The sequence below is a fragment of the Lissotriton helveticus genome, chromosome 3_1, assembly GCF_964261635.1.
Source record: "Lissotriton helveticus chromosome 3_1, aLisHel1.1, whole genome shotgun sequence".
Classification (NCBI taxonomy): domain Eukaryota; kingdom Metazoa; phylum Chordata; class Amphibia; order Caudata; family Salamandridae; genus Lissotriton; species Lissotriton helveticus.
Genome location: NC_136061.1, coordinates 885,872,342 through 885,944,430, shown reverse-complemented (window position 1 = coordinate 885,944,430; position 72,089 = coordinate 885,872,342).

Here is a 72,089-nt window from a genome sequence, read left to right as displayed (position 1 = left end):
ATTATACACCGGGGGCTGTTAGAATACCATTGTAACCCTGAATAGGAGTGCGCGCTGTATGGGTAGGTTTGGCCACGTACCCCAAAATGCGAAGGCTTTATATAGATGCAATTTAGGTATCTATGTTTTCTGTTCAGTTGGGTGGTCCGGTATAGTTCTATGACCGGACCGAGTATTGGGCACTAATTGGGAGGGAAATAGTCCTGTGTTGTGCATTCTCTAGGATTGGCCCGACACCACACCTGTCTCACCGGCGAGACGGTGGCCACATCATAATACACGATGCATGTACAGAAGAAATATACCATAATAATATGGAATGTCAGGGGCCTGGGCTCGGTTGAGAAACGGCATAGGATATATGGGAAGCTACTGAGGCGCAAGGGGCAGATAGTGTACCTGCAAGAGTCCCATATGGTTGAGCTGGAAGTGGGTAAACTTCTGAAAAAGTGGAAGGGACAGGTTCTTTCTACCACATGCTCAGGGTTTGCGCATGGCGCTACGATTTGGGTCAGGCATGGAGTGCCCTTCACATCAGCGGAGCAAAGAGTAGATCAACAGGGGAGGTATGTTCTGGTGAGGGGTACCCTCGACGGCCAACCGGTAGTGCTGGGTTCAATATATGCACCAAACTCGGAACAGGAGAAGTTCCTGAGCACTCTCTCTGTCTGTTGCCCTAGCAGGGTGGGAGAGTTACCCATGAATAATCGGTGGCGATTGTAATGCTGTGATGAATGTTACACTTGATAGGTCGCATCCTCCCCTACATGGGACGGGGGGTTGTAAACAAGCGAGTGCAATATTGGAGTGGGTAGAGGGATGGGGTCATGTGATGTCTGGCGGATGAGGCACCCAACACACAGGGAGTACTCCTTCTATTCACCAGTGTACATGTTACACAAAAGAAATGATAAAATGTACTGTTCCAATAGCATTGCAATGTAGGTGCTGACTACTACATACTTGGCAAAGTCCTTCTCCGATCATAACCCATTGGAAATTGTGATTGGGTGGGGCAGGGTACCCACCCCAGTGCCAACATGGTGGTTGTGGCCTCAAATGCTAGAAGACTCAGTGTTCCGCACTACTATATCAGATACTATCCAGCATTACTTTGCAGACAATAGTAACACAGCATCTACCAGATTGATTGATTGGGACATCTTTAAAACGGTGGTCCGTGGGAAGATGATAGGGGTGACGGTAGGGGAGCAACAAGAGGTTCATAAGTCCCTTCTAGACGTACAAGAGAAGCTAAATAGGCTGGAGCAGGAAGCCCTGCTGAGTGCAGACAAACAAGCCCCCTTGCAGGAAGCTAGAATCAGACACGCCGAACTACTGGAGTCTCCCAGTGTCATAGACTATCAAAGATATACACAAGTGAGTCACACAGAGGCAGACAAGGCTGGGACCCTGTTGGCAAAATTGCTGCGGGACGACCCCCCTAATATTGTTATTTACGAGGTCACCACCCTCGCAGGAGGTAAAGTGTCTACCCAGGGTGATGTTAATGAGGCTTTCAGACAATACTATGCCATTCTATATAGCAATCCCGGGGAGGGCGCGAGTACACACATAGATGAGTTTTTATCCGAAACAAAACCCCTGGGTTGGATGGCCTGCCAGCCGAATGCTATGCTACTTATCCGGATATCCTTGTAGCCCAGTTGGAAATTTTATATAAAGCAGCACTAAAGGAGGGTTCTTTGCCCCTCACCACAGCGCAGGGGCTGGTGGTGTCACTCCCAAAACCAGGCAGGGATCCAACTGACATGGCTAGCTACCGTCCTTTATCACTGTTGACGACGGAGTATAAAATACTTAGTAAAGTCCTTGCCAATAGACTCCTGCCGACATTATACAAACTGATCCATATAAACCAGACGGGTATTTTACCAGCGCGCAGCACATCCTTAAACACTAGAAAGCTGAACCACCTCCTTGTAGAAGCCCCAAACCGATACGATTATGAAGGATGTGTTTTGTTAGATATGCGGCAAGTGTTCAACACCATTATATGGTACTACATATGCAGGGCCCTTTCGAGGTTTGGACTGCCGGTAGAGTATGTCAGATGGATCCGCCTCCTATATCATGCTCCTACAGCTAGAGTGCAGACAGGAGGGCATATATCGGCAGAATATCAGATAGGCAGGGGAACGAGGCACGGATGCCTGCTCTCGTCGTTTATTTTATATAATGAACCTTTGGCTTTAAAGATCAGGGCGGAGCTGACTGACATGGGGATAATGGTGCGTAACACAACTCACTTGCTATCGGCGTATGCTGATGATATTATTCTATACCTGCGTGACCTTCGCACCCCAGTGGATACCATGGCTGCGATGTTTGAAAGTTTTTAACGGCTGTCAGGTCTCGCAATCAATCCAGGGAAATCAACGGTCTTCTTCTTTAAAGAACAGGCGCCTAAGCTGGACTTCCAATTTGGCACACTACAGTTCAAGGTTGCACCTTACACGTTTAAGTATTTAGGCATCCATGTATACAGCACTAAGACAGACATGCTTGAGGGCAACTTGAACAGAGCTCTGAGAGCCTTAAAGTTGAGCAATAATTTCTGGACCACTCCACCGCTGGCAGTAGCGGGTGGGGCAGCAATCGCAAAAATGGTGGTCCTCCTGCGGCTGCTCTACTATTTTACAAACATACCACTTATGCTCCCGGGCAAAACTTTTAAACTAATGAACACATAACTAATTGAACTTATTTGGGGGTCGGGTAGGCAGAGGATTAGCCTAAAGAAATTGCAGCACAGTACATCTGGAGGGGGCCTATGAGTGCCCGACCTCAGGGCGTATTTTTTCACCTGCCAACTACAATGGCTGTCCTTTTGGACAGCAGGGTGTAACTTGCAGAAGATAGGGATGACCGAACAGGATGTAGGCCAAGGGACTCTGCACACCCTCTTACTGCCACATAGCAAGATCCCGCTGGTTCTTCCCCTCCTTTTGCGCACGGCTCTACAGTGCTGGAGGGCAGCTCTACAGTACACCAGAGCGCCCCTTGCATATACCGGGAATATACCTCTGCTTGGTATACCTTTACTGGGCGGACGCCTGTCAATGCATAGGCTTGCACCTTGGTTGAACGTGGCGGTCACTATGGTGGAAGACCTCTTCGGTGAGGGGGTGTTACTAGACCACGATCATTTTGTTCGATGAACGGGCGCACCAGCCCATCTATATCTTTTACATGCAGCACTACTACAGCATGTCTGAAAGTATTGGGCCCCACAAAGGCAAGAGCCCCCCACTAATGATCTAGTGAAAACACTGTATTAGATGGGAAGGCGGCCGACATCTTATTAGGTGGTTGTATGTAGAGTTGCGTTCCCACATACAAGTTGACCTGACACCGCTACGTAATGTCTGGGAGGGAGACATAGACAGGGCCCTTGGGGACAAGGAATGGGAGAGAGTGGTGGGACACCCTAAAAAGGTATCATGGTTCCTGCTACAGTCGAGGGCTGTATGCTGGGGTTAAGAAAAGGTACTTCCAAATATAAAGTGCAATATAGGTTTGAGAATCTCGTGCTACTACTGGTAGTACCGGCGATCACCATGCGGTGGAAGTCAAAAACACCGCCCACTACACATGCATGGCACAGCGAATTGGTGTGGTGGGGGGGAACAGAGAGTTTTGCGTTGAGACTGGAGGAGGCGAGAGGGTTACAAAAGACCCCGATTGCGATGGACTGGGTTATCATGCTGGAAGCGTGTAGATACTTGGATATAGCCTTTGACATCATTGCTAACAGCACATAAGGAGGTGATTGAAACTACAATTTAGATCATCATGGATCTAGACATAAGCAGAGTGTAATGTGAGGGTTGTAGGATGCAATTATGGTCGTGCTAATGACCAAACTTGGAGGGTTTGTCTGTACGCAGGATAAGAAAGTGGGCAAAGCACAGTTGTGGGTTTGTACAACATTTGTTGCGTTGTGACAGTAATTTAACCACATACAGGAGCATAGTGCACATGCGGAAAAGTTACCATGATGCCACTGCATAGATTATCTGGGTTGGCAATAGTTAAGTCATAGAGGAATTAAGGACTATGGATAACATTAAAAAGACAACCACATCGATGCTTGTAGAACAGTGAGCAGGCACTGTTGTTACATGTTGCATGTACTGATGCAAGTTGAATACTGAGATGCTATGTAAGACCGTGCCACTGTATGATACATGTAAACTTTGAAAATCAATACAATTATGTTTAAGAAACAAGAGAAATACAGAAAGAAGCAACAGAGTTACATAAATAGGCAAGAAAAGTACATAACAAGGTAAGAGAGGTACAGAAACAGGCACAAGAGGTGCAGAAAGGGGACAGGGGCAAGGGGGAGGCTAGAGAGATGCAGAAAGAGGGAAGAGGGGTGCAGAAACAGGCAAGAGAGATGCAGAAAGAAGCAAGAGAGGTACAGAAAGAAGCAAGATAAGTGCAAAAAGAAGCAACAGGGGTGCATAAAGAGGCAATAGGGGTGCAGAAGGAGTCAAGAGAACAGCAGAAAGAGACAAGAACATTAAAGAAACAGGCAAACCAGGTACAGAAAGATGGGACAGTGATGCAGACAGAGGCAAGAGAGGTGCAGAAAGAGGGAAGGGGGTTCAGAAAGAGGCAAGAGGGATAAAGAAATTTGCAAGAGAAGTTAAAAAATTTGCAAGAGAAGTGCAGAAAGACCCAACAGAGGTGCTAAAAGAGGCAAGAGGGGTACAGAAATGAGGCAAGATAAGTGCAAAAAGAGGCAAGAGAGATGCAGAAAGAGGCAAGAGAACTGCAGAAAGAGGAAAGAGAAATGCAGAAAGAGGGAAGAGGGGTGCAGAAAAAGACATTAGAGGTACAAAAAGAGGTAAGAGAGGTACAGAAAGAGGGAAGGAGCTGTAAAAAGAGGCAAGAGGGGTGCAGAAAGAAGCAAGAAAGGGGCCGAGAGAAGCAAGAGAAGTACAGAATGAAGGAACAGAGGTGCAGAAAGAGGCAAGAGAGAAGAAAGGTACAGAATGAGGGAAGAGGGGAGCAGAAAGAGGCAAGAGGGGTATAGAAAATGCAAGAGGGGTACAGAAAGAAGCAACAGAGGTACAGAACGAGGCAAGAGAGGCACAGAAACAGGTACTAGAAAAACAGAAAGAAGCAAGAGAAGTGCGAAAGAAGTAACAGAGGTGCAGAAAGTAGCAAGAGAAGTGATTAAAGATACAAGAGAGTTGCAGAAAGAAACACGAGGTGCAAAAAAAGCAAGCGAAGTACAGAAAGAGGCAAATGGGGTTCAGAAAGAGTCAGGAGAGGTACAGAACGAAGCAAAAGAGAGGTGCAGAAAGAGGCAAACGAGGTGCAGAAAGAAACAAGAGAACTGTAGAAAGAGGCATGAGAGTCAATGAAACAGGCAATAGGGATACAGAAAGAGGGACAGGCATCAGAAAGAGGCAAGAGAAGGGCTGAAAGAATTAACAGAGGTGCAGAAAGAGGCAAGTGATGTGCAGAAAGAAGGAACATATATGCCGAAAAAGGAAAGAGAATTGCAGAAAGAAGCAACAGAAATGCAGAAAGAGGTGGGAGAAGTGCAGAAAGAAGCAACAAATGTGCAGAAAAAAGCAACAGAAGTGCAGAACGAGGCAAGATAAGTGCAGAAAGAGACAAGAGAGGTGAACAAAGAGACAAGAGAGGTGTAGAAAGAGGGAAGACGAGTGCAGACAGAGGCAACAGGGATGCAGAAAGTAGCAAGAAGTACAGAAAGAATCAAGAAAAGTGCAAAAATAAGTAACAGAAGTACAGAAAGAGGCCAGAGGGTTGCAGAAAGAGGCAAGAGAAGTGCAGAAAGAAGCAACAGGAACGTAGAAAGAGGCAAGATAAGTATAGAAAGAAGCAAAAGAAATGCAGAAAGAAGCAATAGAAGTGCAAAAAGAAGCGACAGAGGTGCAGAAAGAGGTAAGAAAAGTGCAGAAAGACACAAGAGAGGTGTAGAAACAAGCATGAGAGGTGCAGAAAGAAGGAACAGGGGTGCAGGAAGAGGCAAGACAGGTGCAGAAAGAGGAAAGAGGGGTGCAGAAAGAGGCAAGAGGGGTGCAGAATGAGGAAAGGGGTATAGAAAGATGCAACAGAGATGCAGAAAGAAGAAAGAGAAGAGCAGGAACAGGCCAGAGAAGTGCTAAAAGAGCCAAGAGAAGTGCTGAAAGAGGCAAGAGAGGTGTAGAAAGAAGGAAGAGGGGTACAGAAAGAGGCAAGAGAGATTCAGAACAAAGCAAGAGAGGTATAGCAAGAAGCAAGATAAGTGCCGAAAGAAGCAACAGGGGTGCAGAAAGAGGCAAGAGAGGTGCAGAAAGAGGCAAGAGAAGTGCAGAAAGAAGCTAGAGAAGTGCAGAAGGGGGCAAGAGAACAGCAGAAAGAGGCAAGAGAACAGCAGAAAGAGGCAAGAAAGTTCGAGGAACAGGCAAACCAGGTACAGAAAGATGGGACAGGGGTGCAGACAGAGGCAAGAAAGATGCAAAAAGAGGGAAGGGGTTTCAGAAAGAGGCAAAGGGGTGAGGGAAGTTTCAAGAGAAGTTCAGAAATTTGCAAGCGAATTGCAGAAAGATCCAACAGAGGTGCTGAAAGAGGCAAGAGGTGTACGGAAAGAGGCAAGAGAAGTGCAGAAAGAGGCAAGAGAGGTGCAGAAAGAGGCAATAGAGGTGCAGAAAGAGGTTCATGGGGTGGAGAAATAGGCAAGGGGGTGCAGAAAGAAGCAAGAGAAGTACAGAAGGATTCAACAGTATTGCAGACAGAGGCAAGAGGGGCACAGAAAGAGGCAAGAGAAGTGCAGAAAGAAGCAACATAGGTGCATAAAGAGGCAAGAAACATACATAACGAGGCAAGAGAGGTGTAGAAACAGGTAAAAGAGGTGCAGAAAGAGGGGACAGGAGCAAGGGAGAGGCTAGAGAGATGCAGAAAGAGGGAAGATGGGTGCAGAAAGAGACAAGAGGGGTGCAGAAGGAAGCAACAGGGGTGTACAAAGAAGCAAGAGAAGTGAGGAAAGTGACAAGGGAGTAGCAAAATAAAGGTAAGAGTAGTGCAGGAAGAGGCCAGACAAGTGCTGAAAGAAGCAACAGAGGTGAAGAAAGAAGCAAGAGTAGTGATGAAAGAGACAAGAAGGGGCAGAAAAAAGCAAAATAAGAGCAGAAAGAACCAACAGAGGTGCAGAAAGAGGCAAAAGGGGTGCAGAAAAAGGCAGGAGAAGTAGAGAAAGAAACAAGAGAGGGTCAGGAAGAGGGAAGAGAAGTACATAGAGGGGCAATAGAGGTGCAGAAAAAAGCAAGAGAAGTGCAGAAAGAAGCAACAGATGTGCAGAAAGAGGAATGAGGAGTGTGGAAGCAGGCTAGAGAGGTGCAGAATGAAGCAACAAAAATGAAGAAAGAGCCAGGGGGAGAGTAGAAAGAGGCAAGAGAGGTGCAGAAACAGGCAAAAGAGATGCAGAAAGAGGGAAGAGGGGTGCAGAAAAAGCAAAATAGATGCAGAAAGAAGCAAGAGAAGTGCAGAAAGAAGCAACAGAGGTGCAGAAAGAAGCATGGGAAGTGCAGCAAGCAAGTGAGGTGCACAAAGAGGCAAGAGAAGTGTAGAAAGATGCACGAGAGGTCCAGAAAGAGGCAATATAGGTGCAGAAAGAGGGAAGAAGGTGCAGAAAGAGGCAAGAGAAGTGAAGAAAGAAGCAACAGAGGTGCAGAAAGAGGTAAGAGAGGTGCAGAAAGAAGCAGGAAAGGTGCAGAAAGAAGGGAGGTGCAGAAAGCGGAAGTGATGTGCAGAAAGAGGCAAGAGAAGTAGAGAAAAAGAAAGAAAGTTGCAGAGTGAAGCAAGAGAAATGCAGAAAGAGGCAAGAGAGGCGCAGAAAGAAGCAAGAGTGGTTAGCGCACCATTAGTACCAATGTAACACCCACATTTAGCAGAAAGTAACAGGTGACCTTTCCAGCTTCACAAAAAGCCTTCCACCACGCTGTAACACTTGTCGCTGCATTTTTTGTAACGTTTAGAAACAGGGTTATTTGGGGCAAATCTGCAGATTATGTAGCAGATGATGGATTATGTGGCAAATGGGGAAAATGTATAGTTATGCGAAAATCAGTGCAGCCGAACAGTTGCATAATTCCAGTGGCCCTGTTCATACCTCTGACTCGGTCCAGAAGTATTCCTCAGTGCTTCCTTCTTTTTTTGTTTAATTGAGTTTATATTTTAGCTTCTATGGGAATGAGGAAGACTAAACCTGAGGTTATCTCTCCACAACACAGACTACCATACCACATTATTTTTCTCCATAACACATAATCCCACTGCACATAATTCCTATACACTAAAAACTACATACTTTCTATCCACATAATTTCACTGCACAACATACTACATAATTCTACTACACACAATGCACATCCACTCCACTCCAAAAAAGATTAGTAAAAAATGTTACATTTACAACGTCAATGGCTCTAACTCTCGAAAATGTGAGGTCTATTACATTACAAATGCTTCTTTAACTAGTAGTCGCATTTGCAGAGTGGTAGAGAAAGGGGGCTGGGCCTCTGACCAGTGGTCAGGAATTCCACTGTGTAGGACTTACAGGAGGTACCAGGAGAGCTTCCTGGCCCCCAAAGTCCCTCAGGAGTAAAGTGGATTTCATCCACCAAGGCTTGTTGGCCACTAAGGACCCCCAGCAGTGAAAGGGACTTCAGTTCCCACCCAAGAGCATGTCAGGAAGCACTTTTGCAGTGTGGTGCAGAAAGGGGGGTGGCCTCCAAAGACATCATACCAATCCCACTGCGTGGGACTTACTGGAGGTAACAGGAGGGATAGATGGCCCCCAAGGACCTATTACCTCTAATAAGTCCCACACAGCAGGATTGCTAAGTTCTCATAGCAAGCCATGCCCCTTTGCCCTTCACTCTGCAAATGTGCTTTCTGACATGCTCTTGGGTGGGAATTAAAGAGCCTTTCACTGCTGGGGGTACTTAGGGGCCAACACATCTACCTGTTACCTCCAGTAAGCCCTCTCCGAGCCTTCTTCAGCCCAGGGGACTCCCATTCCCAGGGGCCAATTTCTGAAGAGAGGGGAGCATGTAGCCTCTTTTCCTGAGCTTTAATAGACCCCTGGCACCCCATCCCTCAGGGCCCAATGCAATCATAATAAGAGAGGGGGCTGAGCTGTCCCCTCCCCAGGGCTATCCCCAGTGGGACCACATGTTATTATAAAGGAGAGGGGGGACTGCTTAGCCCCTCAACCTGAGCCTATTTTGGCCTGGGAACCCAAACCCCTGGGGAGGGGACACACAGCCACACCTCCTGAGCTTTGTTTGGACTTGGGGATCACATTCCCTGGGGCAGCATGTTAATATAAAGGGGAAGGTGACCACCTGGCTCCTCTTCCCCGAGCCTATTTTATCCTTGGGTACCCCATTACCCACATTGTGGGCCAGAAGGGGAACCCCAGGGTCCTACTAGGCTCCCGCATGGCTATTTATGCTAGCTACCTCCAGGCATGAGCATGTTATGTTCTGTTGAGGACTGCAGGCAAGGAAAGTCCACTCCCAGCCATCGGGAGCATGTTTAAAGCTCCTGTCAGCTGGGAGGAGATGTGTATGTTTGTTCCCATTTGGTGGGAGATATAAAAATGCTCCTGTCAAACAGGAGCAAACACTTGATTCACTACTGTGGGTAGGGGAACTTCTGTGTCCCGGGGGAAGGGCTCCCCAGCACCTATAATTGCTCAGGGCTGGGGCTGTGATCTTCCTCCCCTTAATTAAAGAAAATGGCCCCAAGGGATGGGGTCCCTAAGGCCCAAAATTGACCTACACCCCCCTCCCCGCATATTTTTTAAATAAAGATGGACCACCATTTTTTTGTGCCACCATTCTGCAGGAATCCTGTGGGATTGTCACAAAAATTGCAGATTTTCTTTCAATTTTGGTCCCAGCGGTGTCTCTCTGGGTCCTCCCCACAGGACCAAGGAGGGCAGGGTATTTTTTAAACTGCAGGACAGGGGACTAAGTCCCTGAGTTCTGTACTGGTTGTCAGCAACACTTTCCCCATGTTTCTGGCAGCCAATCAGAGCAGTCGCTCCCATGGGAGCTAATTGGCCCAAAGGAAAAAAGCTCCCTGAACCAATCAGAGCACCCTATTTGTTTAAATTATGATTATATTTATGAAAGCGTTGTGTCATGCTTGCACCACGCAATGTGGTACATAAAAAACTAAATGCTCTAAGTCGTATTTATGAAGCCACACAAAGCCACTTTGCGTGGCTTTGAATGGCTTCAAAAATACAGAGGAACGCAATGCAGCACAAACTGCTGCATTTCATTACTTTGAATAAGGATGGTGTTCCAAGGGCATTGTGGTGGGTGTTACCACGCAAATCCCTTGAATTTGAACTCATTCCCAGATTTACCAAACCTGGCAATACATCAAAAAGATACACCTCCCCAGGTGAGGCATAATGAGGAAAAATATCTCTGTTTCTCCTCTCCGATTGGTGCCCCTTCCTGCACAAAAACAATCCTGCATCCAACAAGGCACTCTTGCACCATGGTGCAAGGGTGTCTGCATTGGCCCTAGGCTGCCAAAATGGCACCAGTACCGGGGAAAGGACAGGAATGCGCTGTATTCGATAAATATGGTGCATTTCTGCCCAGCGTGGCAAGGCAATTTGCTGCACTGCCCTGCACCGCAATTTCCATAAATATATCACTAGGTTTGAGGGACTCTCGCAAGAGTCCCTAGGGCTCAATCATCCAGACATACAAATATTTTGTAACCTTAATTTATCAAAAACTACTGAACAGCTTTACACCAAATCTCAAAAAGCATAATCTGCTGAACAAGATCTAAATTCCTGACAATTTTGGTGTAGTTCAGTTCAGCTGTGTTGTATTCCTCTATCCTATTCATTTAGAATTGTTATGACTCTTTCTTGGTACCACATTCCATATGTGGGAGTTAGGCAGTGTAAATCTGTCTCCTGAAGATTGTGGATGTACAAGCTGTTCTCCTTCATTAAATCTCCTATTTTCTACTACTTCTGTCTACTGGATTACATCAAGCAGTTTTTGTTAAAACACTTCTGGCACAAGCCTATGGAAAATGCATAATGATTTTGCGTTTTGGGATCCCCTTTTTTTCGGCACCCGCTTGACAGATCACCCTGAAACTCTGCATGCACAAACTAGGCACAAAAAAATATTTTTGGGCAACGTTTTGTGAAGTTTTGTCAAATGGTGGCAAAGTTATAAGCAAATGAAAAAAGACATTTCCAATAGAAATGCTGACCTAACTATAACTATCCAGTGGTACATTATTAAGATGTAATATTATATTCAAAGTTCATGTATGCTTTAAAATAAACATAGTTTATAATAGTGAAAATTCGATATACTTACCTATTTTTTTTATAATATTATGGTCTTCTATATTTTTATTGTTGTTATTTTTGACTTTACATACGAAGTACGTCAAGTCGATATTGGTGTCCTTGATATTTTATTTGGCAATATTGTTGTTGCCGATATCTTTGTTGGCTACATTTCGTCTTACAACCCAGCCATGTGTTAACTCAAATAAATGCTTCTATGATAACACGAAGATTAGTGTTTAATGTGCTAAGTGCACATGCATCCTAGCCCATGGCACGTGTCACCTATGACACGGCACTGTCTCATATACCAAGTATAGGTCCAAATAGCCAGATGCAACCATTAGATTCCAAGTGCAGCATAATATACCCAGGGACACATCATAAGTCCAGAGACCGTGTCACATGCCTGGCTACTGGCTGGCATGAAGCAAGTGGAAACTCACATACACTTTAGTTGCAACCTCAGCCACCCAGACTACGGATCACATTCTCAGATTCTGCCATGGATGTAGTGATATTTATTGCATAGCGCCACCTACCCAAGTACAGACTCATATACCCAGTCACCACCAGGAAGTAGCCTTACCCAGCTAGAGCAGCCGACCTTGAAGCTGGAGAACTGGGTTCGATTTTCGGCAACAATACTCAACATCCTGTGATTCTGGGCAAATCATTTAATCTCTCCATGCCTAACAAAAATGAATGTGTCCTTCTGTAAGGAAACTGATACTCATGTAAAGCGCTCCGATACCCGATTGTGGTCTAGTTCGCGCTTTATAAAACACTATAAAAAAAACCAACAAAAAACACCTCCAATACCAAGGCACAGCTGCATATATCCAGACACAGTCTTATATCTCCTCCTTTCTCTTACTTTAAGGATCTCTTCTACGTCAGTTTAAGAAGTGGGATACACTTAAAAAAATATATAAATAAATATATGCTTCGAAACAAGTGTTTCCCTGGGTGGCACAAGACAATAATGGCTATTGTCTAAAATCTCAGAGTGCCAGATTTGAACATTTCAATCGGAAACAAGCTCTCAATCAGCTTTCAATAGTCTGAAACTGATTTGACGTGTCCTTCGTCCAATAATACCAGCTGGGAGACTGGCATCAGAAGTCTCTGGCAACCATGCAAGAAAAGCCTGTCTGGCTTAGTTGTACCGCGAGACAATGCTCTCTTTTTTTTCAGATGTGTCTCTATTACATCCAAAGAAAACAAACATACAGTTGTTAAGATGTGGCGTTCAAAACATGTCTATTTATTTTTCTATACTGTAAGCAAATGCCAATTTTAAAAGGAAAAGGCCTCTTGTTGGCCCAGAATGTATGAATTGTGTCACCTACCCAGTCAGGATTGCCCTTCAGGGGCCATTCCACAGGTGAGAGGTCATTTCTGCCCTTTCCATGCCGGAATGAGTGTCTTGAACTGCCATCCTAGGAGGCGAGAGCTGGCTCTGTCATCCTGCCAGTAATGCATCCCGCTTCTCTCTGAGAGGAGTCAGAGAGCTGAAGAGGCTCTGTAAACAAGTCTTACATCTTGGTCTTACTCACAGAGCTTTCATGTCGAATGAAAGATGCTCATAAAAGGCAGCAGCGTGGGGCGAGCTTTGAAAGTGTTCCATTCTGTGGCGGAGTGTTCTTTGGGACAATGCAGCATGAAATCAAAGCACAAATGCAAATGTGCCCCCATTTTCTTAGAGGTACAGGTGTCATTCGAGGTTATAGCTCCAAACAAGAGGCAGTATATCTTCATTTCTGTTAGGTCTGGGAGAAATTTGCCAAAGTAATTACTCGTTACTTTTGTGACGTGAAATGGCCGAAATTATGCGATAACGCCAGTTTAAGTGATTAACATGTGGGGCAAAACTACTGCAGCAGCTCGTGAACAATGAACTAAGGGGCATATTATCAAGGGGGTTTATCTCCGCTTTTTTGGCTTTAAAAGCCAAGAAAGCGGAGATAAAATTATCTCCCTATTACCTAGCTGTCGCTAACACCAGTAAGCGACAGCTAGTAGGAGATAGCGACCATCTTGGGCCCCACTTTGCATGTCAGTGATATTTATCACTAATGACATGCAAAGTGGGCGTGCCAAGATGTTAGCGACTGGAAACAGTCTCTAACATCGCTATCTCCTATTACCAACTTTTGGAGATATTCGCGCTAAGCGCGAATATCTCCAAAAACTAACACCTGCCCTGAGCAGTTCTTAGCCATGTTATCCAATGGGAGGTGGATAACATGGCTAAGAGCATTAGCTCGGTAATGCATGAATATCGCTGACTTTTCAGCGATATTCATGCATTGCGGCCGATTTTTATCGCATTTGCGATAAACCTTGATAATAGCAAGGTTTATCTGCGATAATTTCTGACGATGCTTAGCGTTACAAAATTCGTTGCTAAGCATCGTTAGCAATAAATATCGCTTAACGTTAGTAATATGCCCCTAAGAGAGAGTGAGCGACTACTGGCTGCTGCTATTTATGTCCTGTAGCATTTAGTGATATTTTCTAAGTGCAGAATACACCCTCGGGCCAATTTTAGGTGTGACCAGAGCTAAACGCTGGATTATACTTCTCCTGTAGTTATGCATAATTACGAGTAATTTAGCAGTAATAACACTGGAGAGAATTACGCCAGTTACACCCAAACCTAGGGGCATATTACCAACAACTAGCGATAATTATCGCTATGTTGGCTTAGCGGCAATATTTTTATCGCCGTGCTGCGGCGATTTGTATCGCTTAGGAACCTTGCTATTATCAAGGTTTATCTCCTAAGCGATAAAAATCGGCCGAAATGCATGAATATTGCTGAAAAGTCAGCGATATTCATGCATTACCGAGCTAATGCTCTTAGCCATGTTATTCACCTACCATTGGATAACATGGCTAAGAACTGCTCAGGGGCAGGTGTTAGCTTTTGGAGATATTCGCGCTTAGCGTGAATATCTCCAAAAGATGGTAATAGGAGATAGCAATGTTAGCGACTGTTTCCAGTCGCTAACATCTTGGCACGCCCACTTTGCATGTCATTAGTGATAAATTTCACTGACATGCAAAGCGGGGCCCAAGATGGTCGCTATCTCCTACTAGCTGTCGCTAACTGGTGTTAGCGACAGCTAGGTGATAGGGAGATAATTGTATCTCTGCTTTCTTGGCTTTTAAAGCCAAAAAAGCAGAGATAAACCCCCTTGATAATATGCCCCCAAATTTCTACCCAAACCAAATTTCTATCAGTGACTGCTTAAGCCGCCTCAGATGCAGGCCTGATACATACCTACTTATTTGTTTTAAACAATCTTTATGTGCTATGTGGCTGCATAAAAACCGAAAGTTAACCATATAATTACTTTTTACTTCGTTATGTCGAGTTGTCTACATTTGTATTGATGTAGCTTGTAAAATCCTTGTGGTCTCAATTTTCTCATTATCCACATACATAGCACAGTTTAGAAAAAACGGTGCTAGATGTAGCACAGAAGAGATTGGAGAAGGTAAGACGACTTGTTGCAGTTCAGTAGGGCTAGCAATAACAAGGTAGGGTGATGTACAGCAGGATGAGTTACAACAAAGTAGGTGAGGTACAGCGAAAAACTGTGACATTAGTTAATTTAAGTTGAGGTGGAAATCCACAATGAGGAAGTCAAATAAGGGAAGCAGATTAGAGTGGAGCTACGTTTGATGTGGTAGAGCAAAGCAATGTGAGGAAGAGCGAAGCAGATTGAGGTAGAGCAAAATAGGTATCAATTGAGCCATAACTTTAGAGGTAGGGCAAACTATGGTCAAAAGAACAAGGAAGATGCACGCAAGATACAGCAACGCCAGGTGAGGAAGAGAAATGTAGAGCTGGATTTTGTAAACCAGAAATAGGTGAATCAAAACATTACTAAAGAAAAACATAGGTAGAAGATTTTGAGGCTAGGAAGAATAGGCCAGATCTATGCTGGGTAAAGTTCGATTTGGTAGAGCAAAGTGAGATGAAGTTGAGTGTTAGACCTGTCAGCCTTAGGGTGGTCTCCCCTACATTTTTGCCCTTTTTGCCTCCCATTTTTATCCTATATTTTGTTGGACTTAGGACTCTGGGCGCCTCACCACTGCTAAACAGTGCTGAGGTGCAGGTGCTCTTCCCTAAAACCTTGTGAGGCTGGCATATCTGCCACAAGCCACTGCTACCGCAGTAAGGTTTAATCCTCCAATAGGCCAACATTGGGAACCTCCCCTTATGGAATAACTTCTGACAGGGACCTAATAAGTCTATCATGTTTGGTCTTGTTGGACTCGGGGCGGGGAACCCTTTCCAATGATATATAGGGTTTGGGCATTACTACACTAGGGATCCCACTTTTATAAAGGGGACCTTTTCCTGCCTACACTTAGATTAGTCTGCAGACTCCCCCCTCCCCTCTGCGTACTGATAGCCTGCCTGGGTTGGGAGGTGGGAGTGGTGATTCACACCTTCTTCCCTGGGATGAGCTGTGACCGGCTGCCCACTGTAGCCTTAACGGCCTGTCTCTCGTCACTGTGACAGCTAGGTCAGGGAAGGCAGGGAACATACCAGAACACCCTGGACTCTTCCAGAAGCCCCTGCCCCCAGACCCTTCCAGAGACTTCCACCACTTTCTAGCCCTTAGACTAAAAAGATATATAAGGGAGGGTCCTGGCCTCACATTCTTGTTACACTGCTGGACCTGGAAGAATCCCTGCTGGAGTGAGGACTGCTGCGCAAGAGGATTGCCACTGGGAAGGAGGCTGACTGCTCCAAGGAACTGCTGCCCCACAACCTGCTGAGCTGCCCTACTGTCTGCTGATCCTGCCCTGCATGGGAGACTGCAACATCACCACCAGAGTGTCTGCACAACATCCCAAAGGAACTACTTTTCTTTGAACCACATTTTAAAGAGTCTTCAACCTTTTAAAGATTGCCTTTTTGGGACTGTACCCTTTTTAAGCTAAAGGAAACTACCTGTCCTTGGACCACAGCGTTTTAAAGACTGCCCTTTGGAACAGCAACAACACTCTCAAGATTTGCCCTGCAACGCTGTGCCTGTCCTCAGCACTGCTTGCCCCGTGATCCTCCCAAGGGCTCTGTGATTGCCTCTGCTTCTGGCGCAAGCCGACTGAAACTGGCCCTGAGGTCACGGCCACTGGGACCGGACCGCGCTGTGTAGCGCTGAGAAGCGAAGCGCTGTGTGGCAGGAGGCTCCGTCGTTGCCCCGGACTTGGAGGCACTGTTAAGCGCTGTGCTAAAGGAGCGCTGTGTGGCCGTGACCCCACCCGTGCAACGCCTGCTGAGCCTGAGGCCCCAGGGGGAGAGGAGCCTCGCACCCGCGCCCGCAACCACCACCCCAGGTAACGCCTCAGTGCAACCAGGCTGCTGCGAGGGGGCGGGGTGCGGGTTGGCCGGGTACCTGGAGTGTGAGCTTTGTGCTTGGCTGGGAACATCATTTCTATGAGAGGCACACTTATTACGCTACAAGGGAACTTTGGCCTAAGAACCTTCCCACAGTGAATTTTGACCATAAGAACCTACCTCAAGTGAACTTTTGCCATTCAAGGACACTGTGAGAAAGACATTACCAGCAGGAGCCCTTGGGACACATGAGGTTTTGGTGATTTGATCAGGCCTGGGAACTGGATACATTCTTATTGATTATTGATCTTGCTTGGAAACTGGAATCCTTTTTATTATTGATCAGGCCTGGGAACTGGATTCATTTTTATTGATTATTGATCTTGCTTGGAAATTGGAATCCTTTTTTTTAATGATCTTGCCTGGAGCTGGATTTACCTGCTTTTGGTTCTCGCATAGTTTTTAGATAAAGAAATTCTTATTCTTATACAAAACTGGTGTGGTGTTCCTTTTGTGAGTGTTTTTACTGTGTCATCGCCGTTGTGTGTTGCACAAATACTTTACACATTGCCTCTGAAGTTACGCCTTTGCTGCTCTGCGCCAAGCTACCAGGTCGGAAGCGGTGGTCCCTACTTGGACTAGGGTGCATACTCCTGCCAACTAGAGACCCCGGTTCTAACATTGAGAAAAAAGCATTACTTAGACAAATTGGGGGCAAGTGGAGCAAACACAGCAATGTAGCACAAAGAAGGACATATATGTTAGTAAGGATCAAATAACACAAGTTAGAGCAATGAGAGCCTGGTTCAGCATTCAGTAAAACTTTATTGTTTGATTAATTAAAATCATTACAATCATCCGTTTGTAGCATCACAGAATATTAAAAGTAGCATTCATTTGAGGTTATAAAAAGGAACTATATAAAAAGTATTCACATGATTGAGCAACTTATTAGTCATGTTAAAAAAGGACACTTGGGAGCGTTATTGTCCCGTATGAGTTAGCGTCTACTAAAAAATTAACACAAGGCGAAAGCCAGGGTTATGAAGATACATAGTAGGTACTGCTAAAAACACAAATCTATTGAAACAGTAAGAACACTACGTATGATGACTTAATGGTCCCGAGACACGTAGTGTCCGTAAATTGTCTATATAAAGAATGCAGCTATTTCACGGTACAAAGGGGTATATCGTCCCATTTAATGTTGACCATTGTTTACTTGTTGGCATTCCCGGTTGAAAATCTTATTGCTGCTCTTGTCATGAACTTGGTAAACCGAATATTAAGCATTGGGTTGTCCGGAATCATTGATGCGAGTATGGCTTGTCTGCATGTACGTATGCCCAGATTGTTCCATTCGCTTTTTAACATGGACTTCCGGTCGTCGAGAAGTACTGGACAGTGACATGCCACATGCTCGATTGATTCCTTGTCACTACCACACCCCCTGCACGCTACCTCGGAGTTTGCACGTTTCCAACTCGGCCATTTGCCCATTCTGAGGGCCATGAATCTTTTTTTCCATAACAGGGAGTAGGTACATGACAGGTATGGGGCCATGACCCCTGGCTTAAACCATGGAATGATTGTCCAGGCGTGCTTACGTTTAGCAAGTTGAGCTCTGTCCGAGTGAAAGGACCAGAGGCGAACATTCCTGTTGGTATAGATTTTGAGTGCCTGCTGTGATGGATTCAGATTTCAAATTTCCTCCGAGTCCAGAAGTTTTAATGAATTGTGTAAATAGCGCCGGTATGTTCCACCTAGCTGACCGACGGAAATTTCCTGCCACAGGAGGGCCTCCAGGCTTCCTTTTCTTGAACTACGCAGCTTATTGAACAGCCTAATGAATGCTCCTGCCCCTACCGCGTGGTGGTCTTGAAGGCCGAACTCATGGTGTATTTGAGCAGGGGATGAGGATTTCAGCAGGTTCAATGCTTGTTTGAATGTTCTTGTTGTTATTTTATTCACAAGACTGTTGTCCTTCCCTTGCATGATCTCCTGGCCGTAGGTGAGAAAGCCAGTGATTTTTGCCTTCATGACAGTTATGAGCGGGGTCAGGGATGGCCCAGAGAGTTGTCTGGCGAGTGTCTTGAATGCAACCTGGATAGACAGAGCTTTGGCTTCTACCTCATCTCTATGTTTAGAGCAGGAGCCCCTTCTGTCCATGAGGACTCCCAGGTACTTGTAAGTGGTTGCTTTTTCTTCCTTCTTACCATTGTATAACCAACCACCGCCTCTGTATTTCCTTGATCCAAAAGTGATTGCCCTTGTCTTCGTTAGATTCAGTTCTAATTTGTTTCTGATGGTGTAAAGGGACAATTGATCAAGGAGTCTTTGTAAGCCAACCCTGGTGTGGCTCAGCAGAACCAGATTGTCTGCATACAATAGATTACTAACTCTTACCCCAGTGAGTTTTGGTGGATGAGAGTTAACTTCATCGAGTGACTCTGACAGATCAGAAATGAAGAGGTTGAAAAGAAGAGGCGCTAACACGCAGCCTTGTTTCACTCCGCGTGATGTTAATACTTTCCTTGATGTGTGTGATCCGTCCCCAAGTTTTATGCGGATCCAGGTATTGGTGTGGAGTGCAATTATGGCTCATAGCAGTGTTGGAGGAATCCCCCATTTCCGTAGTTCAGCAATTCATGGCTACGGCTAGTGAAGATGTGTTAGGTGGAGTAAAGCATGTCCAACACGAACAAGGGAGCACTGGCTTGATCAGAGTGAATCTCCTATGAGCAAAGTTCTTCTGGATGCAGAAAGTAAAGTAGGGAGGGCACAACGGATAAAGAAAATCCTATCAGTCCAAAGCAAAGTAATGCAAGCATAGAGAAAACAATGTGTGTGTATTGGAAAATCTCTATCTGAAGGGACATATCAAGGTTTTTGCCTTCCTTTTTCTCTTTTTCTGACTTTGTTTTTGTTGGCTTTAGGACCCTGAGCACTTTATGACTGCTAACCAGTGCTAAGGTGCGTGTGCCCTCTCTTCTAAACATGGTTTCATTCACTTATCCACAATTGGTATATTTAATTTATCTTTAAGTCCCTAGTAGAGTGCACTGCCTGTGTCAAGGGCCTGTAACTGTAATGCTACTAGTGGGCCTGCAGCACCAATTGTGCCACCCACCCACATAAGTAGCCCTTTAGATATGCCTCAGGCCTTCCACTGCAGAGCCTGTGTGGGAAGTTGTTGGACCTGGCCCTTTCTGCAGTGTTATCCCTAAACATTTTGCCTTCCTCTTCCCTTTTCTTCGGGCCCTCATTTTTGTTGGCTTTAGGACTCTGGGCACTTTACCACTGTTAACCAGTGCTAAAGTGCATTCGCTGTCTCCCATAAAGACGGTATGATTGGTTTACACCTGTATGACATATTTTATTTACTTGTAAGTGCCTTTTAAGTTTGTAAACCATATTCCCAGGGCCGGAAAATTAAGTGCTATTAGAGGGCCTGCTGTACTGATTATGCCACCCATAGAAATTTATCATTTTATCATATATTGGACACCCCTAGGGTAGGGCCTAGGTAGCCATCTGTAAGTAAAATGTAGGACATGTACTTTTATGTTTTGCATGTCCTGGTAATGACAAACAGCCTATTTCACATGTTACTACTGTGATGCCCGTTCTTCTCACATGCTAGCATTGTGAATTCCCACATATACTTTTAAATGATAATTCCTGATTAGAAAGGAGTAGCGCTGCTATGTTTGGTATGTTTAGAATGGTAGTGATACATCCTACTTACTGGTGAAGTTGGATTTCACATTACTATTTTAGAAATGCCACTTTTAGAAAACGGGCATTTCTCTGTGCTTTTAAGTCTATGTGCTTTGCAGTCTGTCTCTAATTGACGTCTGGGCTAGGTGAGAGCTGCACGTTGTGTATTCTCTCTAAAAATCCAAAACTCAGGAAGGACTGGGTGTAACTGGGGATACATCTGCGAAAATCTGCATACTGATAGTCTTCCTGTGCATGTGAGCTTCACTTTGTGCATTCTTCCTGGGCAGGGAGATTTGGTTCACCCTTACAATTGAATAGGCTGTGTCCTGCCCTTACACAAATGGCTGATTTAACCCCTACTGACAGTCTGGAGCAAAGGTTGGGTTGAAAGGTATACTTGTGCACTTCAGAGAGTTCCTTTGAAGTTGGCCCCTATATCAAAGGCATTTTGGGGTATAAGTAGTGGGGCTCTGATCCCATCTAATCAGACACTGTGCAATACTTGTAACCAGATGCTGCTGGCTCTACATCTGCACACTGCCAGGAGGACTGCTGCATTCTCAGGAGAAACTGCCATTGCTGGTAACTGTTTTGCCATATTGGCCTGCCACTTGCTACATGCTTTTGTGTCGTCTTGGTGGTGTAGGTTAATGTTCCCTATGTGTAAAGTTAAACACTTCACTAGGTGTACCAGCCCTGGGTAGAAAATGATTACCATAATGTAGAAAACAAAACACCTCATCAAAATTAGCTGTACTATCATAAAACTCATCAGAAGAAAACACAGTTGCATGTTCTGGATCTTCTAACATTTCATATACTGTATCAATATCCCAATCACCAGAACTAGTACTGTGGGTGATAATATCAGTTAAAGAAATCTTAAACAAATGCAGAATTTACAAGAGTTCAATGGGACCATACACATCGAATGATACCCTGTCCTAAACAATCGCATCTGTAACTGGAACACAAGAAACGTTCACCAAGGACAAGTCTCTGTGCTCATGGTGTGATTATGCATGTGGTTTCAGAACCTAAGGCCAGCTGTATGACCATTCCGTTTTGCCAGTCACAAATTGCGATTTTTTGCAACTCACAATTTGCGACTCGCAAAACAGAATGTACTAATGTGTTTTAGACACATTTAGCAATTCCCAATGGGGCGCAAATGACCTGCCTCATCAAAATTCATGAGGCAGGTCACAATTTGTGACCTATTGGGAATGGGCAGGAACACAGGGATGGTGGCCTGCTGGGAACAGCAGACCACCATGTCTGTGTTTGCTTTTTAAATAAAGCATTTTTTTTCAAATGCAGCATGTTTTACTTAAAGGAAAATGGGATACGTTTAAAAGATAAAAATTAAAAAAATTCTTTCAATTTTTTAAGGACAGGCTGTGGTCCACTGGACCACTGCCTGCTCTTAAAAATATTTTTTCAAACATTTTCAAAGTCCCATTTGCGACTGGCTTACCACCTACTTGAAGTTTTGTGACCACATTTGCAGTTGCAAAATAAGCGTACATGCCAGTGTGACTCACTATTAGGAAAGAATGTCCTTGGCATGCCCCTTCCTAATAGTGACTCCCAAACCCTATTTTGCAAGTTGGTAATAGGTTACCAACTCTCAAAATAGGATTTGTACATACTACAACTACATACTACAACGCTTTTTAGCTGTGCAAACGGCCTGATTTCCCATTAGTGACCATTAAAAACAGTCCTAAATCTGGCCCTTAGTTCACGGTGTGTATTACAGAGCGTTCTGGGACAAAGTGCTCATTTAACAGGTGGAAGAGCAGTGTCACAAATCCAATCCAAAGGACTAGGGAAAGTAATGCATTTGTAATCAAGAGATGTAACCATGGAGAACAAAGTATGTTCTTTTCAGCCAACAATAGAAGATACACACCTTTAATTCAAACGGCAGGGCGGCACTGGAACCTTTGATTCATCGGATGACAAGTCATCAAAGTCAATTAAGTATCCAAATACCCTCTGGTCTATCTTGGGCAGCTCAGCAGGCTGGTTAGAATTGGATGAATACTCAATATGTGGTACATTGACATAGACTTTGTTGTTCTCTGGATTCTGAATTGAAATCTGTATTTCTGTACTTGTAGACTGCACATTTGTTGTTGCATTTGAAACATGTAGAATGCATACTTCATTGTTGTTTAATGTTGTCTCTTGTTGAAGAGAGCAGGCTTCATTTGTAATTAAAGCTTCCAACTGAACCTCCTGATTGGAAGCGAGAGGAGATTGGTGGCTACCTAGGAGTCCACACAGCTTACTGTTGAGAGTCCGCCACATAACGTGGTTTGATCAGATCAATAGAGACAAACCTTTTGTCTCGGCGTCTGACAAGGGGTGGGAGAAGTTCAGTTCATGTACCTTTAGCAGCCACGACAGGCACAGGCGCTCTGTAAAATCCTGATCCTGATCCAGCAGGTCCTTGCCAGAGCAGCCTTTGCTTCTCCAGTGGCAGTGCATTTTACTTGGAATTTTGCTTTGTACATCCTGGAAATTGCTCAGTTCCTGAAAAACAACCAAATGTTCATTGATGGCAAATGGGGTTTCTGACATCACTGTGCTGGCTCTATCGAGTTCTAGGACCGACATCTTGACCCCAAATAGTATCTCATAAGGAGTCCCACCACTCAGGGACCTTTGTGACATGTTATTCAAGGCCCTCTGGACCCCATATAGGCGATGAACTCAACTGCAACCAGAGCTCAATACCCTTGCTGTTAAAGACTGCTTTAAGTGTATTTACTCTCCACAACCTGGCCACCAATAGCATTACTATAATAATAAAATTTTAGCTGCCACCCCTGAATGTGCCGAAGTCAGACACTTATGCACAGCCAGAAATAATCACAGTCTGTGATCACTATTTGGTATTACTCTGTACCCCATCCTGGAATCTGAGCATATGGTGTGTTTTGTGCATCTAGCTTGTAGGAGTACGTGAGTGGAAAGCCTTTCGGCAGTTTCTTGTTGTTATGCACAGCATCGACAGCCACCATAATGTCTCTGGCTATTCTTGTATGTGAATGACTTATCGCAGCAATCGCGTAGGTCCTAAAAGTTGCTTTTGCGGCTTTGTCAGTCAATCAATTCCCTGCAATGAGAACTCCAACACGTTGATGATATGAGCCTGTGGCAAGCATTCTTTTAACTTCGCCACCTGTTCCTCAAAGGAACTTATGCTTCACTGTGCAGCCTTTTAAATCCCTGAATTAATTCTGGCGCCAATAACGAATATAGTCATTATATGACTGCACATAATAATATAAATCACAAACTATAAGTGTGGGGAATCCAGCATCCATACTCTGCAGTGCCAGTACTAGAGATAGATTTATGCCAGCTGTGTTGTGCCATCACCTAGTGACTGTGTGTAGGTTTTTTGGGGAATGGAAGGTACCGTGGTGCATACGGCCATTCACAACTGCGCATACAGCTGAATACTGCTGTTACATCCCTGCAGCAGTCTGAGAAGAACCATCAGTGTAAATGATGCAGTCATAGTGTTCTAGAAGCATTATTTAATTAGCGAGATGATATTCTTGTTCATACTAAAGAAATGTTTGTGTCTGTAATGTATCATCAAATCTGTAGTCTACATCTGTTGTAGTGAGTGAATGTGCCCATTGTATCCATCTTGGATGTAGAGCTTTAGCGTTAGGAACACTTGGTCTGGTAACCGCCACTAAAGTCGGTACTGGGGTCATGAAAATAATTTGTTTCCCTTGAGCTAAGGCATGCTCTCTCACTACAGCAGTCTGGACTGCTGTCAGTATTTTTTCAGTGGGTGCAAACACATTTCAGCATTTGTATAGAGATGGAACTTGCAATCTGTACTGTGTCACCTTCATTGAGAGTGACATATGTACATCCTGATGTACCCACAAATAAACGGATCACAAAGTTTGTTGTTTTTACACAATGTTTGGAAGCTATCGAATTAGCTTGTATGGAACGTAAAATGTCTGTGTTCTAGCGTCCAATGTGTACCTGAAAAGTCTGGATGAAAGAGGTCATAGAATGGATTTACCCATTCTGTGTAATCATGGATGTCCGTTCTGCCAACATTTAGAATTCCTAATATGGATTGCAATCTTTTCAGGGTCATCGGAGGTTGGAGCAACACACATTTTCTAAAAAAAATCATTGCCAGGCTCTTGACCTCACTTGACAGATGGTATCCCAGAAACAGGACACTGAGTTGGACAATTTTTGATTTTTGAAAATTGAATCTGTAACCTATGTGAGTGAACCCCAAAATTATTCGGCCCACTCTAGTCAACTGCTCCATTAGGTCATTGTCTGGTAAATGTATGTCATCGACATAAGACAAAGCCAGATCATCAAAATTCTCATGTTATTCTGTGACTCTGGGTGAAAACAGCCCGTGCTATTCTTTTACCTTTGGGGTAAACAGCAGAACTGTTTCTCAATTAATCAATCATAGCATTTATAGAGCACACTACCTACCCGTGAGGGTCTCAAGGTGCTGAAAAGACTACCAACGTGAAGGCAGTTAAATATCTGCTTCCAGGTTCTATATTTTGACAGAAGAATCCATTCGAGATATCAAGCGTTGTTTTTTATTTTTTCTGCACAATATTATTTATTTGTGCAACACTGTGTGCATTTTGTGCTGCTAATGTGCAAGTAGCTGTGTTCAAATGATTGTAACCTAATACTAGATGGCATGATTGATCTGGTTTCATTACTGGAAACAGAGGATTATTCATTGCAGAGGGTCAACTTTTAATCACAAGTTGATATTCAAGTTGTTTAGGATTTCCCTAACTTTCTGTTTTGCTTAATGTTTTGTAGGGTATTGTCTTTGAGGATGTGGGGTTGTTCTCAATGGTATATCATGATAAGGTGGAACCATCATCCCACCCCACATGGTTTCAGTATAACGCAGGAACGAGTGCCAAAACCCACACCCTGGCCTATGAGTGTTTAATTGATTTTGGAACGAGGTTGGAGAAGGCTGGTAAAATTATTGTTTCCCCTTTTGGGCAATCCATCACAGAGTCAGATGGCTAATCATTTTTGGCCTGTAAATTACCATAACCTTGAGTGAGTTCCTCCCAAAAGAGGACATTTATAAATCTGGGTACAAACCCCTTCCAACCGTAGCTGAACTTCGTATAAACGGTGTGGAGTGCTTACTCTGGTATCTGGCGATTCCACTGTGATATACTCACTTAGCACTACGCTGACTAAACAATTCATCAGGTTCTAGCAAGCTATTTTGACTTCTGCAATGCAGTCCAACTTTCTCAATGACTATGCCCTATTAAGAATCAGAGTCCTCAAAATCTGGGGCATGCCTGACTTTTAGTCAGGTTACCTTCTACTTTTAAAATTGAGATTTTTATATTTTAGGCTTGTCTTCTTGTTTAATAATGCATTCAGATGAGCGTTGTGAGTCCCTCAGTTGTTTCACATGCTCTTCTGCTCTTCCCTCTGACCATCCTCCTCTCTCCGAGCATCTATCGGATGTATCCTGAAAGGAACAAGAGGAATGTGTATCAGGATCATGATACACATTCAGGTGGTTTAACATTTACAAGGTTATTTAAATTGCAAAGATTTTCAATAGATTTCTGTGTGGGAGACTCACCCCATGATTTTATTGTTTCTTTATTTTTATTGTTGTACCACTTCTTTGTGGAACAATCGAGTGCGTGCTTAGACTTATCCTTTTCAGGATTACTCTTAACATGTGGCTTTCCTGATCTGGCTCACAAATAATGTCTACCCTGCGTAGCATAGGTTTCTTTAATAAATGTGCTCTCCTGTAGCACAAGAGGCAAGTCCCTTGGATGTTGGCATATGGCTAACACTGTTGCTTATCCTTTAATGTTACTCAACATTATGTCAGATACTGATGCAAAATTACCCATCAGTTTCATCTTTATATGCAGGGCAGGTGCTGCCTCATGCTCATTCTGTACCTGTTTAATACCTCAGGTAAAACAGCCAAGGAAGGGGTACCATGTGTGCTGGAGTATACTTCAGCAAAGAAGGTGTTCCAAGTGGCCCAATCTCTTAATTGCAGGGAGCTTTCCCCATTTTCAAGCAAATTGTTAGTATCCTGTGCTTTTCCTGCAGGCCCATATGGGGAAATACTGCTTCCAGCTGGTTTGTTTTTTGTGTGATCCAAAATGGAATTTCTTCCCTTTGGATGGACATTTTCCCCATCACTGCATTTAATGTTTTAGGGCTAATGCCTGGTGTAGCTGATTGGGGTGCTACTGCTTGAACATTCCGTGCAGGGGTGAGTGTTAATGTTCACTTCATGAATTGTTTAAGACTACTGTATATTGTTACTAGATATTATATAATCCCAGCAGCTGCCCTGTGGGCAAACGATCAACACCAGGATGTGGTATGTAACCGTCTAAGACTGGCCATGTTGTCCCCTGATTCCTGAGTGGATCCAGTCTCAAGTCTTGTATACTATTGGGGAGGGCACCTTTAACCTTTTCGGTGCGTCGGACGGCCCCTGGCCATCCGACGTCATGGTGGGCGTGTGGGGGGACGGATGGGGGCCGTGCGAACCATGCCCACCTTTATTTCACCCACACCGTGGTGAAATTCAAGCTGCAGTCAACGGGTTAAACCAATGACTATGTTTTTGGTAAGTTAGAGGTGTTTCTATCTCTGCACAAGAAGTGTATTCGTCTGGTATTTTGCCTACCACATATTCATGAAATACCTGTGTAACATCATTTGCAGCTGGGAATTTCACCCAGTAGTAAAATACTTCTGTTCTAAATGCCTCATGTGCCGCTACCACAAAGGTAACATCACCACCATCTAGTGTGAAGCCATGTTGAAGTAATTTTTGAGTGACTGCATGTTTGCAGTTCCCTGAAATATTCTGTGCCATGTTTAGTAATAAATGAATTTACAGAGTTCGGCTAATGCAGCAGGAACAATATCCTTTTAGGCTTCAATTTTTCAACAGCCGATACACAAGATATACCTACTCATCTTAGGAGGATATTCCCTACCACCACAGACATCTCTGGTTTAAAAGGTGTAGAGAGATCTCAGAGAAGCATGATTGAGCGACTCAGTTGATCCATTGAAAATTAGAAACCAACCAATGCTGGCGGTGCTATGCTGTGAACTTTCCACTAATCAGTAGGAACTGCACACTTGCAGAAAACAGAAACTTAGGATGGTGTCAGACTGATTCCATGCACCCAGCAGGATATGTTGTCCCTTGGACCAGCTAGCTTACTGTGCCCCCCTAAACATAGCCTGGGAGCTAACAGTTCTGGCAACTTCTTGAACATGACAACCCTGTTCCCTCAGGAACCGTGGTGATAGACCTGGAACTTTTCTCTCAATCACCCGAGCTCTCTTTCGCTCAAAGAAATATGCAAAGAATATACAAAAAGATGTTTTTCAATATGTATTGAACAATAGTGATTCTTGTATGCAATTATTAATAGACAGAAGTAGACAAAAGTTATAAGGCGATTCAAAACAGTGAATCAAACAAAGAGTTCCACCATCTTGTTGAGACAGCTTATATATGCATACATATACAGCATTATAACAATCTTGTGTACTCCTACAATGCAAACTCTAACTGTGTCTAGGGTGTGAATGTATGGTCAGCCAAGAAACCCACCTTCTGGATGATCTAACCCATTTACCTAGTGGGTAAGAATGTCACAAACTGGACACCCTTCATGGAGATGTCAGTCAGGTGCTAAGGGAAAGCTTCAGCATGCAGGGACCCCTTGAAGTCAGCAAACGTTATTCCTCTGATTGTATGTGGAAACAAAAGGATATATATATAGAAAAGGGCATTCTTGCCTGGGGCCATGATTGTGATCATGCTGCCTATTGTTAGTATTCCACAGACAGCTGCGTCACCATATGGACGTAATAGTAAACATATTTGTATCACGCACATGAAGACCTTGCACTTAATGCAGAAGCAGTGTGATGGTGTTCTCATGAAGTTCATTAGTGGCAGCAAGGTTTGTGTTTCTTAGAAACCAAAAGCATTGTAAATGCAAATGTGTGTCAAAAGTCAATGTGACACTGAGAAGGCAACTTTAGGAAAGAATCATGTACATGTAAATTGCCATTATTTCCTACACTGCCTAACTTGGGCACATGACAAACACTGTGTACTTTTTGAAGGGTGCACTGGGAATCAGCCGCAAAAGAGGACCAGGAGGGTGATCATTCTGGGGAGGACTCTGAGAGGGAGGACCGCGTTGGAATTTCTAAGGATGCTAAACCTTGGAATCTGCTGGAGGATTCCGAACCAGAGCCCCATGATGACAGTGGCCCTGAGGAGGAGACTGGGGAACAGTAATAAAATGGATGGGCAGAGCCTCCAGTGGAGAGAGGGAATCCATAGATAGGGAGTACCTTGTTAGGTTTTTTGCGAGGAGCAGTGTAACAAAGGTTGGCCGAGGGTCACAGTAACCCAGACAGATCCCAGTGCAGAGGGGAGTAAAGTGTCCTATGTCCCTACTTAGAGTAGGGGGAGAGGTGGGGTTGAGCAGAGGCCCAGGGTGCCCTATTCTCACTCCCAGAGCCTAGCTAGTTCCCAGAGGGAGCAAAAGGAAGAAAGTCTGTTCTGCTATCGGAGACAATCCACTGAGGGTGACTCCATTGTGTCGGAAGAACTTGGAGGGGGTGGATTACACAGGCATCCAACCAGTTCTGGAGTCTGAAAGTACCACTCCACTGAGAAGAGAGCAGAAGCTCAGATGGAGGAGTAAGGGGAGGAAGGACTTGCTCCTAACCCCTGTTCAGTCTAAGTATACATACCCTAGGTTGGAAAACCAGTTGCAGGACAGCACAGCTGAACTGGTGGGAGAACTGACCAAATACCCACAGTTGGTGCTTTGTGCTTTGTGGGTCTATTTTCACTAAAATATTTAAATTTGCATATCTCTGGTTCTACTGATTGGAATTTTGTTGTTTTGGTCTTGTATTATTTATTAGAAATTACCCTAGTTTTCTAATCTGGTGTGGGATACATTTTGTGCAGTGTTTTCACTAAATTGCTGTTTGAAGTGTTGCATAAATTCTTTACACATTGCCTCTAAGTTAAGCCTGACTGTTCTGCGTAAAGCTACCAGATGGCTGAGCACAGGTTAATTTAGGTTGGCTTGTACCTCACCCTAACAAGGATTGTGGTTGCTGCTTGACCAGGGTTCACAGCCCATTCTACCAACAACCCATTTTTTTACAGGCAGCATCACAAATAATTTTGTGGAAGATGTAAATTCTCCGGATGGTTGGTAAAACAAACCTTTTGGACAATGGGGAGAACATATTTCTTGTGAGGTTTTTTGAACAAGGCACATTACCTTAAATTGAATTTTTCACCCACCGACAATGGAGCCATTATGTGGTCCTGTTTAGTGCATTCCAGTATTATTCCTGCCGCTGTGTTCTGCTTAAGCTGCAGTCTTTGTGTAACTTTCTTGGAGAGCCCTAAATAAACACAGTACAGTAATCAACGCTGCCAGAAATAAAGGAATTTATAATTCAAGATCTTTTTCAACACTTGTAAATTATTGTCAGGATCAGAATGTGTATGAATCACGAGAGAACCTCAAGCCTCCCTTTAGATCAACACAGTTCTCAGATGAGAACAGTAACATATCCCCAGTGACAAGAAGGAAGGGGTGAAAACAAACAACAGAATTAAGTATGTTTATTCAGGAAGAGTACATCAGAGTTGGGTTTACTGGGGCCTTTTCTAGCTTTCATTTGATAACCTAAGGAGAGCAGGGCAGTGGCCCTCTGTTACAATATAGAGAGTCACATGCCCACAGTAGATAAATATAATGAAGAATGTTTTTACTGTCGTCACGCCAAAAGAACCTATCCAAGGTAAAGATGAAGGCAAAACCCAGTTAGTAGACCGGTATAAATCACAGGGCAAAGCATGCAAGGAGCAGCAGAACAATTTAGGGAAGGAATCCGAACTGAGGGAAGGAGAAAAATAACAAAACTGAAGGTATGGAAATGTCTTGAATAAACTAGAACAACAATAAACAGTTGTCAGACAAAGTCCATACACTGTTCTCTTATACTGACTACCTCTAATAACCCGGACATACACCACTGGTAATGTTCTTGTGAACCACTATAATGTCAACCACCGCCCCTGTGTATGGCCCTCTATGCCAGAGCCATCATGATGGTCTTTTATAGTGAAGCAAAGGCTACTACTGAAGAACTATGTGATGTGCCAAGGGGATACGCAACTTGTCTATGTAGGCTTTACATAAAGGCAACCTTCTAAAGCCTTGAATACAGACAACATATACATGGACATGTACTGTGGTAATCTGATCATAAATATCAAATGCATGATCCTTCTATAACTGTAGGTCTTTAACTTATCCTAAAGAATTTGGAACATATCCCAGTGTGGAAGGCCAGAATTTACTTTGCCAGAAAAATATGTACATAAGATACTACAGGATCTCTGTCTTACATCCATTCAATTTGAGATAGTGTTAACATATCCAAGCATTAATTGGGAGAAGTAGTAAAAATGTATTAAACTCTTTATTCACCATTATAACTATATAGGTTTCAAAAAAGATGAACCCAAAAGATTCTAATATCAGTGCCAATTGATGAAAGTACTAATTTAATAATAGTGAAGACAATTTGATCCTTGCAGACCACTACCTTTCAGACACTGAGTCAGAGACTTACTGTTAGACATTACCAGTGTTAAAGATCTATGATTCCGCAAATGTTTCAGTCACAGGAGTGCCTTTCCCTTTATACTGAGATCCTCAGACATGTTATTAAAATTTGGTGATCTTTTGTGGCAAAACCTTTGACAGATATAGCAGGATATATGCCACAGCATGACCCCATCCATCTGATATCTTAAGTTGGTCACAAGTTCCATCACTACTGTTCAGTAGACCAGCCTGCATTACCCTGCTTTCTTCAGAAATAAAATATTGTTAGATTCCACAAAATCTGCTAATTAGTTGTCAACAGTTCTTTCCAACAATTTGGACAGAAATTGAAACTGTGTAACGAACCATCAATTAACAGAATCAATCAGGTGTCCTCATCTGTGACTCACACTTCCTTGTGCTCGAGAAGCATGGAGGGTCAAGCAGGAAGGGCTGATAGTGTGCGTTGTGTGTTGACTCTTCTCGTGGAGAGACTTTGCTGCAAGAAATGCCTGAGTTCATGTGTTAAGATTCATGAAACTATATGGCCAGTGAAACCATATCACACTAGGTTTAAAAATGGTGGTGGCCAATTTGAAGTCATATGAAATGAAATGAAATGAAAAAGGATTTATAAAGCGCATGGCTGCCCGGGAGCGTCCCAGCGCTGAGAGTGCAATAGAAAAACTGAGGGGAGGCCAGGGGGTGAAGGGAGGGAATTTTTTAAAATTATTATTGTGGGAAAAGGTATGTTTTTAACAGCTTACGAAACTTCATATAGTTCGGTTTGTTTCGCATCCGGGTTGGCAGAGAATTCCACAGGGTTGCTGCCGTGACCGAAAAACGTCGCCCTCCAGTGCGGGCCTTCTTGACTCTATGAACAGTGGCCAGGTTGCCTTGAGATGAGCGCAGGGACCTGGTAGTTTTATAGGGGTAGAGTATTGTCCCTAGCATAGGGGGCCCTTTACCCTGCAAGGATCTGTGAGTGATACATAGAGCCTTAAATGTGATCCTTTCCCGGACAGGCAACCAGTGGAGAGCTCTGAGCGCTGGTTTTGCTGATGCTCTCCGGGCGGTGCCTGTCAACAGTCTCGCTGCTGCATTTTGCGTGCGCTGGAGGATGTTAATAGTGGATTCAGGCGCAGCCATAAAAAGGGCGTTGTTATAGTCTAATCTGGATAAGATGAGACCTTGAATGAGCAACTTTTGGGACTGTGTCGGGAGTAGGGGAAGAACCTTCCGAACCGAGCAAAGTAGGCCCACACAAGTACCAGCCGTCTTTTTGGCCTGAGTTTTCAAAGAGAGGTCTTGCTCCAACCAGAAGCCCAAGCTTTTGAGTTCTTTCTTAGGTTGTGGAAGAGCTCCTAGACACGATGGCCACATGGAGGTGGGAAGGGATGTTATTAGATGACCCAGAAGCATAAGCTCTGTTTTTGTGCTATTTAATTTAAGTCTCAAGTCACTCATCCAATTGTAGATTCCTGCAAGACAATCATGCAGATTTCTAAGTTTGTCTTTTTCCAGTGAGAGTGAGACAGCCATTTGGGTGTCATCAGCATATGTGACGGCTTTGATCCCAAAGGGAGTGACAACATCCTCCAGGGGGGCCATATAAATGTTAAATAGTGTAGGGCTCAATGAGGAGCCCTGAGGGACCCCACACTGGAGGGGGAAAGACTTGGATCGCACCTTTTCTTCACAAACCTGGAAGGTTCTGTCCTTCAGAAAAGATGCGATCCAACGTAATGCGGTGTCTCTCACCCCTAGATTAAGGAGTCCCTAGATCAGGATCCCGTGATCTACAGTGTCAAATGCAGCGCTTAGATCCAGGAGGATCAGTAAAGCAGATCCTCCTGAATCTAAGATGCACCTAGCCTCTTCGACCACTGTCAGAAGTGCGGTCTCAGTCCCCTGACCCGGGCGAAACCCCGTTTGCGAGGGGCGAAGTAGATTGTTGGTTTCTAGGAAGGCCGAGAGTTGTTGGTTTACGGCCTTCTCTGCGATCTTACTCAAGCCTGGCAAAAGAGAGATTGGTCGAAGGTTTGAAAAGTCTTGGGGGTCAAGTCTGTGTTTCTTCTGCAGAGCTTTAACTACTGCATGTTTCCAACTAGTGGGAACCACTCCTTGGTTAAGTAAGGCATTGATAAGGTCAGTGGCCAGAGGCGAGATGGTGGGTCCCACCTGCTGAAGGATGTGAATAGGGGCTGGGTCGTTCGGGGATCCACTTTTCATGCCTGTTAGAGCATTCAAGAAGTCTTCATTAGATATCTGGTTAAAAAAGTCCAGAGTGGGGCCCATAGTTGCGGTGGTAGAAGCTGCAGGGGCATTGCTGTCAGATTTTGGCGGAAGGGATTGTAAAATGTTTGTTATTTTGCTCTCAAAGAAAGCTGCTACTTGATTGCATCTGGTAACCGTGGATTCCTGCATCAAAGGGGGATTGGGTATTTTAAGTAACTGTTTTACTATTTTGTAGGTCTCCCGAGACGAGTTGGAGGCAGATCTAATTTTTTCTTCGAAGAAAGAGGCTTGGGCTGTTTTCTGAGCTGACTTATAGGTCCTCATGGCTATTTTGTATTTCTCTTTATTGAGGGGGTCCCAGTTTTTTCTCCATCTACGCTCCAGAGTTTTGCAGATTGTTCTTAGGTTTCTCAGTTCTTGGGAGTACCATGGGGATTTAAAGATTTTACTTTTTTTCTTCAAATTTTTCTTGGGTGCTACTGAATCAAGGGTGGTGGTTAGCCACTTGGTGAAGTTTGCGTCTGCTTTCACAGGGTCAGGGTCAGCGAGGGGGGCAGATTGTTCTAATTTCCGAGTCCAGTTCTCGAATGAGAGTTTGGACCATATTCTCTCCTGGGTGCGAAGCACCTGAACTTGGGGAATGTCTAAATTGGTTTGCCATGTGAACGGGATGAGAGAGTGATCAGTCCATGGTAGTGGGAGTGCGGGTAAGATTTCTATTTTAGGAATGTTAGAAAAAATTGGGTCTAAAAGATGTCCTTTAGCGTGCGTCGCCTCAGAGATTTTAAGAGAGAGGTCGAACGCCTTCAATTCTGATATAAGCTCGCCAGCAGTTTTATCAGCGAGGTCATCAAAATGAAGATTTAGATCTCCTAGTAAAATGAAATTGGGTGTCGCGGTACAGGAGGTAATTGTGGTCTCTAGCAATGAGCCTATGAATTCTCCTAGGCTTCCGGGCGGGCGGTATATAAGAATACCTGAGAGAGATTTGTTTGGCGTAATTTGAAGGTAAAAAAGGACGCTTTCGCAGTCCGCAATTCCTCCCTCTTGTATTCGACATGTGAGATTATCTCTGTAAACTATAGCTAAACCACCTCCTTTTCCCTGGGTTCTGTTCTGGAACTGTATTAAAAAACCATGGGGTAACATGTTAACAATATCTGCCTCGGAATTAGAGGTCAGCCATGTTTCCGTGAGGAATAATATGTCCAGGTTTGTATCTTGAATCAGCAAGTTGATTTCTGTACAATGTTTAGGTATAGATCTGCAGTTAAGCAGGGCCAGGCTTACAGTCTTTGGTGTCTGGCGATTAACTTTCCGACTAGAGCGCTGTCCACAGCCAGTTCCAAGATGGCGCCCAAAGTACTGCGCCTTGAGGGGGATTGATGTGGGTGACCGGGAGCCCTAAACACGGCTTCCTCTAGTGCAATTAAATCTGCAGGGGGAAGCTGCTCACTACGGTCATCGGGAACGAATTCAGAGGTAAAAAGCGGTATTACCCGAAAAGTACGATATTTATAACAGATTAAAAGCGCTAATTACATTTTTCCAACAGTGCTAAAATATTTTTTAAAACTAAATTCTATCCTCCCCGCTTCCGCCTCAGGAGTCCTTGCATTCAATGTTGAAGGTGGACAGAATGCTGGCTCTTTTATAGGGACTTGGCCCAAATCGCCCAGCCACTAGAGCGCTGTCCACAGCCAGTTCCAAGATGGCGCCCAAAGTACTGCGCCTCGAGGGGGATTGATGTGGGTGACCGGGAGCCCTAAACACGGCTTCCTCTAGTGCAATTAAATCTGCAGTGGGAAGCTGCTCACTACGGTCATCGGGAACGAATTCAGAGGTAAAAAGTGGTATTACCCGAAAAGTACGATATTTACAACAGATTAAAAGCGCTAATTAAATTTTTCCAACAGTGCTAAAATATTTTTTTAAACTAAATTCTATCCTCCCGGCTTCCGCCTCAGGAGTCCTTGCATTCAATTCATTGAGTATAAGTTCAAGAAACGTCCTTGCTAGGCTATCAAGATACACAATTCCTGCAGTTAGGTCCTGTTGCCCGAGTTAGGAGAAACCTTGAGAACTGTTTGCAATTACATATGACCTGAACAAAACTGGGTATGGAGAACTATTCTAGGAAACCATTTGTGTTTGAGAATTTCGACTGCATTTTAAGTACTGTTTAAGGAGTGACCTTTTAACCCCTCCACTGCTTCGCAAATTCTGCCGTGGTGCAGGGGGGCTAGGGGGTGGGCGTGATGCTTAGGTGCTCATGATGGCTCCACACCGTCATGCCTGCACAGGTGGGGAATTAGTGCCGCGTGGGAGGAGCGGCAGCGGCATATTGGCTCCACGCCATCATAAGCATACGCCTACCGTGACTCATGATGGCGTGGAGCCGTCATGAGCACTGAAGGGGTTAAGGATTATGAACTCATATTTTTGTCCACCTTGTTCCTCCACTTGAGGAATGGAAAGAATCCCCATTCCTTTACAGACTTTGATAATATTCGTTTTTTGTCATTTGTTTTGTAATAATAGATTGATACTGAATGGAGAAGTGATAGGTTTTTTCAGCCAAATTTTATAATTGCAGTTTGTGATTAATATATTTTCATCTATGGACAATCGCTTTGTAAATAATTTCAACCACCAGGCGTGTTCTGATAATACAGAAGGTAGGTGCTTAACATGAGAAAAGTATAATGGCTCTGAATTCTGTTGGCATGTATTTAATAGAACATTATTATGTTTCACCTCTATGACGTTTTATCAGGCTTTTAAGAGTTGCAAACAAAGACGTTTTCTTAAGGTATATCATATGCAATATTAGAAATTAGACACTGCAGTAAGATTAATAATAAAAAAATGTTGTCTTCTTGTGTTTGCATATCAGCACTCTTCCAACTGAAGTCAGTACCCTGCTTTGAAGTGAGAATGGCAGAAACCAGTTTCTCTGTTTTCTCGGTTATTTTATTCCCACATCCCTGGGCATACTTCTAACCAATATATTATTCTGTGGATTCGAAGAAGGGGAAGCATACTTCACTCCCACTGGATCTGGACAGACCCAAGGTTAGTACCTTCTGTATTTCATTGGCTCTAGACTACAAGTATAATAATATAAAAATGGTACATATTTTCTTAATATGCACTATATATATATATGTATATATATATATATATATATATATATATATATATATATATATATGTATATATATAAATATATATATATATATATACTCACACACACATATATATATACACATACAAACATATACATATATACACATTATATATATATATATTGTAAATGTATTTATACTATTTCTAAACATGAATGTATATACATATTTATATTTGTAACTATTTAAAATTATTTAACTTAATTTTAAAACATTTCATATTGGGTTGTATTTTAAATTCCTACCTTTATTATTTTCTATGGGATGCAGTTGCAGTATCAGTGGTGCACCAAGTGTACTGCTGGACTCACTTTTAAAATGTGAGGTACTACGAAAGTTTAACACCTTCACTGCGGCGGCTATTCCGCCGCAGTGCTAAGGGTGTGGGGCGGCCGCGCGGCAGCCGCATGCTGGTGACGGAACCGCTCCGTCACCAGCGTCGGTTGAGCTGTGCTCGTGATGGAGCGGTTCCGTTACGGCCCGCCCCGCTCAATAGAACCCTCAGCGCAGGCGCGGAATTCGCGCCGCGCATGAGCGTTCTATCGAGCTGGGCGGGCCATGACGGAACCGCTCCGTCATCAGCACAGCGCGACCGCGGCTGATGACGGAGCGGTTCCGTCATTAGCACCGAAGGGGTTAAGGTACTTGAAAAGTAAATACTGAAAAGTAATAAACCTGTTCAAAAGTGTAAACTTACTCAAATACCTGAGCTATCTTTGTGAATCAAGCCATTGCAGCAAAAGTACTAAAAGGCCGAAAGTGTCCTTTTTAGGCAATTGAGTTACATAACTCCTGCAGCCAGGCCGTGTCAGAGTTTTGAAGTTGTGCATACTTTGACACCTTTAGAAGTCAAAGAAATACTGAACTGAATAAAGGGAAGTATTCTAGGACAATACTTGTGTTTAAGGAGTCCATCACATTCATGGCAGATGCCTTTCCACTGTAATACAAGTATATTATAACCTTCAGAACTTGTAATATGGCAGACAGGGTGACCATCACGTTTTAGTGGAGCATCCTGCCCACCAAGCTCTAAATAAGGCCGTTATACCACCTGATTGAACACTATTAGGAGTCATCCTTTGAGGAATATTATTTTTTACATTGAGACTGATGTCTCTTTGAGAGGTGTGAAAAGTATTCTGACCTTTGTGCAGATTTTGATAAACCTTCCTTTAAGAAAGGTATGGTAGGTATTAAGGTACTGACTGAGGCAGGGATGTGGTTGCTTGTTGTTAGGTGCAATCTTTAGAGCTAATTTGCATGTATTATGTTGCTGTTTATGAACCTGTCTCATTGAACATTGAAGGTAGATGTCTATAGTAAGACACACATAATAGTTCAGTATACTCTTTGAAAATGTTTCATAGATTCCAATTGTGTTTCAGCTCTAGGAACACTCAGAGTTTCACTAGACCATAGAGAGCTGAAATACAGAGATTATTAAAAGGTGTATTTTATGCAATATTAGGGATTATGTGCTGGAGTCAGAACAATAAAATCCCTGAAGGCCTACTCTTGCCTTTAGCTTTCAGTGCTGTTGTGGGATTTTACTGCTGAACAAGAATATTGTGATACCAAAAGATCTAAAGGATATAGAGCAGTATTGATGTGGTATTCTTAATTATAAAAATATATATATATTACCTACTGCCAGTCGCCAGTAGGTAGATAGGTAGTTATAGGTAGGACCTAATTTCCAAAGGAAAAGCATTTTTTGACTTCCCTATATCTTTAGCACCGTTTAAGGAATGTTCCCAAAAAAGTGCTTTGCTGTGTATTGTCGTGTATGGGCATTTTTGGGGTGATCCGTCAAGTGTGGGCTGAGAGAAAGGGGGGTTCAAAAAGTGTGTTTCTCATGTTAATTCCCATAAGAAATGTATACACGACTCCAGCCTGAACTGCTGAATTGAATTACACCAAATTTGGAAGAAAGTGAGCTCTTGGTTCAGAAAGAGCCCTTTTTGTTATTTAGTGTAAATCTGTTCAGTAGTTTTGGAGATATTAAAGAAAAAAACACATTTGTATATCTAGAGATGTGGACACTACCTGAATCCACCCAATCTCGTGCAGATGTCTCACGGGCTGCCAACACTTCAACCAGAAAGCTGTTTTGGGACTCGATCTCAGCCGAATCACAAACAAAAAGCTGAAAAAGGGGGAAGGAGGCAGGGTGGAAATACCCTGAGCCCCCTAGCCCTGGTGCTGGGGTCCCACAGGGCAATAAAGCTTTTTATCAATGTTGCTGTCATTTCACGATGAATTCATGGTGAAAATGAAGAAAAAAAGCATGCACATTTTTCCGCACTTGTTTCTAGTTGAGCTTCTGGGTGGGCCAGGTCCTGAGGGCTTATTATTATAAATAATATAGGGAGGGGGCACATGCCTCCCCCATACCCATGGCCAATCTTGGCCCGGGGGCCGCCGCCTTCCTTTGACAGGCACATTCTTATTTTAATTGGAGGAGCCGTACAGCCTCCCTGCCTTAAGAGCCCCTGGGGCCACCACCACTTCATCAGACATGGGCTGCCCTGATCCCCTCCTCAGGTACAACAGAGTCCCAGGAACTACCACATCCCCTGGGCTTTAATACTTAATTGGAGGGGTGCCGCATGAAGCCCCTTCCTTGGCCACTTGGACCCTGTGCACGACTACCTCACCAGCACCACAACTATAGAATAAAGGGAAAGGGGTGCTGAATGGCCCCCTCCCAGACCAAATTCAGCCCCTGAGACAACCACGGGAGCAGGACCTAAAATAACAAAGGAGTGGGGCTGCCGGCCCCTCTCCTGGCACCATTAAAGGCCCTGTGGACTGTCATCAACCATGACTGTCTCCCTAAGACCCAGAGAGTCCACCTCTAGGACATAGCTGTTTGCGCTTGCTTGGCGAGTGCTTTGATAGATCCTGCCAAGTGAGCGCAAGCAGTAGCTCTGCTCCCAGCAGGAAGGAGCAAGAAAACTGTTCCAGTTCACTGGGAGCATCTGTTTTCCAGCCAGCTGACAAGCAGTCAGGAACAAAGATGAAAGAATTGCTCCCACATGCAGGAAGCAGCATTTTGGCTCCTGCTCGACATGTGGAGCTGGTAGCGACTGCAGGGGCTTTCAGGCTCCCCTTCAGTCCCCAACGCTGGAGACTGTGTACTTTGGGTGGTGTGGGTGGGCTCACAGATCCACACAACCACTCACAGATTCACTCACAGACCCATACAGACACCCACACATCCACAAAGGCACTTACTGACCCACTCACACAGCCACACAGGCACCCACAGCCCCTCGGACAGATTTACATAGGCACAGACCCATTCATAGACCCATTCATAGACCCACTCAGTCACTCATAGACCCAGTCACTGAATCACAAAGGCGCTCACACACCCACACCAGAACCCACAGACCTACTCACAGACCCACACAGGCACTCTCACACCCACTCACATGCTCACACAGGCATTTACAGACCTACTCACAAACTCAAACAGGCACTCACTGAATCACACAGGCACTCACACATCTACTAACAGACCCACACTGGCACTCACACACCCACTAAGATACTCACACACCCACTCACAGATCCATACAGCAACTCACACATTCACTCTCTGACCTACAAAGCCACTCACACACCTAATCACAAAGGTGAAATGCTACAGTTAGGAGATAAAATTAAAACAAAAGAAATTCACAGAAAAAAACCAAAGGTTACAGAGACATTATAGTTAGGGAATAACATTAAAAATACATAGAAACTCACAGAAAGAAACAAAGGTCACAGGGACCGAATAGATTTTTTTATAAACGTAGACATTCACTGAAAAAACCAAAGGTTACAGGGACGTTATAATTAGGGTCAGATTTCACTTTGTACAAAACCAGTGAAATTCAGCAGCTATAGTTATCTGAGTTAACTATAATTTACTACACAGCAATGCACTTCCGATGACCTCACACATTACATTACTCATGGCATGGTCACTGACTGATGACATTTCAAATTACATGATGAAATAATCCACAGAACCATTCACACACACATACACTCTCTCATACACCTACTCACATACCTACACAACTACTCACGTACCCATTCACAGACTCATACAACTACGCACACACCCACTCACCCATAGAGGCATTCACAGACCCAATCACTAATTCAAACTGCCACTCAATCAACCACTCACTCACACACCAATATAGCTTCTCATACACCCACTCACACTCCCACCTCGCTGTCTCAAGACCTGGAACACCCTCCCCTTCCACCTACAGCAGACCCAAGACCTGCTGACCTTCAGAAAACTCCTCAAGACCTGGCTTTTCGAGCAGTAGCAGCATGCCCCACCCCAGCGCCTTGAGATCCTCACGGGTGAGTAGTGCACTTTACAAATGATATGATTGATTGATTGATTCATTGATACAGCCACACACTCACCCATACAGCTCCTCAGACACCCAATTGTTCACCCATACAGCCACTCACCCATACAACCACTCAGCCATATAGTCTCTCAGCACAGCCACTCACTCATCCATGCCATCACTCACACACCCACACAACCACTTGCATACCCATTCACAAATCCATATAAACACTCACCCATTCAGCAACTAACACAAATACTCAACTCTCCAACTTACTTAACCAAAAACCCACTCTCAAAGCCACTCAGTCACGTATACAGCTACTCACACACCCACTCGCCCATGCATATACCTCCCACATAGCCACTTACTCACCCATAAAACTACTCACACACCCACTCCCACTCCCACACAGTCACTCATACACCCACTAACACACTCACACACCCACTCACATCCTCAAATACTGATAAACACAGTCATACCGCCACTCACATAATATATCCTAGAAGTAGTATCACTCATTAGTAGTACACAAATTATAGTAATTTTTCTTTGTAATAGCTTAGTATATAACTTTAAGTCTCAGAAGCTTTTACAAACACTAACACTCACTGGATGATGTAGTCAGTGATGTAATTTGAGATGTAATCAGTGATGTCACTGACCATTTTATGAGTAATGTAATATGTGAGGTCATAAGCAGTGCATTACTGGAGTAAGTTATAGTTAGCGCAGGTAACTATAACTGTAAATTTCATTGGTTTTATGAGTGAAATCTGAGTGAAACTATAATGTCCCTGTAACGTTTGGTTTTTTCAGTGACTATATATATATATATGTATATATATATATATATATATATATATATATATTATTACCTACTGGCGGTTGCCAGTAGGTAGTTATAGTTAGGATCGTTTTCCATAGGAAATCCGCAACATTCTATTGGGAATAACTTTGGCGACGAATGAGGGATCTGCCTGTAATTTTCCTTAACTTTGCCTCGCTGCGCTCCGCTCCTTCCCTGAAAGTTTCGGGGGGATCCGTCAAGCAGTAGCCGAGATAAAAGGGGGTCCCAAAACGTGTATTCCCCATGTTAATTTCCATAGGGCAGTTGGACTCACTTTTAGCCCGAACGGCTGAATGGATTTCCACCAAACTTGGCAAAATTGTAGGGACTGGTACCCCGATGTGTCTTTGCTATGTCTCAAGATATATGCTCCAGTGGTTTTTACGAAAATTAACTTTGAAAAAATATATATTGGGCTATATATATGTTAGAGCCCAAATGTAGCCCAATGTAGCCCAAAGATGGCCACCAGAGACAAAAAAAAACAAATGTAGCCCAAATATCAGCCAGATGTAGCCCAACTATAGCCCAATGACAGAATGTCCCAGAGTGTTCTAAAGAACAACTAGAGCGCTAACAGTCTTACTTATGACAAAAGTATGGCACACATGAAGTCATCTTGATTAGAATAAAGTGTTAACACTTAAAACATTTAATTTGCAGAGGAACAAAATGAGGGGGTTCATTTTGCCATAGAAATCATGATTAGTGCTGAAGAAAGAAAAATTAGGGCACATTTTGAGTGACTTCTCAAATCCTCTTATATTTCATTAAAAAAATTCTGATATGCAGTCTCCCAAGATGGCGACTAGAGACAAAAGAGCCCAAATGTAGCCCAAATATCAGCCAGATGTAGCCCAACTATAGCCCAATGACAGAATGTCCCAGAGTGTTCTAAAGAACAACTAGAACGCTAACAGTCTTACTTATGACAAAAGTATGGCACACCTGAAGTCATCTTGATTGGAATAAATGTTTAACACTTAATACATTTAATTTGAAAAGGAACAAAATGAGGGGTTTCATTTTGCCATAGAAATTATATATATATATATTCACTGAAAAAACCATAGGTTATAGACCATATATAGTTAGGAATTAGCATTTACAAAACCTTGAAAATTCACTGAAAAAACCATAGGTTATACACCATATATAGTTAGGAATTAGCATTTAAAAAACCTTATTTTACTCACACAAAACCATTGAAATTCCATATATAGTTAGTTGCACTAACTATATATCGCGCACCCGCAATCCACTGCTGATCATGTCACATATTACATCATTCATGACATGGTCAGTGACATCACTGATGACATCACTGATGACATCTCAAATGACATCACTGATGACATCACTGATGACATCTCATTTGACATCATTCTTGTGCTAATACGATAAACCTCTTCAGACTCTAATATAACCTTAGATACACTCAGTGTATACAGACACTCACACACTGCCACTCATCCATGGAGTTACTCACACACCCAGTCAGTCATGCAAAGAAACAATCTCACCTCCATTTCTTCAACTATACAGTTAAACACACCTTACTTATTGAAACATATACTAACACATATTTACTCTCTTATACAATCCCTGATACAAGTTCACAATGATCGATACAACCACTCACTCATTCAGTGGCTCTCATGCACAGTTATTTATATATGCCAACTCTCACATGTACTGTGTTTTACATATGTACTTACTATGACATGTAGCATTGAGATATCCATTCACTCATCAATACACTCATGCACACAGTCAACTGCCCATGTAGCTGTTTCCACATGCACTCTTGAACTCATACACCTAGTGAATAAACTGCTCACACATCTATGCATAGAGTCACACACCTTCCAGCCACCCCCACACAAACTCAATCTCCCATAGAAATACTTGGGCAACCAATTAATAACACATATAGCCTCTCGTATAGCTAATGATCAACACATGCAGCAGTTTACAGAACAACAGACATAATGATGCACAAATTAAGACAGTTTAGTCACTAACCCATGCATTCAGTGAGACACATTTAATCACTCACTCATACAGTCAGTCATGCACCTACTAAATCCTTTGTTCAGACACTTATACATCCACTCATTCTTCAATATGTAAGACATATTTTAACTTTACAGAAACATACAGTCACTGGATGTTGTCATCAGTGATGTCATCAGTGATGTCATTTGAGATGTCATCAGTGATGTCATCAGTGATGTCACTGACCATGTCATGAATGATGTAATATGTGACATGATCAGCAGTGGATTGCGGGTGCGCGATATATAGTTAGTGCAACTAACTATATATGGAATTTCAATGGTTTTGTGTGAGTAAAATAAGGTTTTTTAAATGCTAATTCCTAACTATATATGGTGTATAACCTATGGTTTTTTCAGTGAATTTTCAAGGTTTTGTAAATGCTAATTCCTAACTATATATGGTCTATAACCTATGGTTTTTTCAGTGAATTTCAATGGTTTTTTAATAGCAAATATCATAAGCTGTCGAATGTCAAGTACGTGGTAAGTAAAAACATTTTCGTGTTTATGCACACTGATCTGCTTTGAATGCTGCCCCCCACCCCTCATTTCTATTAGGAGTACTCTCTCTTTGCAGATAGTGAAGGGTAGTTAACGCAGCCCTTTGCCCCCTTTGTAATCCGTCGTGCCTGCTTCTCTCTCCATTTGATTGATTGTTCTCTTTGGTTCATTCTCTATTTACAAACAAGCACAGAGTCGCAATACTCTGTTTAGTCTTTGCAGATAGCGAAAAATCGTGTAAAAAAACAAAAGGAATCGAGCAAAATCAGTAGGCCACTAATGGGATCTCTTTTTGACCTCGCTAAAATAGAAACATTAGGAACAACCTGTTGAAAATAGCAATGCGTATGTACATAAGCGGCGTTCATTTGTGTTCACAGTACCCCTTGTTGATTGTTTCAATCGAGCATTGAATTGTTCGAAGTTAATTCTCTTAAGGATCTTCTCTACCTGCAAACGAGGAAGAATAGGAATATTCTCTCTCCCTTTGCAGATAGTGAAGGGTAGGTAACGCAAGCCTTTAACACGTCGTACCTATTTCATTCCTCATTGATTGATTGATTGTCCGAACATTGACTGTTTGGGAATTAGTTCTTTTTGGAGGTATTCCCTGTTTGCAAATAAACGTAGGAAAATCTTTGCAAGTAGTGAAAGGGTACGTAATGCGGACCTTTCTCCCCCGTTGTAATCTGTCATGCCTATCTACTCCCCACTGATTGATGCACCTTTTTCACCCGGACCATTTACTAGAGATACGTCATCTGGCCCGACCAGAGAGCACCCCTAGTGAAAAGGACATATGCAATAATAACGAAGTGATCACTGTATCCTGTTAACAGAAACTTTACCATGAAACAACCTGGAAAGAAAAAAATAGGAAAACGAAAATCAGTAGGCCACTGATGAACATGAACTTTTATTAAACAACGAACAAAGAAACGATAACATAACGTAATGATAAAACCTATTAATGTCCTAGAAACAAGAAAACGTTAAAATATGCCAGTGGTGAGAGACCAGAAAAACAGTAAGAGAAACCAAATCACCCCTCGCTGTCCCACCGCCTGCCACGCCAAAAAAATCGATAGACTAGGGAAAATGCAAGTCAGTAGAACATCCGCCCCCACTCTGGAAACTTCCAAGGTGGGGCAGGGTTCCGGCTACGCCCAGCCGGGAGCAGCCCATATAAGGCAGGTCCTGCTGCCACGCCTCGGCCAGGAGATCCTAACGTAGGGTGTAGCCGGAGGAGAGGCCGAGGCCAGCGGGACCCGGCCAGGGGATTGCCTTTACAACGCTGAACAGTTGCAGGGGGGGGGAATGTCTCCTCGACCCTCCCCTCTCTCTCCCAGTCCGGCCGCGGTGGCCCTTGAGAGTTGCAGGTAGTCCCGCCACATGCTCTTCCGGTCCGGCCACCAACGGTCGGGGGGCCGAGGCCGACGGGATCCGGCTGCAGCCGATAAACCAAGAAACCCGTTCATGGGGCCAGAGCCAGGGGCGTCCGGCCGACATCCACCGGAAGCCCGGCCCGAAGACGGACGGGACACTTCTTTCTTTTATAATGGCTGCGACAACACTGGGGGGGGATGTCTTGCACATGCCTCCGACCCCCCCCCCCCCCTCGTCCTCATCGCCTGGTCCGGCCATAACAAATCTCAAGCGAGACGCCGTGGGGTGCACTGGGAGGGAGAGACGGTGCGAACAGGCCTCTCCCGCCTCCCCAGGTGGAGGCTTCCCAGCTGCACCCTCAGCGCTCCAGGCGCCCGGAAAAGGGTTCTTCCACTGTGGCCATGCTGCAACGTCTCGCCCGGCAGGGTGGAGCCCGTCCGCTCATGTGACCCCGCGATCGCCGGTAGCTGCCGAACTCTCAAAATGGCGGTCGACCTGGCAAGAGCGGGCCCAGCATAAAGAAATGGCCCGGTCACTGGTTGACTCCACCACCGTAGTCCTCCACGACCTTGAAGATTCTAGAGGAGCCGTGGGAGTCTCCGACCCCCGATGGGGAATGACTGCCATGATCGCCCGTGGAGTGACGAAACTGTATCCGCGGGACGTCGGCGCTCCCATGCTGGCGCCAGCCTCACTTTGAATTACTAGAATCCTGCAGACCTCACTTCCGGTGAAAGCACAGTGTGACCCGGTAGGAAAAATTATTGCACCCCCTCCCCTTTTTGACTGATAGTTCAAACCACCGATCCTTTCCTTTGCCCTTTTAACGGAACTTTGGACTGCCTCCCCCTCTTTTACATTTTCTAGAGAAAACAAAACATTAACCACTACATTAGCATAGCAGTTGACACCAGAACTGTTTTCAAATTGAAAACCAACAACATCTTCAACAGAATCCTTTTTGTTTCTGCTGTGACCCTGCTACAGCACAGGCATTGTCCCCAGCAGTAATTCTGCAATGCCGGTAAGAATAGCTGTGGTGCCTACTGGACTCACTCACCCCCGCGGCGCCCCACGCCGTTTTTTGCTGGGCGGCAACTTACTAGACATCACTTTCGTGCCATCTAGATTTCAGCGCGTTCTGCTGCCTTGGAACTATTCGCACAACAGACCGCTACTGACAAGAATATTTCATTATTGGTGCTGTCAATTTCAATAAATCTATTGGATAATTCAAAAGAAATTGCCACGGTCTCTTCGTTGTTTAAATGTTTTTACTGTTTTTGTTTTCTTGTATATATTTATATGTTATTAAAGTTTTATATTCCTACTACTTTGTTGGAGTGCTATATATTTTTAATGTGACACATAATTGTAAAAACTTTGATGTACAAAGAGTCATTCCTGGAATCTTCCGCTTCAGGCTCGGTCCCCTCCCCAATCACAATACAGGATGGTTTTCAGATAGTAGGAACACGTGTGGTGTGACGGATCTCATCGGGTGTGGGCCTTGATCTACTATAACTCCTTTGAAGAGGGGTGATTCTTTACAGCTGGGGCCATAAACTACATCTGCAGGGCTAGCTGATAGCCTGGACAATCGGACACAGAGAAAGAGGAGTGTCAGAGGGTGCGGTAGTGAATAGGGCGAAAGGGAGGTGTCGGGCGGGCACAGAGTGTGATTCTCAGGGAAGAGCAGCGCAGATGGGGGGAGGTTTATTGCCCATGCATAAGACAGAGAGCGGTGGTGACCAGTGCCTAGGGAAGATGCTTGCATGGGTGAGGAGCCATGCTACGAATCGACAGCGTGCAGAGAGTGGGTCTGGTCAAGACATCTAAAATGGCTGCCGTGCACGACAAAAGTGTGGCATTTCAAAAAAGGCAAGATGGCGCAGACAATGTTTTTCAACACTTCCTCATTTCCTTCGAATCGAACGTTAACAGACGTTGGGGCATATTACCAAAGTTAAGCGATATTTATCGCTAACGATGCTTACCAACCAATTTTTTACCACTAAGCATCGTCAGAAATTATCGAAGATAAACCTTGCTATTATCAAGGTTTATCGCAAATGCGATAATAAACGGCCGCAATGCATGAATATCGCTAAAAACTCAGCGATATTTATGCATTACCGAGCTAATGCTCTTAGCCATGTTATCCACCTCCCATTGGATAACATGGCTAAGAACTGCTCAGGGCAGGTGTTACTTTTTGGAGATATTCGCGCTTAGCGCGAATATCTCCAAAAGTTGGTAATAGGAGATAGATATCTTGCATGTTGTAATGCAAGTTATTGTGGTATATGGAACTCATACCATAATCTCTCAGGAAAGCAGAAACTGATCCTTTTGGGACCGCCTAAAAAGGCCTAGGGGGTGAGGAGTACTCTACTTTGCCCCCTTTTCACGTTCCGAACTATTTTATTTTACTCTCTTCTGTAATTACACAAAATAGCAGCGATAAGATGCATCGGAGACACACAGTGAGAGAAAGGAGGTCGGAGATGAAGAAGAGATGTCAAATACACATTGGAGATAATATAGTGGCAGAAGGGAAGTAAATATGAGTAAACTTACCATGTAACATAAAAATGTTGCACTCTATACTATAAGTCTCATTTTATACTACAATCACTTCGCTACAACCTCATAAATTAAAAATAAAAATGAATAATGTCTCAAACAATTTTTGATTTCTAAATATAAATTTATTCTTCAGAATTTTCTAAATTTGAAAGAACTAGTAACATGTCCTCATCAGCAATGTCCTCATTAAAAGTCTCCAATGATGATTCTTGTAACTCTATGGTCTCCAAACACTCGATAAATTCGCCATCAAGAGATTGATCAAAAAAATCATTCAAGTCATCTCCTCCTTGTGACAATATTTCATTATTGGTGCTGTCAATTTCAATCAATGTAGTGGAATCATTCAAGTCATCTCCTCGTGACAATATTTCATTATTGGTGCTCTCAATTTCAATCAATGTAGTGGAATCATTCAAGTCATCTCCTCCTTGTGACAATATTTCATTATTGGTGCTGTCCATTTCAATCAATCTAATGGAATCATACAAGTCATCTCCTCCTTGTGACAATATTTCATTATTGGTGCTCTCAATTTCAATCAATGTAGTGGAATCATTCAAGTCATCTCCTTGTGACAATATTTCATTCTTGGTGCTGTCCATTTCAATCAATCTAATGGAATCATACAAGTCATGTCCTCCTTGTGACAATATTTCATTATTGGTGCTCTCAATTTCAATCAATGTAGTGGACAATTCAAAAGAAATTGCCACGGTCTCTTCATTGTGAGCCATTTTATTTTGAAATTGCTTGCTGTAAATTGCAGAAAAAAATAATCACTTTCATTTATCGTTTTTAGTAATACATAATATAAAACTAACTTTATCAAGTATTTAGTATAACAGAAGGACTGCAAATAAATAACAGAAAACATTTTTCAAATTATCTTCAAGTGTACAACATAGTTCCCCTTACAAATTAACAACTCACCTTTTTAAAAGTAGCAGAAGTGTTAGTACTGTGTAAATCAAACACCAGAAATTCACCACCAAAAATTCCTCACAAATGTACCTCAGACAGTAGTATCACAAAATGGCTGTGGTTTCCTCTCATTTGACATATATACATAACCAATTAACTTTCATCACACACAAATACAAAACCAAAGTAACATTTTAATTGGTTCTAAATTTCAACACTTTCAAATGTGTTTTCCCCATGCAATTTTCCATAGGACATTTACATACGTCTACAGCCTGAATGGCTGAACGGAATTACACCAAACTTGACAAAATGGTACATCAAACCTAAGAGGTCAGGAAGGATCTACTATGCCCCCTTATGGTCATTTCCCCCTTCGCTTTGGCCTCCTCTTGTCTCTCAATCCTACCGAGAGACAAGATGGCGGCCGCTACGGACTGTTTGGAATGTTGACAGACGCCGGAGAACCAATCAGCTTCGCAAAGCTCCGTAACGCGAAAAGTACGCGAAGCGGAGCGCTGTTACAGATATATATCTTTTTTTGAACGTTAATTTCTCAAAATCCACTGGAGCACATATATTGAGACCTAGCAAAGGCACATCGGGCTACCAGTCCCTACAATTTTGCCAAGTTTCGTGCAAATCCATTCAGCCGTTCGATTATTATTATTATTTTTTTTTTTTGCCCCGCGGGGCCCTTTTAAAACCTCCACATCAAACCTAGGGGGTCAGCGAGGATCTACTATTCCCCCTTATGGTCATTTGCCCCTTCGCTTTGGCCTCCTCTTGTCTCTCGATCCTACCGAGAGACAAGATGGCGGCCGCTACGGACTGTTTGGAATGTTGACAGACGCCAGAGAACCAATCAGCTTCGCTTCACAAAGCTCCGTTGCGCGAAAAGTACGCGTCCTGGGCCGCTGCCCGGTCCGCTGTTACAGATATATATCTTTTTTTAAACGTTAATTTCTCAAAATCCACTGGAGCACATATATTGAGACCTACAAAAGGCACATCGGGCTACCAGTCCCTACAATTTTGCCAAGTTTCGTGCAGATCCATTCAGCCGTTCGGGCTAAAAGTGAGGCCAACCGCCCTATGGAAAACTCAATGTTAAAAACACGTTTTGGGACCCCCCTTTTTTCTCGGCCCCCACTGGACGAACCCCCCCCAAATTTTCAAGGGCTGCTCAGAAACAAAATGTGCCATTTTCCTGAAAATTTCAGCCAATTCCGTCCACAAACGCCAAAGTTATTAGACATAGAATTTTCAAAAAACCCATAGAGAAAAAATCCTAACTATATATACCTACTGGCGACCGCCAGTAGGTAATATATATATATATATATATATCGACATAGCCTCTTCCCCAAAAGTAAAGAGCGGAGGCCAGAGGGGATTTCGTTGGAGGGGCTTTATTTCAAAACTGCATCGGTGAGTGGCGGCAAATGCATTTCGGCGTGGTTGTGCCTTTCTCAGTGCCCTGCACCCACGCGAGTCGTATATTCAGTCCATCAGTACTGCTCCGCCTTTGTATGGTGCTGACATCACTGGACTCCTCCCCGAAGCAGAGTTCACTCACGTGTTGGATGTCGGGACCCATTACCAGACTCCAACTCCCAGGGTGCATCATGTTTATGCACCTCGGTCGGTGGTGTGGGGGGCACCTCTTGGATTGTGCCGGTTCCAGTGAGTTGCAGGTAACGATGGTTTTGACTCCCTCCTTTGCAATCGAGGTCCAAAACTCCTCCTCGGGTCCCCTCGGGCTATATATATATATATTCACTGAAAAAACCATAGGTTTCACACCAGTTATAGTTAGGAATTAGCATTTAAAAAACCCATTAAATTCACTGAAAAAACCATAGGTTTCACACCAGTTATAGTTAGGTGGAAATTTTACTCGCATAAAACCATTGAAATTCCCACGTTATGGTTAGTTGGACTCACTATAACTTGCGCGTGCAATGCACTGCTGATGACGTCACATATTACATCACTCATGACATGGTCAGTGACATCACTCATGACATCACTGATGACATCTCAAATGACATCACTGATGACATCATCCAGTGAATGTGTATCTTTCTGAAAAATAAATATTTTTTATATATGTATATCTAAAGGTTGATGGAAGAATAAATGGGTAAATAAATGTCTAAATGGATGTTTTTTTTGTGTAAAATTGATTGGTTAACTGACTTATTAAATGTATCTTAGTGAATACATATATTAGCGAGTAATGTTTAAATATTTAAATATCTGTATCTGTGTCTCACTTTGTGTATAAGTGGCTGCATGGGTTGGTGAGTAGCTACATGAGTGTGTATATGGGTTATTAGTTGTTTTTTTGAGTATCAGTATCAGTGTCTGTATGGTTCGGTGGGGGATATTACTTAGAGCACAGATGCATGAATGAGTGACTCACTATTTGTATGTATTTTGAAGACAGCATGTGTGCAAGACTGTATGGGGGATGATTGTGTGTATGGGTGGGTTAGTGAGTATGTGTTTTTATAATTGATTGTTTAAGAGAGTAAATATGTTTCCGTTTCTGTAGAAGTATGTGTAGTGGTGTGTATATAGCAGTATAATCAAGTAAATGTTTTTTTGATAGTTTATTTGCATGTGTGAATTTGTGTGTGAGTAACTATATGGATGAGTGTTAGTGTGTAACAGGATGTATAGGTGTATGAGTACATATGATGAGTAAGTACATGCATGAGTGACTATATAGAACGGTTGGTGAATGAGTGGATGTGTATGTAGATGTTGGAATTACCTAATAAGTTGTTGTAATTGATATTGGTTTCTCCTTTTTTAAGAAAATGTTAGTTTCTATTTTTGAATGTGTGTGTCAAAGGTTATTTTATGCTGATAGGAGGTCTGCCACTTTGTCACAAGGATGTTGTCATCAGTGATGTCATTTGAGATGTCATCAGTGATGTCATGAGTGATGTCACTGACCATGTCATGAGTGATGTAATATGTGACGTCATCAGCAGTGCATTGCACGCGCAAGTTATTGTGAGTCCAACTAACTATAACGTGGGAATTTCAATGGTTTTATGCGAGTAAAATTTCCACCTAACTATAATTGGTGTGAAACCTATGGTTTTTTCAGTGAATATATATATATCAATCTTTTTTTGTGGTAATATTATCTTATTTTGCAATACAAAAAAAATCGAAATTCACTGATTAAAGTGTTGTTATATTGAAAATGTCAGTTAAAACATACAGTTTTAAATGAACAAAGCCACTAAAATTCAAAAGTCATATTAATCTTCAGTAATTCTAACTTGTGCCCTAAAGTAACTATAACTAGTGCCTGCACCATGCACAGTGTTGTTATCAATAATGACATTTCAAATGTTACAGTCATATTATCAATGATGCCATAGAACATGTCATGTGTGATGTAGTTGGGTAGGTAATTAGCAGTGCCTGGTGAGGGAACGACTTACAGCTACTTTCCCTTTTAGGGCCACCACAAGCAAGAACATTTTACTTATGCTTACTAGCAGTCCTTTAAATGGAAAAAAAGTGCAGTTAATCATCAGATTGAGGTGGGGGCATGGCAAGGAAGTACAACTAGGGGCAGGACTAAGGGTGGGGCTAATGAAAAACAATTAAAGGACACAAAAACATTTTGGGGTGCAAATGATGACAAATTGCTTCAATCTGTCATGTATTGTTGGTGCCCTTGCATTAGGTTCTACTCGTTGACAGACTGTTGAAAGGTAACTATAAGGTTTCCCTTTTTGTTAGAGGCTCCTGTATATTAAACAAAACATTAAAAGGTACAGAAACTTGTTTTACTGAAAGGTGAATGATCCTGTTCCTAATATATGGCATTGCATTAACAAGAACATTCCAGATTGCTTACATATGTGATGTTCTTTAACTCTAGAGTTATGAGACAGAGGAGGACCAAATGTAACACTATTTCTAAATCATCAAATCTGTAGTCAAGTTATTGAGGTCAGGGCCGGAGTGGCTACCGGGCTGTTGTGTGTGCTGCCGAGCTAGGGGCTAATTTCTCTGTGGTGGGGGCTTATTTTGTTGATGGGGACCTGCGTGCGATTTGAAATAAAAAAAGAAAAACGAATTTCGTTTTGCACACACAGATCCCCATCAATGAAATTAGCCCCCAGCACGGCAGCACACACAACTGCCCGGTAGCCAGTCCGGCCCTGATTGACGTACATTTTAGGGTGTTCTCATTTGGGAGTTTCCCATGCCCACACCGTAATGAAGGTACTTGGGTAGGATGGTTGGCACATGGAAGTTTCAGACTCAGGTGGTTGAGAAGTGTAAATGAGAGGAGGCATTCTATGTGGAGAAGAGTACCTAAGGGGAATAAAGGGATTGTTTAAGGAGTTGAAGGTTACCTATGGTGGGAGTGTATGGTTCAGGGCAGAGATTGAAGTTGCCCGCATGTGTGCAAAATATCTGACAGGTGTGACAGAAAACCTGTAAATGGAGTATACCTTTTGATGAAAGACAAGAGAGTGGGGGCAGAAGGCACCTGACAGAATGTGTTGAATAAATACTAAGGGAAAGGGATGAGAGTATTAAGAGTTGGACCTGATAAAGAGTGCAAGAGTAAGAATAGAGTAGAGAGTACCACTGATTTCCTCACAAATCTATGTACCCTGATACTCTTCTGTAAGCTTGTGTCATGCCTCTATGCCCCTTAGGTAACCTACCCATATGACCATGAGTGCCCCGTTCTCATTCCTTTCTTTGTACCTGAACTCACAGCAGTCCCTGACTCTGTACCCTCCAGTGGTCTTGGATATGTTCCGCCTGCACCATTCAGTGCCACTGTCCATGTGTTCTCTTGTACCCTTTGAAATCTCTCCTCTGAACCCTCACTGCACTGCATCTCTACCCTCTGGTAAATCCCCCTATGAAATCCCCTTATGTCCTTCAGTAGGAATATGGATTTTACATGCAAAAACATTTGCCAATGTGCTTAAGCTTCAAAGCTGGGTTAAAGGAGCAATGAGGCAAAGAAGAAAGATACGTGTCTGTAAGGATGAAAGGCCAGCAAACAGAGCATGCCTGACGTATGAGAAAAGAGCAGCCCCAGCACAACTCCACTACAACAAGCAATCAATTACAAGAAAAAAAGACTACATCCTAAATTGCAACTCTGATTCGCATCAGGTGGATGAAGCAGTCAGCTGTCATGATCCTGGGATAAGCAAGTTACTGGGGTCGCACAACAGAGCAATAATATTTCACACTTTCATTTGCTTTCAGATAGTGTACCACTCTGCAAAACCTAGTCCAAAATTCTGAGGAGCTAGTTATGGGATGGAGGCACATATAACCATGTTCATTTGAGTGCGGTGTCACTGCAGATGATGGTAGTCAGCAGGCCTGCTGTAGCCACTGTTTCTGATATGGGAGGCACCTCACATGTGTTTGATGCTCAAAGCTTCCCTTAGGCCTGCTCCTTCTCCTCAAGTCCAAACCTTGGCTTTCTCCCTTGGGTGTTGTGGGTTCCATGGTGCTCCCATTCCCACTGTTTGTCTCACTTTCATTCCCATGAATACCACATACAGCCAGTTGTTGTGTCATGTTCGTTGTGTTGTGCTGACAACCAGTTTGGTGCTACCACAGTGCATTGGAACCCTACAGATTTCTAAGCTGTTTTAGTGGAAATTGCAACTATTGCTCCTTTTACAACCAAGAGGCCACCATCACCACCACATTTGGGGAGGGGGCAGACATTTGGCACTTCTCAATCACATCTCTGTACTGCTCAAAACCTCACACTCCTGGATGCCTCCAAAGCAGTGTAGCAGGAAAGACATGGCTGTGATTCCCCGGCTAACCATGATCCTTCCTTCCTTTGAGTTCTCTGCCCGCTCCCTCCTTCCAGTGTAAGGTAATGTGTTCTGGCCTGTAGTGGTGTGGGCGGTTATTAGGCTCCCTGCCTGGCCTTGGCGGTCTAGCCCTCTGGCCACATCTGAAATGACAGCTACATTATTGGGACAATACCACTTTGCCAATTCACTGATCCAGTTTTTATATTATGCATTTGTCACAACACATTAGTTGCACCCTATGGGTGCAAAACTCCCAAGTTGGAGTGCAGCCAATGAAGGAGAAACTAACCTAAATAGATGGTTTTACTTTAATTAGTTGAAAACTGCATTTATTGTCCCTGAAAAGTTACTTGAATTTACACAAATTTGGTTTAACAGGATGTGTAGGGCTGGCTGTATGTGTCCCTCTTCCAACGCAGAGTCTTTGACATGCAGAAAAAAAACGCAGTTCCCTGTTTGTGATTATTGCAGGATGTCAGTAGCATTCACTGTTTGGTGGGTTGGGGGTTGGCTAGTCATATACCTGCCAAGCCAAGAAAAAAAACACTTCAGGTAGACAGTCCCACTTCCTCTACCTTAGTGTCAAGAAACCTTATGGTGAAAGTTCACTCTATAATGTCCCCCAATAACATTAGGTGTCAGGCCCCTGGCAGAGCAGCGAAGGAGAACAGCAAGAAGGAAAAAGAAAAATATTCTTTATCTCCACATCCACGATCTGGAACAACATATGAAAAATTGCTTCAACCTCATGCAAATCAGAAAAGAAGTGAAAATGCATTTCTAAAAGGATCACTATCTCCCTACTTAAGAGAAATGTAATTGTCTTATGCCAGATATTGAAACATAACCCAAGGATTTTGCACACCGTTCAGCATTTCGATTTCCACAGACAGGATACACAGCTTCTTTCTGGACTGCATGGAAGTAGCCGCAGTGAGAGTTAACACCATTTTTGAGTAGAACTTTTTAATAAAAACACTTCATCTTGAAAAAGCCAGCCACCTGCTCTCCTCCTCGGCCTGTCCCAGCTGCAGTATCCCGTATCGAGTAGAAGCCTGGAAGGCTCCATGGTGAAGCGCTGCATCTGCCCCTGCAGTGCGCACGGATACTTCATTTTTTTTAGTTTTAGGCACCAGTAGATTAGGGCTGCGCAAAGGGCACTCTCACCTACAGGGTGACAGAAAGTTCCCTGTTGCTAGGTCCTCAATCGAACTGGCATTGGTGCTGATTAGAATCCTGATACTTGCTTGCTGGTGGAATTTTATGGCCGGTTTTCTTTCTGCTGTGCTGGCACAGAAGAAAGGGAAAGCCAGAGCACATCAAGAGCGCAACTAGGTCTTAATTTCGGGGGGGGGGGGCTAACATGGCAAATGAAGGGGCGTGGCTAATGTTAATCAATGGGGTGGGGCTAAAATGGCAGATAATCAGGATTGATTAATGCTCAGGTCAAGCGGAGAAAACATGCAACCCTAAAATTACCCCCTCGCACCCCAAAACCCATTACCACCCTGAACCCTGAAATCATCCCCCTAGAACCCCAAACCGCCTACTCGCGCTGATCCCTAAAATTACACCCTTACCCCCCAAAACCCTTACCCACCCTGAACCTTAAAATTACCCCTGGCACCCCAAAACCCCTACCCACCCTGAACCCTAAAATTACCCCCTGGCACCCCAAAACCCATTACCACTCTGAACCCTAAAGTCAACCCCTGGAGCCCCAAAACTCATACCCGCGCTGATCCTTAAAATTACACCCTTGCCCCCCAAAACCCATACCCACCCTGAACCTTAAAATTACCCCTGGCACCCCAAAACCCATACCCATGCTGAACATTATATTCTCCCCTGGCACCCCAAAACCCATACCCACCCTGAACCCTAAAATTGCCCCCTGACACCCGAAATTCCACACCCACCCTGAAACCTAAAATGTCCCCCCCTCACACCCCAAAACCCATTACCACCCTAAACCCTAAAATGGCCCCCTGGCACCCCAAAACCCCTACCCACCCTGAACCCTAAAATTGCCCCCTGACATCCAAAAACCCACACCCACCCTGAACCCTAAAATTCCCCCCTCACATGCTAAAACCCATACCCACCCTGAACCCTACAAGTAACTCCATAGCACCCCAAAACCCTTAACCACCCTAAACCATAAAATTACCCCTGGCACACCAACACCCATACCCACGCTGAACGCTAAAATTACCCCCTGGCACTCCAAATCCCATGCCCACCCTGAACCCTAAAATTACCCCTGGTTCCCCAAAACCCATACCCACCCTGAAGCGTAAAATTACCCCTGGCACCCCAAAACCCACACCCACCCTGAACCCCTAAATTGCCCTCCTGGCCCCCAAAACCCATACCGATCCTGAACCCTAAAATTACCCCCTGACACCCCAAAACCCACACCCACCCTGAACCCCTAAATTGCCCTCCTGGCCCCCAAAACCCATACCGATCCTGAACCCTAAAATTACCCCCTGGCACACCAAAACCCATTACTACCCTGAACCCTAAAATTACCCCTGGCACCCTAAAACCCATACCCACTCAGAACCCTAAAATTACCCCCAGGCACCCCAATCCGTAACCCACCCTGAACCCTAAAATTACTCCCTGACACCCTAAAACCCACACCCACCCTGAACCCTAAAGTTACCCACTAGCACCCCAAAAAATGAACTCTGCAACCTTACACTACATTTGCATATTCGGAGGGAACTCTCCTCTCTGACGTTGGGCTGATCAGCAGCACTGTGTCCTGGCATCCAGCCCCTCCCGAAAATCTCACAGTGTGGACAGATGCGGGCCAAATGTTTCCTGGTTTCTCCTTACCAGGGCCTCCTCTGCTTCTGCGTGTGTTTTAGCGCCCTGGATGTGAATTCCCTACAAGTGCACGGACAGCAGGGGGAAAGGGATGTCCAGTGCAGGTGAAGCTTTTCCTTTGTAAATTAATTCCTGCTGGCGTCATAGCCCAGGGTGTGATGTCTGTGCACTTGTATGTAATACACATCCATACAAGTGCACAGACACACACCCTGGGCTATGACACCAGCAGAAATTCCTTTACAAAGGAAAAGCATCACCTGCACTGGCCGTCCCTTTCCCCCTGCTGTGTGCATCTTCCCACTCCCACCCCATGCTGAACACATCAAGTGATTAGGTGAAATCCCTGCCTTCAGGCAAGGATATCACCTCAGTGCCAGTAAAGGAAAACAAGAGGTGGGGGCTGGGGGTTCCCTGAAACTGCTAAGAGGCTGGCTGGCTCGGGCTGCTGGGCCTCTCAGAAAGCATCATAAAAATGACTTTCTCGGCTCCGATGCGCAGTTATTTCAGTGCGTGTCAAATTAGCCCGGGCTGAAGAAGACGACGGGGGGGTGGCTGAAGCCCGGTGAGCCCAATGGGTGTTGCGCGCCTGGAGCACATTGTGCTTTTTAAAGAGCTTCCCTTTCTTCCGCCGCACAGCTACCTGGAGGGTGACATCACACGTTGCTTAGCCGTGGAGCATCACTGTCCCCCTACATCCCTAAAATTAAATTAACATCATGTGAGCATGCGCCGGAGTGTAGAAATGCAATGCATGCTCACATGAGTATTTTTGACCTAAAATGCCGTCCTGATACAGTGAGTACCGGTACTCTCCTTGGTAACGGAGAAGTGCCGGTAATCTTGCGTGGGAAAAAAAGAAGTGGCGGTACTCAGTACCGGTGCGTACTGGCCCATTTAAAGCACTGCTTACTAGGGAATTATGGGGTGCACCCTGCCCAAGCAGTGAATATTAAATGAGCGTTACTGCTAATTTTAGTGACTCGCAATTTCCGAGTCGCAAAAGGAAACATAGTAATGTGTCTCAGACACATTTTGTGATTCCCAATGGGGTTGCAAAAGATCTGCCTCATCAATATTCATGAGGCAGGTCACAATTTGAGACCCAATGGAATTGGTTAATAACACAGGGATGGTGGCGTGCTGAGGACAGCAGACCCCCATGTCTATGTTTGCTTTTTAAATAAAGCAACTTTTTTCTTTGAAGTGCAGTCCATTCTCCTTAAAGGAAAAAATAAAAATTAAATGTTTCAGTTTCATTTATCAAGAGCAGGCTGTTGTCCGTGGGGCCACTTCCCGCTCTTAAAAAAAAAATTTTTCAGGCAATCACAAAGGGAAAGTGGTTCCCTGGGGATCACGTTCCATTTGCAACTGGCTTACCAACAATTTGAAATTGGTGGTAAATGCAATTGTTTTGCGACTGCATTTGCGGTTGCAAAACAATCGTACATCACCCTGTGACTCGCTATTAGGAAGTGGCACCCTTGGTACGCCCCTTCCTAATATTGACTAGCAAAACCTATTTTGCTAGGCGGTAACAGGTTACCAACTCACAAAATGCAAAGGTTTTTAGCGTTCGCAAACAGGCCGATTTCCTGTTTGTGACCACTAAAAAGGGTCATACATCCGGCCCAAGATTCCTCTCAAACAATACAGAACAATGCGGTTTAAAGAACAAACCCTTCTAATGACAGAAGCTGTGCACACTACAACAAAGCTGCTCGTACTGGAGCTATCCAGGAGAAAGAAGAGTTTTAGTAAGTGTCCGCCTGGGACCAGAGATGAGCTGGATTCTTTCTTTTTTTGTTGGTATCTATGTAAGCTATTTTACACTTCCAGCAAAAGTGCTCAAATAAGGAGATATTAAGTTCCTGCTTATGCAATGTGACGGCTGCATCTTAAACAACCCCTGGAGTTGTGGAGCGCAAAGGAGAGGCGCTGCAGTCCCCTCAGTACCCCCCTGCAGCACGGGTACTCACTGTTCACATATAATGAGTCCCAGCAAGGCTGTCTGGCTGCAGGAGTGTTAGTGACAGACGATCAGAGCAGGAGGCCGCGCATCAAGCACGGGTGCTTTCTGAATTTCATTTCCCTCTGATTGCAGTGCCATCAATCAACCTCCTTTCTCAGAAAACTGAACACTTATGCTGCTGTTCCTTCCATCATTTATTTGCCTAGTTTTACTCTTGAACAAAATCACACGAAAAGACGGGAGGACCTCAGAGACAACAAAAAAACATTGGCACAGCCAAAAGGTCTGGCTTAGGCAGAATGGTGCCACGGGTATTTTCTTTTATGTTTTTTTATTGCAACACTATCAAACAAGAAGAACACAAGACGCGACTCAAACATGGTAATTGTATGACTGCAATACAATTTTTTAATTTGAAAAGCATTCACCGATGTGGCTGTTTAACTAATGATGTGTATTAAATATCAAGTCAATTCAATTCAATTAACCTTTATTCGGCCAAATGCAAATCAATCGAACGTTAATCAGCATTTGTGTAAAGTGCAAGGTGCCAGAAAAAATAAAAAAACATTTTAAAACAAATGGTAAAATACATAAAATAAAGCATTTGAAAACCAGCGAGCAGATAAATATTTCATTAGGGCGGACCCTTCATAGTTTTCATAGTTTCTAACTGCAGCTTTTAAAAAGGAGCACACCCTATAGCAAATGGTGGGTGTGTTCAATAGTTGCATGTGGCCCAAAGATTTTAAAAGAGGTTTAACCAGAAGATTATGTTGGGATCTAAAAAAGTTGCAGAAAAACATGTAGCGTAACAGCAATTGTTCAGAACTTCATCTTTCAGTTGTTCCATGCTTTTCATTGTTATTATTTTTTAAAGAGACAAGAAAAATCACCACCGAAACAAGCACTCAATTCGCAGACAGCTACAATGTTATAATATAGCCTTAAAGCCTGCCATAGCGGGCTATACCGGCTATTAGAACATTGGAATGTTGGGAGCTCCATTGAAAACAATGGAGTGCTCTGTGCTTATAATGGCTGGTATAAGCCTGGAGCTCCAACATTCCAATGTTTCTTTGTTCACAGCTCTGTCTGTGAACAAAGGGTTCAGGGAGCCCGAGGGGATTCCAATCCCTCACGCTCCCAAAAGGCTTTGTTTTTTTGTTGAAACATTCTGTCCTCTAGTAACAGAATGTTCTAATAGCCTTATAGCCCTTCGTTGATGGGCTATACCGCTATTAAAGTCCCTCTCCCTTGTTAAAGGCCCTCGCCTTCGGCTCGGGGCCTTTAACGCTGGAGAGGGCCTTTAATAGCCGGTATAGCCCTCTACGGCAGGCTATAAGGCTATATTAAAGGCTCGCTGCAGCATTAAAGGCCCGAGTAGAAGGCGAGGGACTTTAACCAGGCAGCGGGACTTTAATAGCTGGTGTAGCCCAGCTATGGAGGGCTATAAGGCTATTAGAACATTCTGCCACTAGAGGGCAGAATGCACTAACAAATTAAACAAAGGCTTTAGAGAGCGCGACGGGATTGAAATTTCCCCACTCTCCCTGAAGCCTTTGTTCACAGCCAGAGCTGTGAACAAAGAAGCATTGGAATGTTGAAGCTCTGGGCTTATACCAGCCATTATAAGCCCAGAGCTTTATAATGGAGGTTCCAACATTCCAATGTTCTAATATAGGATCAAAAAAAATCAAAGACCCTGAAAGCACTCCTCCAGAATATCTTCAATTTAGAGACATTCTAAAGATCAATTGCCACCCATTGGTATCAACATAGCCATTGTAGACCAATATATATATTCTAAAAATGTTACATTTGAATATATGTTGAGTCACAATATATAGTGTTTACACTATAACTAAAAAAAGGAAGATTTTTGTACAGTAAGATATCATTCTTTAGGGGACTAATATGTATTTTGGTCTTGTCTGGTGGTCTATATTGAACGCTTTTTATGTTTTTTTTGCTGAAGAGTGAGTTTGTATGAAGTACAAAGGTGATACGTATGAGGGTATGGAGAATATTGTAGCATGACTGTGCTGTCAGGCTGAACAACTTTGAGAAAATATATTTTTGTTGAGTATATTGTGTATTTGCTTTGTTAATGAAATTCTTTTTGCATCAAAATTCTTATGACAAAGACAGTGTTATAAAATGTTAAGATGAGAAATGTTAAGAAGAAATACATTGAATAAATATGTTTTTTTGTTATCCAATTTTTTGTTTTACTTTATATGGGCTTGAGATCATGTTTTGATGTTCAATATTTGAGAGTTAAACAGATTTAAAGTAGTTGAGTTAGCAGATGTGCATGTTTGTTGAGCTTACTTTTCCTCTTTCTCCCTCTCTTTATTTTAATATTCATGGACCCTCATTTGTTTTTGTGATGGGCTTACAGTCTAAAGAAATGAATCGTAAATACCTCTCTCTTTCCAAGATCGCCAATTGCAGACTCTGGCCTTATAAGTTTGAGTGCTTCAACCATCTACTATGTTGCTGCCCGGCGCTTCTGTATGCCTGTCGCACATTGCTAAAACCACTCTTTCTCGCACACGGAACTTGAACCTGCAACAAGGCAATGAACTTGTGTTCACTATCACTGACCCTACAGATAAGTCCAAATCTGGCAAATACATTAGCCTCGGACAAGCATGCATAAAAGAGGTGAATAAATAGTGAAAGTCTACTCTGGGGAAGGACGACGTTGGAGTTGGCTTGCCACCGCCGGATAGTGGCGACCACACGAGCAGTGTATATCCACCTAACCATTTTCAGGGCATATAATCCAGGTGCAACCTCCCCCCTGAAACATTGCAGATCAGGCAGCAACTACTGTTGTGCATAAAGAATTACAAGGGTACCATAATGACATCAAATGACACAGAATGACTGTCCTCTGCCACTAACCTGCCAAACCATGCCACCCATTGCCCAGTGTGTATATAATCCTTCCTAAATAACTTACCTGCACTTTAACTTCTGATACCAGCATTGCATTTGATAGAAGCACTTTGTAACACTCGTGCCAGTATTATATTAATGACCAAGCACCTTATAGTACTGTATGTACGAGATTCTTTGCTGCTATATTCTTTTAGGCGTTTTTCATTTGTACCAACTGATGTTTTATTCTATTTTAACATATTTTTCAGCATGCAACAAAATGGACTCACTCCTTTATGGCTTGCATATTGCAAAGATTTGAATTAATCATACATGCCACTAGCACTTTATCTGCTAGAAGCACTGTGCAATGTTGAAGCCAATATCTTATTATTGATCAAGTACTTTTCGCTTTGCAGGTATGTTATTCGCAGCTGTTATATTAGACCAAATTTGTACATATTAAGCTTTATTCCAGTTAATGTACTTTGGTTGATCGTTATTACATGTATTTGATCTAAACATGGTCAGGACTAGTGGAGTTCTACTTCCCAGAATTCCGCTGATTTACCTAGAAACTCCACGAGATTCCGCGGACTTCTGCCTGTGGCAGAATGCCTCCTGGTCCTAGTGCTAAAGCATGTGTGTGTGTGTATTCCAGTCCCAGTGCAGTCGGGGTGACATGAGGAGGGTACGGTGAGTGAGTCCCTCTGCAACTCAGAGTGCAGCAGGGAGACCAGCACTGCCTGTGCTGGGACAGCACCGTTCTGCAAGTCTTCCACCTCACTCACTTTACCCATGTGGGTATCGAGGCTGATGTAGCACCCCGGCGCCTCATGTGGAGGAGGCTGGCACTCGCAGCTCACTTTAACCCCTCTAGCACCCCTCCCTCCCAATAAAAAGCCGATCCGGCACCTCAGACGAAACACCTAATAATAATAATAATAATTGCGTAAACCACATTTCGGCTTTTACAATTAGTGAATTCTTTATGTGCCCATTTTATTGAATTGAACTGAAAGTCAACCCTTTTTGCCCTTGTCCAAAACTTTATATCGGGAAAACCACTCAACAAATAAATCAACGAGTTGCCCAACACCGCTCCAGAATCAGACATAAAGTGTTGACTTCCCCTATGGTACAACACTTTGTACAGAGTAAACACACTGAGAAAGATTTTAAGTGGACAGTTTTATCTGCGATAAAAACTTCTCCACGTGGGGGCAATGTCAATACCATGCTGTTAAGAAAAGAAGCATACCTAATCCTAAAATTCAACTGTGTGGTAGATGGAATGAACGAGATATCCGAACTTCAAAGAACTATTTACTGAGTCCTCTGTTTTGATCACCACTTCGAAGCAATAAATGCCACAATGATTTTAAACCAATTCAACACGAAAAACATTGTTTAGCACTACAAGTTCCAGAATTCCTTATAACCAGGTGACCGGACAAAACACTTCCGGGTGCTCGTGAACACGATCAGTTGTTCCACGGAAATCAGGGAGTGAGTCCAGGAGCTCGACCAGAGGAAAAATCCGTTGAAATGCTTTGAATAATACGAGGTGAGAAAAGCAATGAGAATTTCAATGCCCCGTAGAACATGACTTTTGAAACTGCAGCACTGACATACATGCATACGTTAATGTTACAGGTTCATTAAACAGACATGAATAAATACGAGCGGACCCACACCCAGTGAGGACTTCCCTCCCCACGTACAAGTAAGGATAAACCTTTACCATACATAGGTTTTAACGTGCAGCCAGATGAATTTCCAAAAACTAAAATTCTGTCTTAAAATTAATTCTAACAGAATAAGCACCCGTGAAGGAAAGAGCCACAAAAACGATGTCGCGACCGTCCGGGAGCGTTAGAACAATTCTAAAAGTAAGTCCATTAAGGCACCCAACAAATAGTCGAGCATTCAGAATATTTGGAAATGTCTGATGCTTCCACACGAAAACTGTAATACATTAGTATGTCCCTTCCCTCTTTTTTTTGCCCAGGCATCTTTTTAAATGATTTAGCGAAAAGACGCCCCAACAAAAAAAACTGACGAAAGCAGTTGTTTTGTAATCAAAGGTAACTTTCCGATGATACGATCCAATTGCCTTTAATCTATTCGGGAAGAGGAGAAGTTAAAATCCCCTTTTGCTTTTTAAATCGTAGGTACCCAGCCTTGCCCTGAGGAAGAACCCGATCATTTACGAACGGGTTTGGAAACGCGTCGGCTTCTCCAAGGACACTAACACCTTGGCTTTCTCAAGGATTTTGTAACCTTAACTCACTAAGGGCTTAAAAAAATTTTCACGGGTTGTCAACACAATTGAACCCATAAAAAACAAAAGCCCCGTGAGGCTAGTCCTAGAATACTAGAAGAAACCAATATGTTAGGACTAGAATGTTAATAAATCCTGGTGTACCGATTTATTGTATATGGTTACAAATTATGAAATGTATTGAATGTTTTGATTTATGTATTCACACACAATCAATTTCAGTTTGCATTGATCGATTGTTAGTCACAAGAATTGTTAAATCAGTTGTTCAATGTTTGGATGTGTCAAAACCTCAGACGTGTATAATAAGATATGGTAACTCAATGAAATATTAGAAACAAATGTACGAATAAAATACAGAAGCTTTCTTCACAAAAATGGCACATATAGCTCAGCATGGGACTCAAACAGGAGGTAAGCAATGAATTAATTGAATAGTTGGTCAACATTCAGTATGTGTGCAAATTATTTATGAGGTAAAAGTCTCTTCATATAAGTACATAAATGCCTTGATGAACTGAATTACAATTTTACTAACAGGCTTTAGGAAATAACATTTGCATTTACTGGTTGTACAGTTATTCACTGGCCTTAACATAGTCCTTTGACTAATCAACTAACAGCAATACCTGCAGAGATGTGTACCAGCATTTAATGCAAACATTCTCAAAGGAAATATGGTCTTGAATTTCGCGAGCTAAGCAACCAATGAATGGTATCTGCAATAGAGATTTATTTCACTCTGTGCATCTGCATCACCACGTCAACTATTTTATCAAGTCTACCAACTTTCTGAGTCTCCTGAATCTTCTGTTTGTTGCCATTTTGTGAAGGGGAAGTTTGCCTTGATACCTCAGCACACTAGTCAAGAATACAGGATGAATGTCTGATAAGAAACACAGAGGCAATCCCCTAAACAACTTCTCTTTACAGAAGTTCTTAAGCAACCTAGCAAAATGCCTGTGAAAGGAAGTACTCCTCCTGCACCTAGACCACCTCAGGTGTTAACTACTGCTACTGACTTTAAACCAACAGACACCATGGATCGCATATTGCATGAAATTTCAAGCATCCGTCGTGGGTTAGAAGATATGAATGTCACTATAAGATCTCTGGCTACAGAAACCAAATCGATTAGGGCAGATAATGCATGCTTTCACGCCAGGGTTAAAGGATTAGACTCGTGAATAACAGAGATGGAAAGTCGTCTGGAATCATTGCACAGTAGAGACCAAGACCGCTTATTTCTTCGAAGCAAGGTAGTTGACTTAGAAGATCGAAGTAGAAGGGACAACATCCACTTCTTCGGTTTTCCGGAGAACATTGAAGGCCAAAATACTAGAGCTTTCTTCTGTGACATTCTCCCAAAACTGATTGGTTCCTCTTTCATTCTGCCTCTAGAAATCTAACGTGCTCATCGAATTGGTCCTACACGGAAAGAATCTTCAGTATGCCCAAGGGCACTTATTGCCTGCTTCCTCAGACATAAAGAGGCAAGGCAATTATTGGCAGCAGTTCGTTTGCATGGCTCTTTTCTATATGAGGGACATCTCATTCACATGGCAGCTGATTCCGCCAAGGAAACAAATGAACAGCGAAAAGCATTTCTTTCCATGAGACTTCAGCTTCAACAGCTTGATATCAAATATGGATTATTTGAACCTGCATGTTTTTGCATCACTAAGAATGGAGACTCTTTTTTATGACCCAGAAGAGTTGCAGAAATATCTAGATTCTATAAAACTGCAAGATAAAGAGGTACAATATCTACAAAAGGTTCTCATTCAGTCAACTCATAAACTCTCTCAACAGTTGCTGATCAACAGAAGTCAGAACCCTAGCAACTAAAAACATGGTGGCAGAGATTTAGAATGACCAAACCGTTCCCAAGATGACAAAAATTCCAATTACAAACTCCTTCTACCTCTGCACAGGAACCACAGAGAGACAAGTCTAGATATCCTCTAAAGTTCTCCTCAGATGCGGTTTGAAAATATTATTATCCAAATCGGCTGTTGATTATTATAGTTATTGCAACTGTTATTGTTAAAGAAATGCTTAAAATCAGTTTGCACTCTATCATCATTACTATACGTACTTTCAACAGCCTACCTTATATTACAAGTAATGTTGCTCATATTTTCCTGAGTTGAGTATTACTCTCTTTGTGTTCTGCTATACTATAGTATCTTAGGTTTAGATTATGTTAATCAGCTCTTAAATACCCATAAGACACGGTCTGAATATGAAGTTACCTAAACTAACTGTTAATTAATATAGTCATTTAACTATTATTGATAGAAGTAGATATAAAAAATGTTTCTAGTCCATTATTTTTAGAATAAGCATTCAGAACTAGTTGCATAATATCACAAGAATTTGTTGTGAATGTATCTAGGACCCTATTTGAATATTCCCGATTCATGCCCTTATGTGGTTATAACAAAACATATCCTTATAAAGGCATAAGAATCATTTCCATATTTAGTCATAGCCAATGCAGTCCAAATACGGCAAGGCTACTCCCATGGACTCCTAGAAAGTACAACGCGTTCTTTAAACAAACCAAGCCTCCAGCAGCCCGGGAATTACCCCTGCTTTTGTTTTGATTTGTACAAGAACTCCTGGAGTCCAGAAAGAACTGTAAGTTCTTAGTGACGTCTTATGTCCAACCTTACGTCAAACCTAGCACCTTCCAGGTATAAATATACCAACGTTTGCCTTAAGCAAAAACACAGTGGTTTGGAGCAGAGCGGCTATCTACTTGCCCGACGCCCAGCTGATGCGAGAGCCGAAGGAAGCCGACCCTCCCATTGACGCACTGAGAGAGACGCTGCCTTTTCTCCTGCCGAGAAATCCAGCTCCAGTGTTTCCAGTCACCCTTGCGGGTTGCTGGGAGATCGAGTCCTGAGAAATAGATACAAGACCTCCTTCATTCTAAAACCAAGGTACGGAGCTGATCCTTTGATCCTTAGAGTTAGATTAGATCCTTAGAGAATTCTTGATTCAGATTCTTGGCAAAAACTAACTAAACTTAAACTGCAGCTCACTTACTCCTTCCCACGTACTAGGCTTAGGTTAGGTACACCGGGGTAGGCGTATCTTAGAAGCACCAGTTGAGTACGTTTAGTCAATGATTTTATGTATGTATATATTTTATCCATTTTAAGTATCATATGGCTCAGAAACCATATCAATGCTTTTACAGTATTATTTCATAATACTCCTTTTACTGTACGCACTTTACTTCATGATAAGTATTGCAATTGTGGCAATTCACTTCTCTTGCATGAGAAAGAGGACTGCTCAATAAATAACAACTTTTATTGAAAACGCCCGTCTCTCTATTTCTCTGCACTCCTGGTGAAACTAAGCATGCACGATTGACTGAGTGAAATAGCTGTCTATTGTTTTCACACGACTCTGGAGATATACTCCTTGTTCTGGAGGGAGCAAAGTTGTCATGTTTATGCGATTGTCAGAAACGAATCCCTTCTTGTCTAAATCAGGAAAGTTAACTCCTTCCTGTTCATTCGAGAAAGTTTCTAGTGACCTCTGAGCTAGCTGGCATACCTAATTAAGTCTAACATATTCAGTAGAGACCTAGATGACCTCAGTCCTACGTCTAAACTATTGTTTATGTTATTCCAATGCGCAGAGCTTATGGGGAATATAGGAACTACACTACATGGCGCCCAACGTTTGGTAAGGCGATAATCTAACGCTAGATGCTATAGTAACTCATTTCGTGCTTTTCACACAGACCCCTTTTTTCCCGTAAAAACTCCAATAGACGTCTGGAGTGGGTAAAAGGTTAATATCTGCCGAAACTTAGTAGGAAGAGATTCCTATGTATTAGTTTTTGGTTTAGTCAACGTTGAAAGATACAGTGTTCCAAAATATTGTGCACCTAATCTTTGTTTCCTCGAAACTTGCTCTGCAAACAAAAAACTTTCTGTCCGAAAAATGGAAGAAAGTGACGATGAAAGAGAGAGAGCTAGAATAGCAGCTCAACTTATAGCGGATGACACAAATCTCCAAGAAGAAGACCTGAATGCTATAATCATTCCGGTAAATGTAAGAAGAACTATACCTCTTAAACTTATAGAAAATGGACTATCATCAAGAGGTGGTACAGTCATATTTGTTATAGAGGCCCATGAATATCGGCAGACAGAGGTATTCTATTCATGGATACATTTTCCAGCAGCACACACTTTGACACAAGATTTCCACTATTACAAAATAGAGGAATCTCCATCGAGGACGTTGAAATTCCACTAACATACCAAGAGCACCTGCTCTGGTTTAATGGCGCCCTAAAACATCAAAATCACATTACCAGGCTCGGTCCACTAGGAAGACCAGGAGTCACATGGCCGGTTCTAGCCAGCTACACACAACATCCCGACAATGAAAAAATTATAAGCGAGGGAACTTTTAGTTAAACTAAAAGAATTAACAGAGGCGTATAGAGAATTAGTTCAATTGGCAATTGACGATACCACATACCTGCAGAAATTGAAAGAAACAGATATAGCAGAACAACCTTCTGAACTTGCCAGAATCATAGAAAAATTCTATGAAGAACTAGGTAGAGATAGTTTGGGTGGGAAACCACTAAAAATCCTGAAAAAACCTTTATTAAGAATAATCTCAACACTTCAAAAAAGAGGTGGGAGGGTAATAAACAACCCACTCCCAGAGAAAAACAATTTCAGTCCAGAGGAAGGTCTCCTCAAAGGAGAGATAGATCTCGAGAACGAGGAGGCAAGTCTCCCCAAAGGGAGCCCTCTGAGAAAAGATACAACCTTAGAGATAGGCATAATTGAGAAAACCTGACAGATTTCAGACTTCCTCACAGAAATCGGAAAGAAGAGGACGGTCAGAACACAAAGAAGAGCACGTCAAGTCCAAAGACAAGGAACCTGCTCATCAAAGTAAAAAATTACACTTTCCAAAAAAGAAGGTAGCTAGTATTAAAATAAAACATGACGAGGATTCTGAGGACACAACTGAAAAACGGAGAGTGGGCCCGGACAATGCTAGACAGCGTAGCAGAAGTGACCATAGCTCGCAAGATCCTGATGAATCTTCCGGAGACAGTGGACAAGAATGAATACATTCAAGTGGAAACTGCAGACACCAGAGTTAGCAAACCCCATAAATTATATGAAATAACATTGCGTATAGAGGGGGACAAAACTAGGAAAATAACAGGTCTCTTTTGGGATAACTTATCTAAAGGCTATGATATCCTTCTAGCTGAGAAAGACTGGCCACCAGAGTTTGTCAGGGAGTGCCCACATGGCGAAGAAATGATTATGCCTGCCTTCTCAAATCACATTCCAATTCATAAAAAATACACATTTGCAATAAAATGGGCAGTAGCCCAAGCCCCTGCATTATATAAAAATCACGTAGGATGGGATGAGGATTCTCCTCACCACAAAATCCAGTTAAAAAATCAACCAACTGCACAGAGGCAGTATCCTGTTAAGCAAGAAGCTGAAAAGCAAGTCAGGGAGATCTTAGATCAACTTGAATATCAGGGGGTGATTGAAACATGCACCTCACAAATGAACAATCCTTTGTTTCCTGTCTCCAAGTCAGACGATTCATATCATCTAGTTTTGGACTACAGGCACCTAAACTCTTGCTGACAAACATTTGCAGTACAAAACTCACACAGTGCAGCACTAATGAATAACATTGTGAGCAAAAAATATAAAACGACATTAGATATATCAAATGATTTCTTTTGGGGGGAGGAGCCTAGCTCACGGCCGTAATGGTCGCCCTTTAGCTCGGCTCCCGCAGCCCTCCGTCCTGATTGCCTATCCTGTCTTCTATCCTGTCCGGGGACGACACATTTTTGGGGCATTGGAAACATAACGACTTGTTTGTACTTACCATCCGACCCCGGGGTCTCGGTGTGCAGTGGCTCCGGAGTTGTGGCCTCTGAGAGATCGGGGCCTCTGCGAGACTTGGACCGGGACCTGGCCGGTGGGATCCGACGGCTCTCGGCCCCGGCCGAGAGCGAGAACCAGTGTTGGGAGCCGATGTGCGAAGATCCCGGCGATCCTGACCCGGGCCTGCCCTGGTAGCCGTGCGGCCGACGTGGGTGAGAGGCCCGGGGACCTGAGTCTGTGAAGGGGTTTCTCCCCGCCGCTGCTTTGTCCGGCAGCCCTGGTCCTCGGGGACCGGACTCCGCTTGATTGGGGCACCGGTGCTGGTGCTGGCGGAGACCCGTCTTGGGCGGACATCCTTTTGGCATCGAGGCCGCCCTTGCTGGGACCCCCGGAGCTTGTAAAGTCCTACATTTGAGAACTGTTCTTTCCGGGGGTCGTGGTGAGCGGCGATTGGGCTGATTCACGAAATGGCGGCCGACCCTCTGCAACGAGAATCACCCTGTGGCGGCGGGCCCGTGTTGCCTATTGGTGTGGGGAGCGGATCTGGTGGACGTGAGCCGACGGTCAGAGATATCCTGCAAGCCCTGAGATCCCTACACGCTTCCCTGGCCCTGGGCGTCTCGGTGGGTACGCCACGATCTGCCGCCATTTTGGGCGGCCATTTCTTCTTGTCGCCCTCTTGTTTCGAAGACTTCATTGCCTCGCCCCCCTCGATTGACTTGAGTGTCGCCGCCACTGATCGGAGATCGTGCAGTGTGTCGGTGACTTTGGGGCGCCCTGCTTTTCAAGGTTCGGACCCCGGGGACTTGGATGCTGTACTGCGACCCTGTTCGACATTGTTGCCTGAAACTATTGGTGGACTGCCTCCTGTGCCTGCTTCGATGACTTTGCCTGTGTCTATAATTGGGGCCACCTCGCCCGCTCCAGTGGCGCAACTGGACTCCTGTTTTTCATTGCTCGTGCTGCGATATTTGATGCATCGATATTTTCTGTTCGGACTATTGCTCCCTTGTGGATCTATCTACCCCCCACGTAACTATGCTAGTCACCATT